The sequence below is a fragment of the Python bivittatus genome, unplaced genomic scaffold (genome assembly GCF_059951505.1).
Source record: "Python bivittatus isolate LINGU-HERP-01145 unplaced genomic scaffold, Pbiv_v1 ctg000850_np1212, whole genome shotgun sequence".
In the NCBI taxonomy this organism is placed as follows: domain Eukaryota; kingdom Metazoa; phylum Chordata; class Lepidosauria; order Squamata; family Pythonidae; genus Python; species Python bivittatus.
In genome coordinates, this window is record NW_028277112.1 from 35,220,560 (window position 1) to 35,292,648 (window position 72,089).

The window sequence follows — 72,089 nt, forward strand, 5'->3', positions numbered from 1 at the left end:
GTCATGACTGCAACCTTGACTTTTGTTGACCCTCACCTCCCCTGATTCAGAGAGTTAATTTATTGTTCCTACTACTGGACATTCTGCTGATACCATAAAATCAAGTTTTACTGTATTTTACTTAATGTTCTTCTATCTGTATTTCTACAGAAAATAATGTATTTAACAATCACAATTATTCAAACAAAATATGAAAAAATATGTTTATGCTTGTGCCTTATTTTGACCTAATTCACTAAAACATTCTTCTCAGTTTAACATGTTTTAGCCAAACAATTATATACGTCATTCTTTCAATGTTGAATAAGGTTCCTTGAGGAAGTAAAGTCCATGGAAAGTAAATTTAATGCTGAGCATATTCATACTCAACTGCTGTAATTATGTTCCGGTATCACTGATTTCCCACTTACATCACCAGGACCTGTTCTCGGGTCCTGAACATGCACAGACATGAATATGCATAGAACTGTGCTGACTGATATAAAGAGAAGCATAAATTTGCTCTAAATATTAGAACTGGACAGAGCTCCCAATCCTTAGACTCAAAATACACTTAACTATTCAAGATAGCTGAGTTCTCACATCATGTTTTTTTATTAAGCCACAATGATTTGTTATATTCAACCATAAATTGGTTTACACATCACAATGGCTGGGTACACACAAAATACTAAACCAAAATTGAACAAGCTACATTGTGACTTCGTATGCTGTTGAGCCCTGCTACTATTCTTGGCCATGAATCTTTCCCATTAACTGAATATCTTTCAAAGATCTACCTCGATCTACAAAGATCTAGATCTACCTTCTGTCCATTTCTGCCCCAGATGAATCCCAAATATCAATCCAAATCCTCAGTTCCTTTGGAAGGTACATAGTAACTTCAGCTACTATGAATGGTGCCCTTTCCATTCACTTATAACAATATGTAGAAACATGGCTGCCTCCCAGAATTGTAGAATGGGTGGTTTCATTGTTCAACAAGGTCTTGATGCTCACAGGCAATCATTAATCATCATCTTTCAAATTTCACAAGCTTGGAGTTTTACAGTTTTGTATGAGAGAATGACTGCTCAGAGACACAGGAAAGTGGAGCAATGAACTCAATGTAAGGACTGACGGTGTGGTTAAGAGTGAGATAAACGTCAAGAAACAGAGAACGCACGGCTTAACTGGATATTGCTGCCGGCTGGGTAGGACCACAGCTACAGCTCTGGCAGAAGCAAAAGTGTTTGTTTCTTTAAATATCTTTTTCAGATTATGTCTACAGCTATACCCAGAGTTAACAGCACTTTTTCCAATAGCTACAAGAACCCAGCATTTGAGGTAAGTCTAAAAGGGTTTGGGGTTTTTTTTCCTTTCATTCTAGAGAATGTTCAAATACTTAAACATGGTTTCTAGGAAGTGTTGTCACCTGCTTCGCACAAGCAACAATTCTGTAATAACAGATACACCTGTCAAGAAAGATCGTGTCAATACAAATGTTCTGTTCTCAAAGACTGAATACAATTGTGCTATTGTGAGCAGAAGTGCCACTTGTTTTTCTTTGTGAATTATTATATGAGTAGAGCAAACTAGTCCTGCACCTGTTTGACCTGGGGAACTGAATCAGTTGCAAATACCAACTTTTAGATACATTCTGAGCTTGTTTAACCTTTTATTTTATTTTTTTGGTCAGACTCTCAGGCTAGATTGTGTTACACAGATTATAATGACTGTGGTAGCAATTTTGGTTGTATGCTTGTTTTGCAACAAGTATTCTGTTGCAATCATTGAAATATTTATATTTAAGCATCTTGTACCATCATACTAATACTAATAACACTAGTTAGTCTTTACTACAATAGTACCAATAGGGACAGAAAATATTTATATCTACAATGCATCAGTATCATTTAGTGCAACCTTTCTCAGCCTGGCACTTTCCAGGTATGTTAGGACTACAACTCCCAGAATTCCCCAAAGAACACAGCCCAAATAATGATTGGAGTTGCAGCCCATCACATCTGGATGACACCTGTTGGGAGAGGCCAATTGATTAAATAATTCCCATAGGTAAAAGTCAGCCTTCTTGATGGCCCACTGTCATAGCTGAGGATAATATTCTTATTTTTAACATGTCTGGAGCATACTGAGTTGGGGAAGAAGAACCTACATAGGAATTTCAGTTAAATACTTATATATCTGTTTGCTGCCATCTAATGATTGCCTGGAGTTTTGCAACCCAGATATACTAGCTCAACCTATTTTTTTACTTTCAGATTCAAAATAATATAGCATATTATAGTCCACAACAGCTCAACTATGTGGGTTAATTCACACATGCACCCTGCCATGATCTCTTCTCCAATAGAAAAGCAGCCTTCTTTATGAGAACAAGGTTTTTCTCTGTGTTGATTCTTCCTCCTTAAAAAAACAGTATGAGTACAGCCATAAATCTAAGTGTTTGATCTCAAGCTGTATGTGATTCTGAATGAACATTCAAGTTGCATGAATGCTTCTGAAAGTAATAGCAGCTCTGGAGGTACAATCGTAGTCAAGACTGTAGCATGTAGGTGTAAAAGTTTAACCATGGTTCAAACAAACTGATACTTGATTTGGGAAGGAAGCTCTCAAAGGTGTTTTAAGGTCACCTATTGTCCTGAGTGTAGAAGATGGGCACATGCATGTTCCCACCCATATACCATGTACAGAGAAATTTTCTTTGGCCACAATGAATATGTATTCAATATCTGGTCCACCTCTTCATACCTGATTGGTTTGTAAGTGGGTATCAGTGCTTAGTAATTGTTATTTCATTATATGTAGCAACTTGCAGTCAAATCAAATAAAGTCCTTACACTATCTTCATATCCATGTTTTCTTATATTATTATTATTTATTTACTTATTTATTTATTTTAACATAAAACTAGAGACTTTGATTCAGGACCCAGTTTATCACTTGCCATTCCTTAGACTAGCATCAACGTTTTTTTATTTTTTATTTTTTTTTATTATTGGAAAAATAAAAGGTAGGGCACATTAGTTAGTGTTGAGAATGTGAAATAATTGTGATTTTTTAAAAAAAAAAAACTCTTAAAATATGCCCTGATGAATTAACTGGAATAAGTATACTTCAAAATTACTTTTTAAACAACTTTTAGGCAACCAGGGGAGGTTCAGATTTTGATGGGAGCAGCTGCATTTAGGAAGGAAGTTTTTCCTGAAATCTCATTCTATTCTAAATCGCATCCCCTCTTACATCTGATAGTTTAGGGTTAGGGTACTTCCTGGATGTTGGAAGTGAAATTCCAGGCAGCTAGAATTCTGGCTGTTGCATTTCACAATACCTGAAAGAGACATGGCCAGATGGGAGAAGACTGAACTAGCCCCACCACAGGAAAAAAAGAACCAAAGGCAGATATCTGTATCATGCCTGAATCCAAAGGTGGTTAAAAAGAAGAAAAATAATAGGTTAGCATCCCAGCTTGATAGAAACTTTACTCTGAAGTAAGGGGGACATTTTTCTTGGATCTCCCATATCCTTTTGGCTCCAAGTTAATTTCTTCAATTCTCAGAGATGCATGGTTTAGTTATTAAACTTAAACAAAGACTATCAGCACTAATATAAACCTGTTCCAGTTTATTTATTCTAAAAAATAAGTAAGAGAATTCTTAATTTATATCTACTGCCCAGTGACACTTAGCTGTTTTCTAATGATCAAAATATTGTATCAATAGCCCTTGGCAGGTATTATCAAGCTTAACATGAACAATTGTGGGAAGTAGGTATAGGATTGGCAAACGTTTCTCATTCCACCTTCCTTACATGTGTTTGTTATGAATTCTTTCTTGACATCTTCATTCTCACTATTAGTCATGTTGAGGTGGGAGTGCCATTATTAAAGTAACCAGATGGCACTACCACATGCAAGAAGGTTATCAGAGGCTTGATGGAACCCCCCAAAGTTTGCACTAGCATATAAAAAATAATTTTGAAAAATTATTTGGTGACAATCCAAAGCACCCTGATAATTGAGCTTGGTCAGTAGGCATGGAATAGGGGAGGGGAGAGTAAAGTAGAATAGAATGGAGTGGAACCACGGAAGAAATCATGGTTGGCTGACTGGTACTTTGAAGAGGAGGTCTCCACGCTTCAAGAATTTTTTGCACGTAGTCGACATGGTTAACATATTGTTCCCATAAAATACTGTCTTAATAAACCTGTTTTTAAAAATTCATCCAAAATATTAACCATGTGCTATTTTTTACATTATAGGGCTGTTAGGTTTTGCACTGATGCTTGTAATTTTTTCTTTAATGTTAGTCCGAAGGCAAAAAGAGTTTTTGTATTGGCAATGCATGGCTCACTGATTTCTGCCTCGCAAGCCTCTCTTAAAGGCAGCTATGTAGAGTAGCAGGTTTTCTGGCGGTGGTGGTGGCAATGATGCTTATGCTGGAGGTGGTTTATTTCTTGTCCCCATCAGACTAGAAATCTGCCCAGTACAAAAACATACAAAGTAAGCTATAGCTAGCATGTGTTATTTTTTATTTTTATGTTTTATTTATTTATTTATTTATTTATTTATTTATTTATTTATTTATTTTTCTGAGTGGCCACTAAGTCAACACTGACATGACAGCACATAATCAATAAAAAGCATGTTTTATGAAGTCAGGTAATGCAGATAGCTTAGGGATCCAATGAATGGCTAATGTGGCTCAGAAAATTAGGTCACTTGAATTATCCATGACTCAGTGAAGCGCAGGCAAACAGGTTATATGAACAAAGCCTACAAATTCCAATGTTTCCAAAGAGGATGCAAGCAGGAGTTGAAGACCAAGACCAATTGCGGTGTTGGTTGGGGGAGGCAGGTTGAGCTGGACTGAAACCTGCCTATAATACTGGGGTTCTCCCAACTCTGCTATGACTTAATGGCTAGGTTCACAGTTTATTACACCCACACACATATACACCCACACATATATGGCAGCACTGCAGAATCAGCTGGTTTCTGTACTCTGTCTTGCTTGTGTTGACTCTGAGTCTGTTTCTCCCCATATGGGCCCTGGCAGCCTTAGGCACTGAATCAGGACCCACTGTATCTCCCACCAACACAGGGCAGAGATGCATAGCTGGCTATCATCAGCATATTGACGATACTTCATTTCGTGTGGGCACATGACTTCTCCCAGTGACTTCATGCTGATGTTAAATAGCATAGGAGAAGTGACCCCTGGGACACCCCATACTGAAGTGTATTCAAACTCAACCTCTCCCCTCCTGCAGCCACCAACCTGACCTGACCTGACCTGCCCACTCAGAGAGGAGCACAACCATTGCAGAAGAATGCCTCCTACTCCCTGTATTTACAGGTGGCCCAGAAGGATGCTGTGCTTAACAGTATCAAAGGCAGCTGAGAGACCAAGCAGGACAAGGGTAGTTGCACTCCCACCATCCATGCCTTGCCACAAGTCATCAATGAGAGTGGCTAATGCAGTTTCCATCCTATACCCTGACCTGAATCCTTGATTGCCAAAGGTCCAGATAATCCACTGCTTCCTAGAGCCCTCTGCAGTTATCACCTAATTTCTTCTTCCCCTTTGTACTGCACCATAATCCAATTCAATTCTTCTGGTATGTTGATATGACTTAGCATAATGTGTAAACTAGGCCACTATAACTTATTCAATAAACCTTAGCTAAAAGGAATCCTGGGTCACAATAATATGTGAACCCAACCAACAAAAAGGCTTGTAGTCACTGGGCAGATAGAAAGAGTGAAAGTCTGATAATGAAAATTAAGAATTTGTGTCCTGGGAGTCATCCCATAGCAGTGCTATATATATTAGGAGATGCAGCAACCCCAATTACTTTATATAATTGTGGGTATTTTCTGGGACACATTTTGTTATTTATTTAACAGTGTTTATAACCTGTGCCAGCATATACAGCAAAGCATCAACATTAAAAAGCTTTTTCTGGGAGGAAAGCCTTGTTGAAATAACAGGTTGTATTTGTTTATTGAAATATTAGCAGGGTAGAGGCCACACTCTGGGAGAGTGACTTCCAAAGAGAGGGGGCTACCACAGAGAAGGTTTTTTGCTTAGTCCATCCCCATGTTTTTGGTGGGTTGGAATTCCCAACAAGCCCTCCCTAGATGACCAGGTAGGATAGGCAGACTTAATTCTGGCAAGATATTGCTTGATGTATCCCTTTGCTGTATTGTAAATGGCTTTAAAGGTCATTTCATATTTAGGTAGCCAAAGGTGGCCCCACACAGAACGCAGTGTAGTCTGACTGGGGGGTGATCAGGAGAATGAGTGACCGAGATCAAGGCATCCTGGTCCAGATATATCCTATCTGTCCTTTGAGCGTTGTCTGTGGGATTACCCTCATTTTATCCTCACAAGAACCCTGTTGAGATATGCCTAAAGTTAAACTGTGAGCTCCACAGCAAAATGAGGACTTGAACCTGGTCCCATTCCATTTCTCTAACCATTACACCAAAGTGCAATTCCTACACCACCTCTGGATGGTGTCCAGTTGGGTTAAATCATCCTCTGCCTAGCTGGCCTATTTTCAAATGTGGAGCCTAACTAGAAGATGAAGCTACTGTAGGGAGCATTCACACGTGCATTTGTTGTTCAAATCAAATAACCATTGACATGTGTGAATGATAGCAAACTAGATATGGGCCTTCGGCCCTCATGTCGTAGCTTTCAATCAGTTAGAATTACTCCAAGAGTGAATGCTAAAAATGAATTTACTAATAGGGGGCAAGATTGGAATGAAACTCTTTATGATGTTCTAAAAAGCACTTTTGTGGCAAACAAAACTTTGATGGGATAGTAAAAAAATTATATTCTTATTGTTTATATTGTCTCGGATTTTAATTGTAAGCCACCCAGAGTCACCCTCTGGGGGAGATGGGCACCATATAAATTTAATAAATAAATAAAATTAAAATAATGGGAACAAATCATCTATTAATCAAACATATCTGCTCCCATTCTGCTGAGTAAGATCAGATGGGGAAAAGTAACCAGAAAGTGAGAAGGATCATGAAAGGGCAGCACAGCTTTCCTTACTACGCAAGAGAAAAACACCCTTTGCAATCTGTTTTGCAAGATGTCCAATTGCAGCTCTTTCCTCTGAAAGATTTGTTGTAGGAAGTTAAAAAAAAAATTAAGTTACAAGAGAACTGAGTGCTTGCATCTTTGTTGCAAAACTAGCTATTGAAAGGTGAAAAAAAGGGCTTTGCCTTCCCTATCTTCAGCAAAATACTGCAGAGGGGGAAATACGAGAGGAAGGTAAAGGTTATGCTCCTTGCAAAAATGCAAACAGTTATTCCTGCAATTTATAGTTGCATGGCTGCAATGGGGTGTGTGTGTGCAATTGCATCTTAAAGTTTGTGGTATATCAAATCAGTGAGCAAAGGTCCAGGGCTTGCAGTATGACCTCTTATGTCAGTGTTGTCCAAACTTGGCCACTTTAAGATGAGTGGACTTCAACTCCCAGAATTCTGGCTGGGGAATTCTGGGAGTTGACGTCCACTCATCTTAAAGTGGCCAAGTTTGGACAACACTGTCTTACATGAAAATGCTGCTCATTTGTGGCAGAGTCAAGGCAGGAAGATAAAGGGTGTTGTTTAAACAAACAAACAAAAAAATCAAAACGCGAATGGAATTTTTGTGCTTTGCCTATCTCCTCTACTTCCCTCAAGGATCAGTATGTGTGTGTGCATGTGCACACACACACACCCCTCCTCCATTTTTATCTTCACAACAACTCTATGAAATGAGTTGAGAGAAACTGTCCAAGGACACCCAAGAACCTTCATGGCTTTGCAGAAATTCAAATCTGGATCTCCCTCATTTTACAAGTTCATTATGTATGTATCCAGGAGTCAAGCTTTTTATTCATGGGGACTACCTGGACTAGTCCCTGCACTTTTCTTGACAAGGTTTTTTGGAACTGTTTGCCTTTGCCTCCTTCTTAGGGCTGAGAAAGAGTGACTGGCCCAAAATCACCCAGCCAGCTTTCATGCCTAAGGCAGGACTAGAATTCACAATCTCCTGGTTTCTAGCCTGATGTCTTAACTACCACACAAACTGGCTCTCATTATTATATCACTAAAATTTAAATTTGTCCTTTTGTTGCTATGAGAAATACATTTAATCAACCAAGGGCTATAGTTATCAGAGGGAAGGTAGGTTTACAATCCACAAAACTGGTTGCATTTTAATACTGTTAAATAAATATATTTAATTCTATTTAATATTAATATTGTATTAATACTCTAATACATAAATATGTGGCATTATCAAATGGCTTCTATTAGCTTTAAAATGTGCCTCTTTGAATTTAGCTAAATAATTTATTAAGCTTAAAAGCCATATTTTTTATTTTAAAATGTCAGCGTGACCATACTCAGTAGAGGTCAGCTAAACAGCAGCATGTGGCCTGCAGTTTTAGCAGAGGCTCCCAGCACCTCTTAAAATGGAGGAGGCACCTTAAACTTCCTCCCAGCACCCCAGGATCCCATTGCCAAAATTCAGTGGCAACATGGCCAAACTTCAACCCCTGAAATCATCATTTGGACCCAATTTTGGCTCCCTTAAGGAAAGGGTTAGGGGTGGGAATGGAGCAGGAAGATTCTGGAAGGCAAAGTATTCCCACCTCCACCTCTAAAATGTCAAAGACTCCCCCCCCCAAAGGCCCCAAATCACCATTTGGGGGGCATGTCAGCAACAGTATTTGTGGGATTTAAGGCTGATGATGGGAAGAGTTTGTTCCCAGATGCCTCCCACTGATTCCTATCTTTAATACAGTATCTCAAAATAACCTAAACTAAGAGCTGAAAACAATCCAGCACTGCTTTTTTCTCTGATAGCACATCACCAAATAGTTTCCTTTGGCTCTCCTGATCCCTGAAATATTGAACCTTTGCTTCTAAGACTGTAATGGGTTTCAGATTTTTATTTGTCCCTTTAACTGTACTCTGATCCACTGTAATGAATTGACTGATCTAGTCTTTACAGCAGATCAGTATATTTAGGTTAGAAAATTCATTAGCTGCTTTTTGCACACGAACCATGATTTTGAAACTTGTACAGAGGCTGGGAAAGGTGGGGATGAATCAGTTGACAGGTTATTTTATTTATAAATGGCAATTTAGCCCAGGCAGGGAAACATCTGGAAAAAAGCATTTCAAAGAGATTCTGCCTTAATTGATTCACTGTAAAGGAGGCTAGGAAATTCCTGTTATAGTTTCCAAGATTCTATATCTACCCCACACTAGCATTAAAGATATCGTACTAAAACCCATACTCTTGCTTCCTTGTCTTGCCCAAGTATTTGGGGCCTGGCAGCGATAAATCAGCAGAAACCAGCCAAGACTGGGTGTTGGTGATTGTTAACATGAGCTTGCTCAAAAGACTGCAAATTCTACCTGTTTACTTTCCATTCTGTTTCTCTCGACTCCACCCTCCTAGTCACAATCTGGCTTTGTTTCTCTGTGCCAAAGTTATGTTCATGAAAACAGAACCTAAAAAGGTTGGGCAATCTGTTGGTGGCCAGAAACTGCACTTAATATTATTGGTTGGGCAGTGATACCGTGTAGATCAGATCATACATATATTTTCTTTGTTTGTTTCTTACTTGTTAAGCTAATGTTAAATTTTATGTAATCTCTTATCTGTGAGTCGTCCAAGACTGGACTAGAACAAAACTTGCAAAATTGTCTTTAAGTAGAAATACAATACAGAAAATTCAGCAGATAACGAGTTAACTACAAGATGATATAAATGACCCCAATTAATGAAAACCAACAGTCTTCCTTTGTCCAAAGTGGGATAAGCAGTTTTTATTTGCAATTTTATGGTAAGCCAGTCTGAATGTTTCTCTGGTTTCTCAAGGTATGAAAAGCTTCAATTATTCTTCACAAACAACTCCATTCCCAATGATAGCACAATAACAGTTACTGGCAACCTAGAATTTGCAGCTTGGATGGGTATCCCATGTTAATAGCCCATAACTATTAAGCACTTCCCTAACAGTTTCCCAACATTCATACATACACCATTTTTTTTCTGCCCAGTGGAGTATTCCAGTCTAACAGAGAAACCAAAACATGGGGGTAATATTTAAGCTGCAACCTTTGTATGAGTCATGCCTCAAAATAGCAGGAAACCGTGCTCCTGACTTTCAGTGGTCATCATACTATAAAAATATGGAAATACGTTGGTGCAGAGGAAGGGGGTCCAGGAATAACAAAAAGTGGGAGTATATAGAGACCTAGGATGCAGTTTATCCACCCCTACCTACCTCATTCCAACTTTTTGTTATCACAGAGGTTGGAATGTGATCCTCTTGCCATTATCCCATTCTGTACATACATACAATTAAAATAGATTGAATGACTGGAAAGGCTTTTGCCTGCCTTTAATTCTCCTTCTTTCATATGAAGGCACATGTAGAGAGTAAGGAAGATAACCTTGACAGAGATATGCAGGAATTGATACCTAGGCAAAAGGGGATGAAACATTTTTAAAGTCCAGAACTTTGAGATAACATTCAGAAACAGCTCAGGCAGATGCCTAATTCACTGAACTATAAAGAAAATGAGGAGGATGTACAGCACAATCAGATTTGCAAAATTCTGTTATGATAGCCAACCTCAGTAAAAGTAGTTAATGTGGAGTTGATTTCCTGGACTGATCTACCTAGTGGGGATGACAGCACAGCAGGATGAATGTCACCCCTGTTGTCCAATGTGCTGACTGAAGTCTATTTATCTCAATTCATGTCGTCTTCAAATGTTGTGCCTTGCAGGAAGATACTGATAGTGATTTTCCAGAGGCAAATGGTACTGCATTAAGAAACAGGAACTTGGAAAGAAATGACTTTCATCCTGATGAGGTAAGAGAAAATGGGATGGTTCATTGATCACATCCAGTCATTGTACGGTTTGTTTGTGTTGGCTCTGTGTGCTGAGTGGCTGAATATGCCTCTGACAATTCCCCAACTTAACACACAGCCATTTTCTATGGAAGTTAGTGTTCATGCCACTTTTTTTTTTAAATAAACAGTTGGGGAACTGAGAAGGAGCCAAAATATGATTGTTGCATGGGGAAAGAAAGTTATAAGCTTCCTGTAAACAAACCCCACCCTTTCAGTTGCACATAACTAAAGATAGTTACAGTATCTGAGGTAATATTGGATGGTGACATAGAGGACAGACTGCTTGAAAGTCATGGGGAACTAGAAGACCAGTTTTCCTTGTATCTGGCCCTTGAAGAACAATCAATGGATTAAAAAACACAGGATTGGTAAACCATTTTGTTTTCTCTTCTAGCATGAGACAAACATCAATATTGACAGTGAGCCACATGGAAACCAACCTGAATCAGAAGAAAACAAGAAACCTGGATGCAAGGGGTAATAATTTCATTATGGGTCCTCCACTGATCGCTATCCCCTTCAAGTGAAGTTTTACTGCATTTGGACACACTGAGTTCAGTATTCAGCTTCAGGGTTCTTTTTGATCTGTAAACAGCATTCCTCAGATCACTCTGTCATACTTTGCCCCTTTTCTGATAAAGGATTCTATAGAGGGTTATTCTAACTTATTGGCACATGAAGGTTATTTATTTAAGTTATATCCCATCTTTCCTCTAAGAGCTCAAGGTGGCTTATACAGCATTCTCTCCCCTATTTTTTCCATAACAACAACCTTTTAGGTAGGTTGAGTTAAGAGACAGTGACTGGTCCAAAACTCACTTGCTTATATAGTCAAGGGTGGACTGGAACCTGGACCTCCTTGATTTCTGACCACTACACAGGAGTCTAACCATATCAAACTGGACCTTAAACATTCAGACATAATGGCCTGCTTCACACATCTCACTAAGCCATCATGTGATTTGTTTGTTTTTGGATTAGCATGATACATGAATATAGCCTTTATGGCTTAGACCTATGTGTAAAATCAAATTACTATAGTTTGCAATTGGATTTTTGCTGTGGCTTGTTAAGGACTAAGCAGCATGTAGTGCTGTTTAATCTTGAACTCCAGAAAGGAAAAGGACCCCCATAAGGTTACGTTGGGCAGGACAATAGGCCAATGTTCTTGGATATCAAGAATCCCCAGTGCTAAACATGGTTGTAAAAACTTTTAATCAATTATTAGGTGAGAAAGACATGGAAAAAAAATCTAAGATTCCTGTATAATCAATTTGTATTGTACACTGTTAATTATAATATATTGGGTATTGCATCACTTACCTACGTACAAAATAGTCTTTGTGTTTAAGTTACCCCATTTATTTATTTTATTTTACATTTTATCCTTCTAGGAAACTTGCAAGGAAATATGATGTGGCCCTTCAATTTTGCAGGAAACATAAAACTAGAATTCGGTACATAATTTATGGAATACTAATTACAGGTATGTATTGGACATTACAGAAAATAGCAATTTTATGTAACATTTGAGTCCATATTATATTTTTAAAGTGTGAGACTAATTACATAAAATAAAATCCATCTCTTGGTTATATACCAGTCTAATTACTGCAATGTCGTCTGGCAGTAAGGTTATCTTTGAAAAGGGTCTGTAAGCTCTAATTTATGCAAAACGTGTCGGCTAAGGTACAGACCAGTGCAAGAGATATTGAAATTACACAATGTCTATTTTGAAAGGTCTGTACTGTTTGATGATTGCTTTCTGGAACACTTTAATACGCTAGTGTTAAAATTCTTAAATGCATTATAGCCTGACTACCTGAGGATACAGCCAAATGGCCTTGTTAATGTGCTATCCTCCAGTCCTTATGATAACAGAAAAGTAGGCCTGCATAAATTGTGCTGCCCTGACGCTGAGCCTTATTCTATCTCAGTAATAAAGCTGATAAGTAGTGCTCTCCTTATAGTTTTAATGCAGGACTTATAAAAAAAAGTAATTGGTGGATTCCCCTGACTTGGTTTCTCTTCCCACTGAACATCATGTGCCAGCAGGAAAAATAACCACTGATTTTTCTCCTAAACATATGGTGGGGCAGGGTTAGGCAAGTTACAAGGAGTTATTAAGCAGTGAAAGAGCCTGTCTCCTGGAGTCATGGATACTCCATCAAGCAAAGTTTGGACAGCCATTTGTCCTGAATATTATGAGGATTCTTGCCCTGGACAAAGGATTGGATTAGAAGATCTCTAAGGTCAGGAAATTCCTCCTTATTTCAAGTTTGAATCTCTCTCTGTAAAGCTTCAACCCAGTGTCCATAGAAAATATTGTATCAGGGGGGAAACACTACCTTAAAATCAGAAAAACGAAAGACAACTGCCTCAGCTGTGGGGTGGGAATGAGACACTCACAATATCATGAGGTCATCTCATCATGTTTAGCTGTGGTTACGGGGATAGGTGGATGAGGCCTATCTCTTCTATTACTAACCTCTCCAGCTATTAAGATCTACAGAAAACTTCTGAAGATGTCCCACTGTTGGAGGCTCATCTAATATTACTCCCAGGCTATGGAATATACTCCTTGGGGAACTGTATTTGCCCCCTCCTTACAATTAATGTTGTAGAAATAATTACTTGTAGAAGGAGTTTGTTCCTAGCTGTATTCACCAATTACCAGACTTAGGGACCCCCCAAAAGCGTTGACATTGTTTTTTACAGGATTACAGAGTTCTCATTGTTATTCAATAGGTACACTGTAATCAAACCTTCTACAAGCCAATCAAATACAACAAGCTTCAAGTTCCCTTTCATAGATTTCAATTTCCCCTCAGTCCTCCTTATTTCTAGACATTAGCCAGGACTTTAAACTTTAAAGTTTATTATTTTTATTTTAATTGAATTAATTTCCATACACACAAACACACACACACAATTTTCATTAATTGAATAAAATTAAATTAATTACATCTGATTTAAGATGTAAGGTGCTTTGAGTGTTCAATTTGAACACAAAGAAAATATGTAAATTCAGAAAATTAAATAAAGTAACATTGTTAGCTAGTTAGCTAACCATTTAAAGTTATCTGGGAAATTGCATAGGTTATATACTCCACATAAACTGGAATATTCATGGAAGACTTTTCAAAAATAAAAAGTGAGGCTGCTGATCATTAAACTTTGCAGATGACAAGTACATATTATACCAACAAAAATAACAAATATGGGTCTAAAAATCAAGATTTTTTTTTTTCTAAATCTACAAATAATGTAAATCCATGCAGGGCCATCCTTGGAGGCCTGCTATGGCAAATTTGCAAGATACTTTGAGAAGAAAGTGCTTTGCATTTGTCCTGAACTTTATGTCATTATTGATATAGTTCTTGTGGAAGGGTCTAGGTCACCATCTGCTCTAGTGATACATGATCAGTTGCAGATAATCTGGCCTGAGGAAGTGGACCAAGTCTTGGAGAGATTCAGCCCACCATTCGTGTCTTGATCTTTGCCAAGTGAGCGGTTAATAACTTGGCAGGGAGCATTGATGGCATGGGTCTAGGACAGTGTTTCTCAACCTTGGCAAGTTTAAGATGGGTGGACTTCAACTTCCAGAATTCCCCAGCCAGTATGGCTGGCTGGGGAATTCTGGGAGTTGAAGTCCACCCATCTAAAACTTACCAAGGTTGAGAAACACTGGTCTAGGAGGTAATTAATGCATCTTTACAAAAACAAAAGAGGGTCCCCAGAGGACTCTTCCTGCCTTCTCTTCTTATCTTGGTCCTCTTGGGGGGCAGATGGGCATACTTTCAAAGAAAACACTAAACTACAACTGGTCCTTATTTTTATTTTATATGAAAGCTTGTGTGGTCTCTTTAGGGCACAAGGGCATTCTTGGAAATAAAGATAATGCACTTCGATTTTCAACATCCAAGCTTCCCCAGCTTTCGGGGTGGGGGGGTTGTTGTTGTTGTTGTAAAAAGACATATGGTGAAGGGAGTCTGGAAAGGATCATAAGAGTTGTTTGAAGCACATTGGTAGATTCTGGATGCCATGGTGGCTTAGCATGTTCCCTATTGCAGAATAAAAGTACTATCCATCTGTCTTTGGAACAGCAGAAACCAGTAAATTTCAAAATTTTAATCTAAATTTTAATCTGAATTTCAGGGGGTTGGACTCCATGGCCTAAATGGCCTCTTCCAACTCTGCGATTTTGTACAGACATGAAATTTGCTGCATTCATTATCAATCCCTCACTTACCTCTGTGGGCTGTTTCACGGGTAACTGTAATCACCTGACTCTCTCCAAGCTAAGAGGTGACAAAGCCTAAAAGATTTTGAACATCTTAAGGCTGCACTCAGATTACATCAGAATAAAACTGGTGAAGCTAAGGCAATGTATGCCTGCCTTACTCACTGGCAAGGGATGACATGAAGACAACATAATGGGGAAAAATATGTTGCCAGGTTCATTATGTGGTTAGGTGCAAGTGGGAAAAGTCCCATAAACTGGTGCACAATGGTTACTGATTCCTACCCAGAAGATACTCTTTAGTCTCGATGATTACAAGATAATAACTTTCATAATCACTCATGTATATTATCATCATCATTTAAAAATAGAAGTCAAGAACAAACATTTTAAAAAGGATTGGACTTTCATGTAGTAAAAAATGAATGAGGGAGTGGGGAGAAGAGACTTCTGATCATTACATATATTCAGCATGGTGATCATATAAGCTACAATCATACAAAGGGCTAAAGATTAATATTTGCACAGGTGAAGCCTGTAAATGCACTCAGCTATTCTCGTATCCTCACAAGCTGCTGATTCACTACAGAGTGCACTCAGTGCATAGTCATTGGAGAATAGGCTTGCTTCAATTGTTAATGAAAACAAAAAGCACACTCCAACGTTACGTCCTCATTCGATGCATTATTCTCTCTTGATTCCCCAGGTAGACACTTGCCTGACAGTGCAAATAAATCCTCATCACAAAATATGTTTTGAATATTTTCTTGCCCCAGATGATGTCCTGTGGCACTAAAGCCAGCTTCGAGGCATAGCTCAGTTCATAAGCAATTTTTTCTGTAATAATGCCTCCCCCAGATCAATTGTCCCATTTTGTAATCAGTTCTGTGGAGTGAAGAACTTGGAGGCTTGTGTGCAATCCCAATTCCTACTGACCCCCACAATTTATTCTTATTAACAAAGATATGCCCTTGCTTTACATTCCATGGCATAGGAGGTACCAAAAAACTGTGTATTCCATCATAACCAGCCTTGAGTGAATGTTTGTACTTTTATTATTTACTACTTTGATGTTTTTTGTTGATCCAGATAAATAAATTGCACTAGAATAACTGACTCTGTCTTGGAATAGGTTGTGGTATCAAGGTACCTTGACCTAGTTTGTGCTTAGCTTCCTATAGCAACTATAATTTTCCTGAGGAAAAAATAAGATTAGGCAGTCACCATAACAGTTTCATTATCTGCTGTTATGCCTGCTTGGGTAAAATAGAGTATTTAGCATCATGCCCTCCCTCCTCCAGTAGGGATAATACATGTTCTCCTCTGTAGATGCCTTTTCCTCCAACTGGTTAGTACCAAGGCAGAAGGGATGTTAATAATCTGGTCACGAGTGGAACAATCTTTCTCATTATGTTCTTCCAAACCAGAAATGTCCCTTTTTGCCCAGTTAAAACATATAGCAAAAGGGAAAGGATGAAAAAATAAAACTAAGTGTGGCTGCAGTTTCAGAAGTCAAAAGCCAGTTCTCTAACATTGGTGGATGGGGTGTGTGGTTAGATGGTATAAAAATGCTAAGTTTACATAGGCACCTGTTTTATAAAAACATCTAATAATTTCAAAGGGATAGTCAGTATGACACAGAATTCATTTGTTTCAAAGAATAAGCATTTCTGTTTAATTACTGATGGTCTGAACATTGCAGGTCACTCTTGCAGTTTTGTTGTGTATGCAGTGGACATCTGACATGATCATACTTGTTTCCATTACAGCTTATCTGGCAATGGTGATTGCGGCCTGCATCTTGAATTTTCACAGAGCCTTGGCTCTCTTCATATTCACTCTCCTAGCCATTTTTTTCATCTGTTGGGACTTTTTGATAGCCAGATATGAGGGTAGAATTGCAGAATCACTTTCTCCTTTTGGAAGATTTCTGAAAGCTCAGTGGTTTTGGCTGAAATGGTAACTAACCAAATTTCCTTTTTTTAAAGAGTGAAAATGAGATTATGAAGTTGTTTGTGGTCTTCAGTACTATATAATGCTATAAATGATGTTACATTTCCTCCTATCTACTAAAAAATAAAAGGGCTTTGGGATATTAACTCAGGATAAAATTTCAGTTTCCTTTGTCGTAATTAAATACAATTCAGTATCTTTGTAAGGCATGTACTATAAAATACACAACACTGTCAAATATTAAAGTAGCCCCTGTGGCTGTGTTTTTAACAATACTTTGGCAATGATTAGTAGATGAAAACATTTAGCCTGCTGTCAGTTAATGCATCATCAAACTGATCATATAGGAGTAGTAGCAAAGCAATCCAGTTTAATTGTAGCTATTTAGTAGCCTTGTGTGGGGGAAAGATTGAGTATTCTGAAACATTTTTGTAGCTAAATTAGCAGGACAACATCACTTTATAATCATACATTATTGAAAGCCTATGTTCAGAGAAAAATCCCAGTGGTCATTTGATATGCTCATATACTTGCTTACTTGGGAGTAGGAGGACACTTACTCCCAAATATCTTTCAGTCTAAAGCAGCTTAAACTGCATCAGCTCCAACTAGTTACTGTATAAAAGTCTAAAATATATACTGTACTCTTATACTGGTATTTTAAGTACATTGAATTGGTTTCTTGACTTTCTGAAAAAATGCCTTGCACCTAAAATCTTTACAACAGTATTATCCAATTCAAATACCAGAATGGATATATATTTGGTAACGTTCATACCTTTTGCTGCAAAATGTTTATACCTGGTGATCCAACTTTCTTCTGTCAGACCCACATGCCCACATATCCAGAAGTGTTGGAATTCCATCGCATGCAGCGATGAGTAAAGCTAAAAGAAGTGGTGCCAAAAAATGATGGTACTGCTGTTCTATGCCTTTCTGGCTACCTTTTTTCCCCTTGGCATCCATTGTACTATTCTGAAATTAGGTTTAGCCAATCTCTTGACCAAAGCAACCCTTTAGTCTGCATTTTAATGACAACTAGATGGCAGAAGAAAATTCAGAAGGTTATGTTCTCCCCATTAATGGGAGTCAAATGTCTCTCTCTCTCTCTCTCTCTCCCCCCCCCCCAATTTGATCTGCTAAGAGTTTGACAAACCAACTGTTTTTACAGTCCAAGGCCAATACAAGCAAGTTATCAAGTGTCTGATGGGAAAAAATACATGGATGGTGTGTGTTTAGTTATAAATAGTTGTGAGAGAGTGTGGCACTGGTATAGCCTAAAACAGGAAAAAAAAAAAAGAGATAGTCTAAAACAAGGTTATGATCTTTCCCATAAGTCATTCACTGCATTGTTTGAATACCTTTTCTCTAGGGTAGTGTGGATCATCTTAATAGTTGCTGCTGTGTGCTGGTTAATCTTTGATACTGCCAAGCAAGGGACAAACCAGCTCATTTCCTTTGGTGGACTTATCATGTATATTCTCTTGATGCTGATCTTCTCCAAATATCCAACTAAAGTGAGTGTTCACAATCTTTCATTTATATATTTACTTTCATTTAATGTCTAATTGCAATGTGCTGGGTAAACTCCTGATGATATAGCTTATTGACTACCTTTTATTTGTGTCTTTATTTTACTTTTTTTAACCTTTTTTTTAACCTTTCCCAACTGAATGTCCTCCAGATATATCAGAACAACTCCCAAAGTTCCCAAATAGCATGACATTTGGGGATTCTAGGAAGTATAATTCCAACACACATGAAAGATACTAGATTGGGAATGTTGGGTTGGACTAAACTATAATATAAAAAAAATCAGCATTCAAAAAAGGGCAGAAATTTGTGAAAGATAGGTGCTCAATTCTTTCTGCCCTTTGCATCTCCTCCACAATACCTCTGTCCAAGCCAATGTTCTAAGATGGCCTAGATTTCCACTTGATACATGCTTCCAAAGCTAGTGGCCAAAAGCATCTGTTCAAGTCAAATATGTATATCGTGTCTTTAAAAACAGTTTTTCCTACATGAGTCATTCTCAACATGCAAGGTAGACCTTGGCAGGAAGGAATATATAAAACAGAAACTTAAATTTTCATCATAATTATTATTCTACCTATGACCAAACCTAGACCTTTGTTTTTTTAAAGGTTATCACCCTGGTCCACCCAAGCCTTTGTGGCAAGTTGGCTGGCATCCATGGAGGATTGCTGGATTTTTTAACAACTGGGTGGCTGAGTGGGTGAGTGAATGACTCCAGCTGATTCCAGCAGAAAATTATGTAGTTGACCCAGATTCTGGGATGTGAAGCCTAACTTTGGAGATAAGTTGTTACATATCCCACTTCATACTGGATAATTCTCTGTTTGAAGGCATTCTCTGTTTCAGGAGTGAGACAATTATCTTGTTGCATTGCACAACAGTTGTTTTGTTTTTTCAGAGATGGCACAAACTGAGCTAAGCCTATCTGAAGGCCTGTATACTTTATTTCTTCTGTATCTTGTTAGGAATTGGCAGAAAAAAATGCCACTAACGTTCATCAATTTGTTGATGAGTTTCAGCAACACAATCCCCTGTCTGTTTAAAGGGCTGCTAGTCCAAAACTAGTTCAAGGATAAAGAGCCATAAGTTTAAATTGCCCATCAACAGCCCATCTCTCCAGACATAGAGGAAGTAGAGGTCCCTTGATCACACTTCTCTCTGCTATACTGAGATTTGTTTATTTTTTGTAATGTTTATCATTTTTAATCTGGCACCTGTGCATTTAAATTAGCATATCCAAATACACTGCAAATCTGTATCTCTTTCTGGGTTATACAGTTCCTTCTTGCAGGGTGGTGAGAAAGAAACCCTATTAAGAGACAAACAAAGGCTGAATGAAGAATGTAGAGATTTGCCAGTGTATGCAGGAATGCTAGGCTGCATATTTAATAAAGTCCCATCTTGCTTGCTTTTTTACTGCTTTTCTTGTTTGAACAAAATGAATGTCTGTTCTAAATCACCTAGGCTACATAATATGAGAGGAATGTGATTTTATTACCAGAAAATCTGGTTTACTTTTTCTGCCCTGGCTTCCATAACTAAGACAAGGCTTTCTTTTAAGTCATTTTCATATTCACTTCCTTAGTTCATTATGTCTCAGCCAGCTGCTTCCAAACCTTTAAAGAAGCTGCCTTCTGTCTTGGGAAATACAGAGTGTAGCAAGGGATTTCACAGAGACACTAACTCTGATAACTCAGCCCCCAGCAACACTTTAATTTCTGGGAAAAATGACTGGATTGATGTTTTACCCAGAACCTGCTTCCCACATCCCTAACAACAGAAAGGAACATTTATGAGCCCTTCATTACAGTATATTCTTCCATTAGTCTTCCTTGCCCCTGCCTGGCCAATTTTATGACAGTTAAGATGAACACAGATAGAGCTTCACCTGATGCTATTCCTTTGAAAACTGTGTAGGCTTATAGAGGGGAGGGAGGGGGAAACCAATCAAAGGAAAGAACTGTTCAGACTGGACACTTCATATAGTTAAATAAATGAACCATGGAGTTTATCGTGTCAAAGTCTTCCAAGTGACCATACCTGAAAGTTGCCAGCTTACCCAAAACAACATACAAAACCACAAATATTCTGCAACCTACTTTAAGGTGATTGATTTCTAAGTGAACCTTGAATTAAAAGCACCAATTTGAGGCTTCCATTTAAATATAAACCTGTGTAGACAGTTAAATAGTGTGGAAATGAATTTATACAAGAGGAGATATAGGACCATTCTTGCTGGACTCATTCTGATATTCATTGCAGGTTGGAAAGAACTTAGATCAGGATGTTTTGTACATACCACCAATTAAGTATATTCTAATCATACTTTGTGGAGTTTTCCTTTTTATGAGATACAGCCTGCACACTAAATTCCTGCTGTGCTGGCTGTATGTTTGTTTGTCAATGATCCCAGTGCTTGGATTATCAGTCAAAAGCCTATCCCCGGATTCGCCTCAGTTTTAACAAAATTAAACCTTCCACATCGTATTCTAAAAAACTGTAGGGGGTAGATGCCAAAACTAAAAGAGAGGCGCCTTCTGACCTCCCTGTAATTTAAGCAGAGTTAAGCCTTTATGCACAAATTTTGAATGGACACTGCCTGTTGGAGTAACTGTAGTGTTGCCTTTTTCTCCCCCCTCTTTCTGGTGTCCAGTTTTCCAGTTTGAACATATCCACAAGGCTAATATTTTATGCTTATGATGCCAAAAGCTTCATTAGTTAATTCTGCTGTCCAAGGCACAAAAGCTAGCAGGAATATATTCCACCCACCCTCCCATCCCTGATAAGACTACCTTAAGATAACAGTTCTTGGTCTTTCCTCTTTTATACTACCATAAATATATAAAGAAAAGCAAAGGTATCTGAATGTAAGAAGTTCCAATACTCAGAAATTGTCCAAGAATAATTAAACATAGCATTATGAAAGGGGGGTGTTCCACATTTAACCCACAGTAATTTACCCATCTAATTGCATTCTTTTTGGAAATTACCTGCAGAGTTGAATTTGGGAACATAATTAAATGACGGTAATCCTCACTAACCAACCACTCATTCAGCGACTGTTTGAAGTTACAACAGTGCTGAAAAAGGAGACTTAGACCAGTCCTTGAAGTTGCAGCTGTTACAGCGTCCCTGCAATCACATGATTGTGATTCGGGTGCTTAGTAACCAGCGCACATTTATGACAGTCACAATATCCCATGGTCATGTGATCACCATTTGCAACCTTCACAGCTGGCTTCTGATAATCAAAGTCAATGAGGAAGTCGCAAGTCACACTCGTGTGATGTTTTGCTTAACAACCCACGGTGATTTGTGTTGTCATGGTCATGTGATGTTTCACTTAACGACCATGCCACTTTGTGGCAGAGTTGCCAATCTCAATTTTGGTCATTAAGTGAGACAACCTGTACATTCAACAAGTGAAACCTACAATAAACATTGCAGAATATTCTTATCTTTTATTGCAAATCTTTTTGCCCAGGGTTCCAGGCCACTAAACTCTCCTGTCCTCCAGGACATTATAAACTATAATGCCGCCTTTTCCAGTATTTTCCAGAAGTGTGGATCATCTCCAAGAATTCTTTAGTCAGCATGGCCTTTACCAATAATTTGCACAGGTTGAAAGGTATTCAGATTGAGGAAAGATGCTGGAAGGAAATCAAACAGGATTTGATGCATAACGTTTTTGTCTTACTTCTAAATTTATTGCAATTATTTTTTTAAAAAATCCCCCCACCTCTTTTGCAAGCGTATATGTGTTTGGAAGAAATATGCAAACATATTTCTTCCAAACACACACACACTCACACACACACACATATATATATATATATATATATATATATATATATATATTCCACTCATTTCAGTGGGATATGGAGTCGTTGGTGCTCTCTGAGCTTGGTTGTTTGCTTGCAGACATTTCATTACCCGATTAGGTAACTCATCAGTGCTAGTGAGTGTGGGGTTTGCTCCCTGTTTATATACCGTAATTTGCCCTGCCAGTGTTGGTGGGGGTGTGGTTTCCTCCTTGATAGTTCCTTGATTAGGGTATTGTTTTCTGCTTGATTGTTTGTCTGTTGTTAATGCCTACTAATCTGCATGTTGGCTGCTGAAGAGGATGTGTTCTGGACTTATTGTTCCCTTCTTAGCTTTCTTATTGCCTCTTTTGAATGGTACATAAATGTGGTTTATCTCTGTGTGTCTATTGATGGCTGATGTGTGTGAGTGCCAAGTTTCCAGGAATTACCTCAGCTTTTTGGATTTAGCCTGTCTAAGATGCTCACAGTTTCCCAGTTGAAACTATGGTTGAGTCTGTCCATATGTTGTAAGATTAAGGAGTTTTCATTGTGTCTTCTGACTGCTAGTTGGTGTCCATTGATGCACTCTGCTAGTCTTCTGCCTGTCTGTCCTATATAGTGTTTGTTACAGTCCTTACACTGTGTGTTGTAGATGACTCCTGTTTTTTCTTCTTGGGCTACTTGGACTTTTGGTTTACTTAAGATATTTTGAGGGCTTTAGTTGATTTATGTGCTAGGGTGATACTGTGTGGTTGTAATAGTCTATTGGTTGTTTCTGAGACGTTTCTGATGTATGGCAGCGTTATTCTTTTCATAGCTTGTGTTGGTTGCACTGTAGTGGGTTGAGTGGTCAGACACTTTTGATAACTTGATAAAGTTGCATGGGTATCCCTTTTGTTGGAAGATGTTGTATAGGTGGTCTGTTTCCTTTTTCTGGTGTTCTGGGTTGCTGCAGTGTGTTTGTGCTCATCTGAATAATATTCTTACACAGCTCCTCTTGTGGGAGGTTGGGTTGTTTCTTTGGTAATGGAGCACTTGGTTAGTGTGGATTGTTTTTTGATAGATTTGTGGTTCTAATTTGCCATCATTTCTTCTGCTGATGAGGATATCCAGGAAGGGTAGTGTGTTGTTATCGTCTTCTCTTATGAATTTTATTCCTTTAAAGATGTTGTTGATTGTTTTATGTGTCTCCTCTAGTTGTTCCTTTTTTACTATGACGAAGGTGTCATCTACAAACAGATCCATACTTTTGGTTGTATGTGTGGGAGTGCTATAGTTTCTAGACACTGCATTACAGTCTCTGCAATGAGTCCTGAGAGTGGTGATCTCATGGGTTTTCCTCTGATTTGTTGGTATATTTGTCCACCAAACTGAAAGTAGGTAGTGAGGCAGAGATTAATGAGGTCCATAATTCTGGGTATTTCAGTCTTAGTGTATTTGGTTAAGTCTTACAAAAGCAGTACTACACAACACACTCGACCAACACCAATACTGGCAGAGCAAGCTATGCTATATAAACAGGGAGCAAACCCCACACTCACTAGCACTGATGATGTTATCTAGTTGGGCAATGAAACATCTGCAAGCAAACAACCAAGCTCAGAGAACACCAAGGACTCCACAGTTCAACCCTGAGCTACATATATTCTCTTCTATTGATTTCAGTGGCACTTGGAATCATCATCTGCATTTACTGTGGTATTAGGTGCAATATTGTCAAATTCATGCTGTTTTTAAATCTAATAGTTTTGTTTTTCTTTATGTATGCCTAGGTTGTATGGAGACCAGTAATCTGGGGGATTGCAATGCAGTTTGTTCTTGGACTTATAACCTTGAGGACTAAAGTAGGATTTGATGCATTCAGTTGGCTTGGTAAGCAAGTGCAGGTAAGTGTTGAATAAAGGCAAACGTATTCTTCTTAATTTTTGTGACAAGAGATCGATTGTATGCATATTGGAGTGGAAGGGTGCTTGGAATGTGTGTCTTGGCGTCTGCATTTTTTACTCGGGCATTTGCGCCTCTGCTTAAAGGGTCTTTGGTAAGCAGCCCTACTTGAAATGCTGATGAATTTTCCAGAAGTCAAGATAAATAAATTCAGGCTAGACAGATAATTGATCTGACTGAGTAAAATAGCAGCTATAATATTTTGCTAACATCTCATTCCTGTGCATGTTCACTTACAATTAAATTCTGAATTCTGATTTCATATGGACTCATTCTCAAGAAAAGTTAAGGCAATTCTCTGCTTCAAAAAATATCAGGGAAGTAATCTGATCTGTCCTCACTTGTGACCACGTTTCACTAAATTAAAGGGATTTGCCTATAATTAAACCTGCAATGGGCATTTTGATTTGACTGTGTGCATTTTAAATTATAAATCAGTTAATGCTGCATGTAGAAAAGCACTTATGAAGCAAGAAATGTAATTTTAAAAATAATCCTTTTTAATCTTAAAAAAAGGATAGAAATAAGCAGACTTTACCTTTATAAAGAAATATTCTAAAAGTACAGTCCCCTTCTTTAATCAGTTTAAAGCCTTACAGTTTGTAAAAGAGCACTTTCAATCACCACTTAGAGGTGAACTTGCCTACTAGGCTAAGTGATGGTTTGTTTAAAAAAAAAACATATTTGGCTGAGTTTGCAGGTAGCATTAAGCTAAAACATGATACATGGCTGGCAAACTGAAGAAGTAAGAATCACACAGATTTCTCAAGCACATTAATAATGTGGGTTGAAAACTGTAAGAGTACATCCCTAGGCAGAATTATAGTGAGTTAAATAAGGTGGAATCTCTTTGAAATACTTGCTTCCCATGGCTTTTATATATGGGCTGTGTTATCCTTCCTATAGTTTCTCACAACCAAACACATTGATTGGGCCACATTCACTTGAAAAACCCACAATGTTATATAAAAACATTGTTCTATTTAATATCTAAAAGCCTAATCCAATGCTATCGGGTTATAATGCTATCCTCCAGTGTGAATTATGCTGCCCACATTGTTGATCTGCCACAGGAACAAAGCCAGAAACTTAAGCTGTCCTTACTGTTTTAATGTGGGACATGTTAAGGAGGTCAGTTGGTGGATTCCCCAGCTTGATCTTCCCTCTCCCTAAACATTGCTTGCCAGTGGGAAAACAGTCACCCCACCCCTACTGTACGGTAGGGAAGTGATGGACAAATATAGGTTTGTGCTTGGAACTGAATGTTTAGCTACTTGTCAGTTGCCTAACCAGCAGGTCTTCAGGGCATAGTTCAGCTATTTCTGAGCACAGATTTAGTGTGCTCAGAATTGACCTGCACATAATAACAACAGTCCTCACCATGGCAACTAATAACATCAACATTGGAATGGAATAGACAAGATGGCAGTGTCCCCCTCAACTACCACCACCAAAGTAATAAAAACAATAACAATACGGCCAAGCAAAACTCCTTGTCAGCAGAAGCAGCAGAAATCTCTAACAAGGATCAGCAAAATAAGCAGTAGAACTGTTTTCAAACACAAGTCTAACACTCCTTCTATGTTGAAAACCCTTTGTAAGATTTGACAACCACTTTGAAAAATGCCAGTCAAGCATTGCTTGGACAGATGCCTCTACAGAAATCTGGTCTCTCCTACAGCACAAACCAAAATAGTCAAGACAATTCTCAGTGACCAGAAAGAAGGAGTTCCTTGCAGTAGCCTAAAATGGCTGAAATTACTTGGCAGATCTTAGTCCCTGACTCTATCAATGGCTGCATCATCAGTGAAGCATGCCATATTTCATCCATGGCAAAAGTTGGGCTGGGCTAAGAGGAAAAACTAGAACAGTTACAGAAGACTTTAAGTTGCATTGGCTCTGGACTGGAAATGAGACAAAGTCACAAAAGTCATGGGAGGAAAAGGCAGTTACTGGAACATATTCATGCCATGGGCAGAGGACATGAAGATGAATCCTAAGAGCAGAAAAAATATTCTCTTCCTTGCCAACTATCAAGGAAATATCATTGACTGTAGAAGCAGCAAAAAACATCTTAAGCATACCTGAGCTTAACTAGAAATTGTTCATACAAAAGCCTACAGAAGATCCAAAGGCAAAAACATAGAGAACTTACAAAAAAAACATTACTTTATTCTTTAACCTCAGTCCTGCATCCTTTGAAATCATGATTCAGCAATGGACTTCTGCAGGCAAATAATATACAGTAACTATTTAAATGGGCTGGTTAATGCAGTTTTTCACAGTCTGTTGCCCTCCAAATGTTTCATTTCTCATAACCAATGAACATCTGTTAGAAATAGGGTATCTAGGAGAAGAGAAAAACCTCCAGGTTATTAATCATTCTGCCATAAAATATTACAGTACTGTTGTACCATAGCAAGGTATTACAGAATATTTTTTTTTCTCTTCCTCATGTCAATACAGCTCTAGCACTTGTTACTGTCAGTGAAGCATTTTTAAATACAGTAATGCCTTTTCTTTTAAATATTCTTCTGTATTACCACTGCTTCCGTTTCCCATATCTCTCCCTATGGAAGTGCCCTTTGTTTCGAAACAACTCCAGAATATTTCACTTGCAGATTCACTTTGATCTGCACAATTTATACAATGCTTTTGCCATTAAAATATGTCCAAATGATAGAATTAAAAGGTCCCCAAATTTTGCATTTACATGTCCTGCCCTAGCTTTTTTAAGTCCCAGAGATCATTATCCCTTTTTTGTAGGACAATATAGTGCTTTTTTCCTCATGAAATTGCAGGATACCTGGACTGTGGCTTCAGTCACAAACATAAATCTCTGAATTTCCTCAAGGCCTAGCAACAGTTCATTTACTTCTTATCTTGGCATTGGTGGGAGGAAGCAATCTAGAATCTCTTGTAGCACTAAAAGCCTGGGGTTCAGAGATACTGATCCTGTGTAATGACAAAAAAATAAAAAATAAAAATAGATCAGCTGCTAAGAACCAGGAAGAAGAAAAATAGTGCCTCTCCCACAATGCTTATTGTTTGCTTACCCTGAAGCTGTGAAAAGTTTCTCTTTCAATCCCAGTTGTATGCGGGTGGGATTTCTACTTACGCAGTGAATGGTCTGGGTGAAAATAAAAACAAGACAGCAATCTTACTTTCCATTTAAGAACAGGAAAGCATCTTACACAAATTACCTGTGTGGTGGGGTGCATAGAATCCAGCTTTTAACAAGAAGTCCAAGCTCAGAGAAGAAGAAGAAGTCACATTCTGTGAGTCCCTAGAAACTGATACTTCCTTTACCAAGGGAGTTTCCCTTGATCCAAGAGTTCATGATTCATTAGTTCTTATTTTCAGTTGACCCTACTGCAATTAATCACTTGACCACTGAATCCACAATGACTGGCTGACAATTTGAGAAATAAGTGTCAGGATTAGAATTATGGTGATGGTTTGTTTTTTTCTTACAACAACTTATTCTCCCTCTTTCTTTCTCTTCCTTTTAAGATTTTCTTGGGATACTCAGATGCTGGTGCTAAATTTGTGTTTGGTGAAAAGTATACTGATCACTTCTTTGCCTTCAAGGTAAGTAGCCATTGTTTTTGTTGTACCTGGCTCAACAGTCACTGAGCCATAGTGGGTAAGGAACAGGTAAAGCACAGATTATTTTTGTGTATATTTTCCTTTCCTAAAAGAAATATTCCTGTTTGATGGGGTTGCACTACTCCAGGCAGACCCGGTGTGTAATCTGGGGGTTCTCCTGGACTCACGACTCCTACTCGAAGAGCAGGTGGCAGTCGTGGCTAGGAAGGCCTTTGCATGACTTCATGTTGTGTGACAGTTACACCCCTTCCTGGATCAGGAGGACCTCTGCACGGTCACTCATGCCCTGGTCACCTCCGGGTTGGACTACTGTAATGTGCTCTACATGGGGCTACCCTTGAAGAGTATCCGGAAGCTACAGCTGGTACAGAATCTGGCAGCGCGGACAGTTCTCAATGCCCCTAGGAGGGCACATATAACACCGCTGTTGCGTGAGCTGCATTGGTTGCCAGTTTGTTTCCGGGTCCAGTTCAAGGTGTTGGTCATCACCTTTAAAGCCCTTCATGGCACAGGACCAGGTCATTTCAGCCCGCCCCACTCGGTCCAGCAGAAGGGGCAAGTTGCAGACCCCACCAGTCAAGGAATTTCGATTGGTGGGGTCTAGGCAGAGGGCCTTTTCTGCTGCAGCACCCGCCCTATGGAACATCCTGCTTCCTGAGGTGCGGTGTGCCCCCTCCCTCATGGCCTTCAGGAAAGAGATCAAATCCTGGCTCTGCCAGAAGGCCTGGGGGCCAGAGGGGGGCCCGCACCTGTGGAGATGGTTGGTGGGGTGATGGGTTGTCCCCCCCCCCAGCATCTTACAGGTTTTTTAGGGCTAATATCATAGGTTTTTAGGGCATTTTTAATATATGTTTTTTTAATTATTTATAGATTGTATCCATGTTTGGAGAGACCTGTGTTTTTTCTTCTTTTTTATTATTGTGAGCTGCCCAGAGTCACCCGTTGGGGGAGATGGGCGACATACAAGTCTGAAATAAATAAATAAATAAATAAATAAATTAATAAATTAATTAATTAATTTCCAGGCAGCTTCAGCCAGTTCTCTGTTGGGGGAAGTATTAATTGGCATTGCCTGAAACAGTATGATATATTGACCAAAGTAATGAATCTGAAAAAGACCAAATTTAAAACAAGATATAGTAGCATTTGCTTGCAGGGACAAAATATTACTAAAAAAACCAGCAAATTCTTTTGCTCTCAGTTGAATAAATCAATTTTAAACCAGTTTTAAAGGATTTGAAGAACCAGCTGGTCTGAGGGGCATGTGGCCTCCCTGATCCATTTTTCCTGGCTCCTCCCAGGGCCTTCAGGATTGTGCTACCAAAATTCAGTGGCAAAATAGTGATTTTCAGCAGTGTGGTTTTTACACTTTGGTTTTGCTTTTTTCTGAATGAAACACTACAATTGGTACATTAAATTACTAGGAAGCTTAGCATGGTTATGTCTTGTAAAGTTCCTCTAGCAACTGGAAAGGAAAAGTTGAAATTAGGCCTTGTGCATTCCAGTTCATGCCACAAATGTTAAAGGAAGAAACCTGCCCATCTCTACATTAAAGCCCTAAATGCTACTTGGTTTTGAGTAAGATATCATTCAAATTATATATGACCCAAAACTATGTAGAGTAGGGGCTTACTGCAAGCTCTATGGTCTTCTACTTGCATCCTTGGCCACATCTGCATCTTTTCACAAATGGGAGGGCTATATTTGAAGTGATTTTCAAAATCATGCAAGGTGCTTCTCTTAGTAATGCCTGTTCCCTAGTTCAGGAGTCTGCCTGACTCATAGGCATTATGGAGCTGAGAGGAATGTGCTGGATTGCTTATTGCATCCTATTATGTCTCCATGCTCTGTCAAGCAATGAGGAAAATATCTTGACTGAGGTTACTCTGTGAGCCATTTTTGTACATTTAAAGGAAAGAAACTTATATTAGTCACAAATGTATTATCTTCAGTGCCATTAGGTGACTTGTTCCTCAACAGTAACAACCTGAACTATCTCTCTGAAACATGTCTTTCAGTTAAGTATCTGGATGGCACTTACAGGTATATAGCAGTACACCTGGTTCTTTTCTTGAGGGAAGATAAAAAGGTCCACATAGCTTTCCTTCTATACCACCTGTGAGATAACAGGCACATTCTCTGACTGTGTTTTCACAATACACTGTCCTTTCTGTAAAATGTTACATAGAGTCTAATTGATGTTCTAGATTCCTCATTCAGTGATTTTTTAAAAAAAATACCAATTTTCTGTCCACTGAACTAAGAGTAATTTTCTAATGTTGTCAAAAGTAATTCATGAATAATATTTTAAGATATCAAACCTAAAATATGTTTATTAAATTGGTTGGATGTTCATATCCAATATGTGAGGACACAGTATTCACACTCTTAGTGGGTGGTATTAATTCCGGAATGAATGAATGTATGAATGTATTCATTCCTATTTCATTTGCCCTTATTTTTATGAAGAATCACACAATGAAACATCTCTTTCCTAACATTAGGAATCTTCCATTAAACAATTCAGCTGACTCCAACTATCTGTCAGTTGGGTTCTCTCACTTCCATTCCATCCATGTGTGCAGATATTAAAAGTTCCTCCTATTTCATGGCCCTTTTCTGTTTTTTGTCCCTCTCTTCTCATATTCTACTTTGGCTAGCTTGATGGCAGCACCTAGTTGACTTTGGTTGATTGAGAAAACTAAAGAAGATTGGCTCTGATTAATACTTAATTTGGTTGTGGCCTTAAGCTTTACCTTTCAGTATAGTAACAACTGATTTTGTTAATTCTTCCTGGTGATTTCTTTAGAAATATATTAATTTGCCTTTCTCCTATTCAATTTGGTTAATTACAGTTTTATGTTATCTATTGTATAGGTAGTCCTTGCTAAATGACAGTAATTGGGACTGGAATTTCCATCACTAAACGATGCGGCTATAAAGTACCACATCACATGACCATACAGTCCCTGTGGTCTCTTCCATCTCTACACTTCTATGAGAGAAGTGCTCTCCCAGTCCTACTTGTCTAATGTTGGGAGCATGGGTGCTCTGTTCCCTGGTGCCATGTATACTGTCACACCTTTTTTTCAGTTTCCTCATTCTCCAAGCATTGGGTTGAAAAGCCTGAGAGAGAATTTTGCTTATATGCAAACGCTTTCTGTAAAATGTATATATCTTTGTGGATGGATGTCACAGTCAGCAGGTAATGTAATGACAAGGGTGGGGCCTGATGATCCTCTTTCTTATCCTCACTCCCCTCTTTCCCCCCCCCTCCCCTTTGAGTCAGTCTTGATTCCTGGCAACTGCCTGGGCAAGTCGCTGCAGTTTTCTTGGCAAGACTTCAGAAGTGGTTTGCCCATGTCTTCTTACTGGGGCTGAGAGAGAGTGACTGTCCCAAGGGCACCCAGCTGGCTTCGTGCCTAAGGCAGGACTAAAACACACAGTCTCCCAGTTCCTAGCCTGGTGCCTGAACCACCAAACTGATTCCTCTTTTATCCCTAAAAAGGCATAATGCCTGAAAATGCAGTAAAAGCTCTAACAGAGGAGTATCCTGAACAGGAAGCAGTTCTACTTGTATTGCAAATCTCTCTTGTATTCCTGCTGCTTTCTTTTAATAAGGCCTAGAGAGAAACAGAGAAAACAACACATCAGGATGGAGGGTTTTAGGTTAGCTTGTTTCTTGATTGGCTACTTTGGGGTTTTCAAGTCATGTTTTGCATAGAAGAATATTTAGGAATGTGGATTTCTATCTGTGATGGTTAGCATAGTGAGACTCCAAAAGATGACTTGTCTGTCAGGACCAACTCTTCTCATAAAATTAACTGAGGAAAAATATAGTGGGAATAGGATCCCTATTCCTTTTTCTGTTTATTTTCATTTATGAATGCTGCCTTTTTTTTGTTATTCACATTTGTCGTATATTCCTGACCCTAAATTTTTAAACATCTCATGCTCTGCAGAGGTACTAATTTAAAATATTTACTTCAGTTTCCCTGTATTTCTACTATATAGGAAAATACGCAATATGCAATTTTGCCCAATAGTCCATAGCAGATTTAAGGGTGAGAGGAGTTATTCATATACTCATAGATGTATTCCTTCACATTTTTAAAAACTAAGCTTTTGATCTTGCTACTCTAACTAACCTTTTATTTGAAAAGTACTTTATATTCCTGCTTGTTCATGCATAGCCCTCAGATACCTGACTTTGATGCAATAACTTTGTTTTTCTTGTGGGCAGCTGGCTTTGAATGAGAAATGTAGGTACAAAACATGGACCTTGGATGTTATGATTATCAATAAGACACTATGAACCAAACTCAAAATGCAGGCCAACGTAACAGTTTTGCACAGTTGTAGAATAAGATACTTCTACATACTTCTACATATGGATTTATTTTATTTTATTCTTTCTTTTCTTGGGAGCTCAAGATGGTATATACAGGAGTCTCCTCTAGTTTTATTTTCACAGCAACAATCCTAGCAATAGGATGGGAAGACAGAGTTATCCAATGTGTTTCACAAATAAATGGGAACGTACCTAGCTTCCATGGTCTAAGTCCAGCGTTTTACTCTTACACTATGTTACTGTATATAAACTAGTAATTCCAATGCAGTATGCTTATGAAATGGCTAAGAATGCCTTGAAAATTAAAGCAGACTTCATCAGTCAACTATCTAAATGTGTTGGAATACAATTGCCTAATCACCTGTCATCATGGCCTATGTTGCCTGAGGATTAATGGAGTTGGAGTTAAATGCATCTAAAGTTACCAGCTGCAGGCATCCTTCAGATGTTTGGCAATCAAAGATACCTGCTTTTTCTTTGGTGGTACCCAGACTGTGGAGTTCCTTCTCCAGGCATCTTTGTGAGACAAGCATGCTTCTGGAATGTTTATGTCAGGTTCAGCCCAAAGAACTCCATGAGACAGTACAGATACAGTTCTGTTGCATTTATTAGCTTCAGCCTCTCAGACAGAATCTCTCCAGACTGAATCTACATTTTCCAAGCCAGCCAGCCAGCCAACCAGCCAGCCAGCCAGCCAGCCAGCCAGCCAGCCAGCCAAAACACCATGAATTCCTTAGGGTGGTGCCAGTGTCATCTTCTTAACCTTTCCATACTCCTGCTGGGGGCTAAGGAAATGCTTATCTCCCCGAGTGCGGCCTTCATCAAACCATTCCATCACAATTTGTATCATTTTAATTTTTATTGGCTTATGACACTGACAAACTGTGAATCTTTGATAACAAGATTGATGTTACGGGGTTGATCTGTTTGAAGTCTACAATGTAGGAAAGCCTTCAGATAATTTGGAAGAACTTGGAAAAACCTCTTAACAAGATAAATTTTGTCTCCAAATTAGGTGCTGCCTATTGTCATTTTCTTCAGTACAGTGATGTCTGTGCTATACCATGTTGGATTCATGCAGTGGCTTATTAAAAAGGTAACAATGCCCTTGGTACTTTGGGAAGCATCACAGAAGTTAATTATAAAAGCATATATATGGAACAGACTATTATTTTAAAATTTATTTTTCTTTTTAAAAAAGTATATATCATTTTCCTCTCCTAAATCTAATGCATCTCATAAACTATCATAAACTAGCTTTCTCTAACCTGGAACATTCTAAATGTCCTGAGGTCATAACTCCCAGTATACTGAGTTTAAGTGGCTATAAGGAATGAAGCTGACAAGGCTGGGAGCAGAGGTCCTCAGACCAAACAGAACCATTGTGTAAACACCGAGCAGGGACCTCCCAATTGGCTAAGAAAGAGTGGCCAAAAGTCCATTGATTCAGAAAGGTGGGAGGAAAGGCTTAGGATTTAAATCCTGAGGTTCACAGATTTTATGTATGTGTGTGTGTGTGAGAGAGAGAGAGAAAGAGAATGTTATATAAAATAAATGGGTTTAATTTGTATTCTGTAGTAAACAGGTCTGCAGTATATGTATGAACTCCTTGCCTGTAGTAAAGCAACTTATTTCACATGTCAGGTCTATGAAGCTTCTTTCATTAAGTAGTCACTGAATGTAGGATTTAGTTTGGGGAGAGTAGATTTATTGCCATGCCTATGAAGTCCGGCAATTAGTAAAATTCCATTTACTTTTTTGGGTTAGATCTCCTATCTCAGCAACTCTAAAGAGTAAACTACTGCCTCTCCAAACTTTACCTGGGAAATATAGCTGATCTAAGCATATTTCAAGAACGTGTGAAAACTATTTTTTTTAAATATATATTTTAAAAATATGTTAGCCGTTTTGAAAGACATTTATCTGAAGAACATTTTAGGGAAGTTCTGAATATATAAACAAAGTATATCACTACACTGTCTCTTCTAGAGTGTAATTTCTTCCTTCCCTCTGCCAGAATAAAAGTTGATCAGAACTTCAAACTGCAATAAAACAAGAATAAGATATGTAAGATAAGAGGGTATGGACCAGATACATTATGAATAAATACATATCTTCTTAGGATATCACCATCTCTTTATCAGTTTCTAGGACCAGTACTAGGATCTCCTCTTGTTATGGCCTTAGTCTTGCATTATGAACTTCCAACCTATGGGCTGGAAGTGATCCACAAGGCCTCTGAAGATCAATTATTCTCATGGAAGGAAAGGGAACTAGAAATAATTATATCCTTCCCATGTACTCTGTCCCTCTTCTCACTGGAAGAAAGATTGCTGGAAGGCTGTAAAAGAAGGAATTTGGGGAGAAGAAGGGATTTCCCATCTCTCAAATCTAACCTTGATAACATCAAGCCACTGGTGGCCATTGAAAACAATTCAACTTTGAGCTGATTCTGTTTTCAAGCACTGCCTTAGGGCTATATTTTATGATAATCCAAATAAAAAAACTACTAGATAGTCCAAATGCTCTGATTTTACTTCCACACTGAAAGTTTTTCTCATCTACTATTTCTTTGCCTTCTCTTCTCTGAAATTCTTTCAATCTCAATTGTTTAACATTCAGTCTGTAATGACAAAAAGCTATTTAAACTGTTCAACAAATATAGGAAGATTATTATTACTAAAAGTTGCATGCCTTCGTTTTGTACATTACATTTTTGTACAAGTTGGAAGGAAAAAAGTCAGGTATGATAGAATTAGATTAACTTAATTCTGTGATGGAGCTGTGGTCAAATTCCTGGTCTGTTAATGTTTCTGGAGAGATTGGAAGGTACAGGTTCCTGTAATTCTTGCAAAGTATTGTACAGTTATATATTCATGAGCTGTACAATTCACACTATCCAAGCCCTGTCAGTCTTATGCAAATTCTGTAATATATACTTTATGTAGCCTGTGCCAATATATCAGATTAAACTGATTTATTCATAGATCTGTTATAAAAGCTGAAGGCAGCTTATGTTCCAGTTTATATCATTTTGTCTAAATCAAGATACACATGGATGTCCCTGGCAATAATTCTACACTTCCCCAGGCAGATCTGACTCAGCAAAGGATTCTTGTATTGGAATAAATTGGCATATATTTGGTATGTCCCCAAAAAGCCTCCTTAAGAAGATTGCTGATATAGAAGAATTCCTTAAGGATTTACACATCTCTTAACTTGGTTGTTTGTTGTATTCTATGTACATGCAGCAGCTTGAAAGTGGCCAAAAACCTAATTTTATGCATTGTAACTTTTGTAGGTTGGATGGATCATGCAAATTACCTTACAGACAAGTCCAGTAGAATCTTTAGTTGCAGCTGGCAATATATTTGTGGGAATGGTAAGTCTGGGAAACAGAGAAATAAGCTAACAGCTTAAGGACAAATTGTTTCAACAGAAAATAGTGCATCTAGCAAGACAAGAAAATGTACTTTTAATTTTTTTTAATAAGGTGCTGTAATATTTTTGTTAGATTTTGCTGGTAGGTATTAACAGCCATGGAAATCATCTGTTCCAAATGCCATTGCACAAAGCAGTATCCATCTCCCAAGAAACAAAGCAATACAAATATTTAGAGTTCAGGCATGAAGGAAGGATCAAGTTTTTCTAATAGTAGGTCAACAATTTTGCTAGACATTCTAACATGGGGAGTAAGTTTTAATAACCACCTCATTCTTTTTTCCTTTTCTTGTTTGGTCTTGTATGGGTCCAGTCCTTACAACTCTGGAAGCAAACTAATATGGTTACTGATTCCTCATAGAGCAAAGATGCTGCCTGAGACACAAGAACATTGCAGGCTCATGACTTTCAGTTCTGGATTTGCATTAAATTGTATGAGAAAGGGCCCCAAAAATCCATGGAACAGTGTTCAAAATAAGCCCATGGTCTCTGACAAGTTTTCCTCCTAAAACAGAAACCTGTACAATTCTACTTTTTGACCGTTTGTACCTGTAGAGTAGCCCTAGTACAAGCTGCAAAAAGCCAAGGAAGAAGAGATTCAAAATGTTCAAAAAGACTCTCCCTTAATGAACTCACCAATAAATGAGGGCTGGAGGTTTCTATTAAGCTTCCAAGATTCTGATCTTTGCCCCTAATTCTTTGCATTAAAACTCCTCGCTGTAGTCCATGTGATTCTTGCTTCCTGGATCATAACCTGTGGTATGGGGCTTGACAGAACATCTAAAAAATAAGAGAAAGATATAATTGGAATGCACTTACTTGATTTCTTTTCCTTGTAGTCGGAGTCTCCTCTCATGGTAAGGCCTTATCTGCCCTATGTTACCAAGTCTGAACTCCATGCTATCATGACAGCAGGATTTGCCACCATTGCTGGAAGTGTTTTAGGAGCATATATTTCCTTTGGGGTAAGAATGGAAGCACAGTAATTCTTAATGATTATTTTATGTTGCATGTATTCAGGAGTCTGTGCCATTAAACATGATTAATTTACATTGGGCTATTTCGCCCCTTTAGGAATTTTTCATTTTATATATATTTATATGTATGTGTATATGCATATGCATGTATATATATGTATATGTATGTATATATATGTAGTATTTTCTCAAACCTTGAAGCTTCCTTGAGCCTAATGATACCTCCCTCTTCAGTCTGGCTGATGTATTTTTGCTGCTGAGAGTTGACACTGTGGCCATTAAATTTGCTGTTGGTGTTCATGATTACCAGAACTTTTCTAGACTTCTTTCTCTATTTAAGATTCCCCTTTCTCTTACAAAACTCTGCTCCTTAAAATACTATTGGCCTCCATTTTTCACATGGAGCTATACAGAGATAAGTGACTACAAGAAGAGATGCATTCATATTTTTCAATATATTTTATTACAGCTTGTAAGACAACATGTGTCAGCAACTTATCCCTAAAGCATGCTGGCTGGGGAACTCTGGGAGTTGAAGTCCACACATCTTAAAGTTGCTGAGGTTGAGAAACACTAATGTAAAAAAAAGTTTGTTTCATCTGTCAGGTTTCAGCTTCTCATTTATTAACTGCTTCCGTGATGTCAGCACCAGCAGCTTTAGCTGTTGCCAAACTCTTTTGGCCTGAGACTGAGAATCCCCAGATAAGTGCACAACAGGATACAAAAATGGAAAGGGGGTAAGCAATTTATATTTTCATGGCAACCAGACTTACTAACATTTGGAAAAACCATAGAGATAGATGCTCAGTTATGGCCAATTCAGTTAACTGAAACTAGAGAAAACATACCTGGGGAACTATACAAATTCACTTCTAGTTGATCTGAGCAAAGTCATCTGTCATGAACAGAACATTTCATGTACTCTTCCCAAATTGACTACTCATCCATTTCTCCCTACTATCACCTGTATCCAGCCACTTGGGCAATTTTAAGCAGGATTGGGCAACCTTTGAAAGTCCAGGGACAGCAATTAAATGTTATTGGAAGTCCAGGAGGCATAATTGGATGGACTTAGGATTTTTAGGTGGTTTTTGTGTGTGGGGGGGTGTTGGGGGAGTTGAGGGCTTTTTAAAAACTATGTTAAATTTATTTTAGAGCTTAAACTACACATTTTGAGTATTTCCTACAGCATGGCAAGATACTCTGCCATGAACTGATAGAAATTTTGGTCAGAGGTAGCCCTGGGAGCCACAAAAAATGGAGTTTGGTGGCTACATGTGACTCTGGGGCTTCAGACTGCCAGCCTTAATTTAAAGGCATAGAATACACCAATGGGGAACTGAATCAAGTCCAGGAGCTGGTTGTAGATGATTCCCTGCCCTACTGATGTCCATTGCTCCCCATATTCTCCTGTATAAGGAAAAGTATTTTGTGCATGTGAAATATTCTGTGGATGAGATGGCAGGAGCTTCCCTTCATCTTGTCTACCCATGGAAGACATAAGGTGTCTTCCAATAATCCTGCCAGCTTTGTCATTCCTTGTTTTTTCCCCCACTGTGGAGATAGAAGGGGCACTGGCAAAATGGAAATGAACTTGTAGATGCCAGCAGGAACACCATCAAGGGAAAAGGAAGAGGCATGAGCAAATATAATGGGACAGCCAGTAAACTCGGAGAGGCTCTGAGGGAGAGTCTTGAGAAATAAACTGAATGTTGCTCAAAGACCCACGAGTGAGATCTGGCCTGTAAACTGGAGCTTCAGCATTCTGAAATTATTTATGAGAGATTGGTCACTCAGTTGGTTTGTTTATATCAGAGTTTTCCCAGTTACCTAGGACAGTTTGCCATTATTCATTCCATGCCAGTGAGATCCTGCCACCTCTGACAGAAGTTCAAATATCAACTGAAATTTCTGCCCAGGAAGGCCTGGTGTAATATGGTTCATGGGGTCACGAAGAGTTGGACACAACTTAACGACTGAACAACAACAACACATAGCTAATTGAAAACACAAAGCATCAGTTAGAAAAAATTAAAGCTCATAAGTCTTGTGACCTGAGAACTTAAATGAGGAATATTAGAACTGGCCATTTCAGATCTCACATAGCCATAAACTCACAAGTACAAAGATGATCACCTCCTAACTCACAATCAGTATAATACTCAAGCTGCCTAGCATTACTTCTCCTTTTAGGCAATAAAAGTATGATCAAATAATTCATCAACATCTAATAATGATAATCAATGATTAATTAACATTAAATTAATTAATAGCTTGAGGTAGCTGTCTTATTCTGTTCCTCTAACTGTAGGGCCAACTGATGATAAATATGTGTATTCGTGTTTAAAGCCCTCATATCATAAGAGCTTTTTACATTCATAAAAGGTTATATAAATGTCAAATATTATTAACAATACTAAATATTACTTCTAATATTATTCTGGTTGCTGGCCCTGCCCTCCCAATATTTTAAAAAGGATGAATTCTGTCATTGTAGGGGAAAAGTTATTTTTGTTTTGTTTGGTTGTATAGATTTGTACTTACCATACAAATTTCACATTAATGGGCACCTTTTCTTTTTCTTTTGTTGGTGAAGAGAAGCCAGGAACCTGTTGGAAGCTGCCAGCCAAGGTGCTAGTGCCGCCATCCCCCTGGTAGCAAACATTGCTGTGAATCTGATAGCCTTCCTTGCCTTGTTGGCCTTCTTTAATGCAGTCCTGTCTTGGCTGGGGAACATGTTTGACTACCCACAACTAAGCTTTGAGGTATTGTCTGATCAGCTGTTAGCTCAGGCCAGATCCCAAGCGAGGTGTGTGGGAGATGCAGCCTAGACTTCACTTCAGTCTACTATGAAAAGAATATCTGAAATTGTAGGCTATGCCTTAAGATATGTGTGTTTCCCTGTATTGGTGTACCTATTGTCTTCTAAAAATTATTGGAAGCAATGTAATAAGAGAAAAGGCACTCTTCTGAATACTGAAGTGATAGACCATGCACTTTTCTGTAACAGAGAGTCCATAAAAAAATTCTAGTTTGCTGTGATATTAAAATGGGGCCTTCTGTATGAGAGGTAGAAAGATTTGTGTTCTCCTGTGTGACTAATTCTGGACTTCCTTATGTAGAAGTAGGAAGCAGGGGCAGCTGGAGGGATAGATAAAGCACCATAAAAATCAGGTACAATGATTAACACGTTCAGTGATAATACAAGCTACTGGTAAGGAGTATGTGCCCAATATACAAGGGAGTAAATGACTACTTCATGCACTAATTGCATGTCAGAAAGCTTTAATGAGATAGAATCATGAAATGTGCTTATAAGGCATCTTATATTTTAAATTTGTACTGCTGAGATCCAAATAATGCATGGGACCTGGATAAGGCACAATTTTATGTGTGTGTGTATACATACATACACATACACACACACATGCACAGACATCTTAAACAAATTCTGCTTCCATATCCATGTACCTAGCTGGTCATGACAATTAAGTCACACAAATTCTATATCTTGCAGTTTACTGATAAAGAGTCTACTTATATAGTATTGTTCTCTGGTTTATATCCCCAGATCACTGTATGAAAACTGGGTGCACAACCTGAGGCTTCAAAGCCACTACCCAGAAACCTCTAGAAGGTTATAAAATAATTTGATATAATTAAGTTTATAGAATAATCTAATTATGATTAAGTTTATGGAATCATATGATTAAAGTTGCTACCAAACTTGACTTTTTAAGTGACAGAAAGATACAAATATTAAATACATGCCTAGAATAGAATTATATTAAACATAATTTTAATTAAACTTACACATACATGAAATAAAATCCTGACTCCACCTATGATCCCCATGTAGCCACTCGAAAACCATGAAAATCACGTCTACTCCTATTGAATAAGCCTGGAAAAAAGGTTCCCACTTTGATAAAAACTGCTGATTAATTTAGACAATCAGTTAACATATTCACAATGAGCAAGGAAGCATCACATGGAAAGAACTGGATGACTGTACTGAATTTAACTCTGTACCATGAGCAGATGGGTCTAAAATGCAACTATAAATGAATAGAAGGGGAAATGATCAAATGAAGGAAAAGGGCAGAATTAATTGATTACAAGTTCAGCCAATTATTCACCTATTATTTGGGCATGCATGAATGCAGAACCTTCTGCATTAAAATGCTTCCATTTAATGTAACATACAGTACTGTGGAAATAATAAATTGATGGGAAAACAACATTTAAAATGGCAAAAAAGAAAAGAAGTGGTTCTATTCCCGTTGAGAGCAAAACGAATATCACTTTAAGCATAGAAGAAAAATAGGGCAAGCTGTGTGCAGATACTTACCTTAGAAGCAGCAGCAGTCCTGATGCGTTAAGAAAAAGAGTAATGGATTGCTTAACAATCTAATGATGCTTCATCTCTCTGGCTACAAGGGACCATTTATAAAAGCACTCAGTGAGGAGCTTATTAATGCAGTAAACAATAGGGATACAGCTGGTCTGGATAGTTTCCCAAGAGAATTTTTTTCTGCTTTCTAATGGAACATAAAGGCTCCATTTTGAGCACAGTATTCAACTAGTTTAGAGTGGCCCCAACTGCCTGACATGCAGAGATCCTAATTAGTAAAAACATGGATCCTTCTTGCCTTTCTTCCTCACTTTGCTTATTTATTTTCAAAATTATGTTCCATCCCAATCCACAGACTCTAGGTAGGGTAGAAAGAGAATTGAACCCTAATCTCCCCTCCCAACCACATTAAAGCCCTTATTATTCTGCATAAGTGTTTAATGCTTATTTAACATCCACATTAAATTTTTCCAGTGGCTCAGAAATATAAAATCATTTCACCTTTGAGTAAAAGATCGTGGGTGAATTCAGTGGGTATTTCCTATCAGCCAAACTGAGAGAAGATAATCCCCTCAGATAATCTTCTGAAGCAAATTTTGAGGTATCAAGAGAGAAGGCCGAGGGAAGAGAAGGTCTATTATGTGAACAAAATGCTTCCCATGTGATGCAGGTCAATATGGGAATAAATAAATTTTGGAAGTAAATTTATTTTCTATTAACCTAAAAGTTAACTTTATATATATTTCCAAATAAAAAGAAAATTGGAACAAAATATTGTAAGATGGAAGGAGAAGAATAATTAAGAAATAAAACTTGGGAATTGTGGGCGAACCCACACTTGTTGGCTATATATGGCCCCAGAGCCCCTTTTTACCAGATAGAACAGTCTTCTTATATTATATTACCAAAATTCAATGACAGACACTCAAATAGCAGCAGCATATATTTTAATTAATGTTAATGGAACAGGTGTATGTAAAAGGGTTAATTGTCCTGTTGATTTTTTAAATGAGGAAATAAGGCAAAAATTCCAATCCTGCTACCTTTAGTAATGTTATCATATCACTATGCCCCTTGTAGCTTTCAGACACCCTCCTCCCAAAATTAAAAACAATTGTAGGCCCTTAACTGCTTTCCTTTAAAGGGTACAGGTAGTCCTATACTTACAACCACAATTGGGACCAGACTTTCCATTGCTAAGTCATGTGGTCATTAAATGAGTCATGACCAATTTTATGACCATTTTTGCCATGGTCATTAAGTGAATCATGTGGTTGTTAAGTGAATCCAGTTTCCCCCATTGACTTTGCTTGTTGGAAGCCCCCTGGGAAGGTCGCAAATGATGATCACATGACCCCAGGTTGCTGCAATACATGCCGGTCAAATACATGCCGGTTGCCAAGCTCCCAAATTATGATCATGTGACCATGGGGATGCTGCAACAATCGTAAGTGCAAGGACTGGTTGTAAGTCACTTTTTTCAGCGCCATCATAACTTCAAACCATCACTAAACAAATGGTCATAAGTTTAGGACTACCTGTATATGTACCATTTTCAAGGCAAAAGCATTGAAGACTTGGGGAACCTTTGTGTGTTTTGTGTGTGAGTTTTTCATATGTGTATTTACAAGATAATGAGCATTTAGCCTGAACTTCAGAAACAGCAGCTCAATATCAGCCATCATAAAACTTTATGTTAATTAATCTGAATCATGTAAATGAATTTTGTAATTTAAGATGTAGTGTTTCATTAACTTGACCTGTCTAGCCAAAATGAAATGTGCATCTAGAAATGTAGTGTTTGGTAGAACAGTTAAGAAGTGATAGGAGAAGGTACAATTTGGAACAGAGACAGGATTGGAAATTAGAAATTTTATCCATTCTCCCACCTGCCACTAAGAGTCTTCCACCCAGGAGAACACAGAACAGAAGCAAAAAGAGGAATAAAGAAGGAGTCCTTTCTTGGTATCTTAGTCTGATGCCATCCTATCAAGAGGCAAAAAGTTTAAGAGTGGATGCTTTAAGAGCTGCATCTACCATTAACACTTGTCTTATCTGGTGTTTTTTCCTCAATTGTCTTGATTGAGAAAGAAAGCGCTATACAATAGGAATAGGAAGGATTAAATTATTGGTAAGAAAGGGTTAAGTGTTTCCCCCCCCCCCCATGCTTCTTTTTTTCTCTAAATTAGGACCTCTTTCACTATTTCTGGTGAAACAGCTGGGATTCAAGATGTAGATTTCCACAGAATATCTAGTTTGGCTCTCTGGCAATCAATTTCATTTGATCATCCTGCATGTAGTACTCATGACATAATAATTTCATGCTATTCATTCTCTCCACTCAATGTGTAATTTTGCAGACTCAATCATCTATCCCCTGAAAGTAGTATTCAGTTTCCTTGCTGCTTCAGCTTTATGTTATTCTTGGGTCTAAACCAATTCCTAGGGCCATTTAAAGGGTGGGAATGCTTTTTATTTTGGTTATATTTTTTTTCTCTTTCTTGACTGAAAATGTAACAACCGTAATGAATGGACTACTTAGCCTTGAGACTACATTGCTAGATAAAGGTTTTCCTTTGTTTTTATGCAAATCTTTAGCTGATAACAAGACATTTTTAGACATACTGTATTTATCTCTTCTACACTGCTTTAAGAACCTGCTGTGTGATCAATAAGCCAATATGCGCTCAACAAGGTTTATAGCTCATATTTCTCTTTGTTCTTGTTTTATCTCCTATAGATAATCTGTTCATATCTGTTTATGCCATTTTCTTTTATGATGGGGGTAGACTGGGAAGACAGTTTTATTGTTGGTGGGCTCCTTGGTTATAAGACTTTCTTCAATGAATTTGTGGCTTATGAACATCTTGCAGTCTTGATTCAACTAAGAAAGAAGGGAGGAAAAATGTACATAAATGGTGTGAAACAGTACTTGAGCGTGAGTATTCCTGTACAACTCTGTTTCATTAGACCTAATACTTCATAGATTTTACCTAGTGGGCTTTCCTAGAATATATGTCTGAATTAAAGTTACTATGTTAGGTATGTGTTACTACAGATGGGAAGCCACAATTAATGTAAATATTTTTATAATACCATTTTCTTATGGCTCATAATCTGCATTACATCTTGGTGTATTTAATAATACCTGTCAGTCAAGCAAATAAACAACTGGGGGAATAGTTCCCTCTGTGTGACTAGCATTGAAGCAAGGTGGAATGCAAAGAGAAAGAGAAGTCTGACTTATCAGACATCTACTACAGACACAACATTAGATGTAACCTAATGTTCTTTTTGAGAACCATTTTAAACAAGGAATAAGATAAACAGCATTGTCTTAGTCCTAATTTTTTAAAAGGACCTTTGACAAGGAAGAGGATACTTTCATATTTGATTTGATAGCATCAGAATAGTTTCTTCTGGGGATTTACATGAGACATCTTCAACAGGTATAGTAAAACTTTGTGACTTCAAGTTCTTGGACCTGTTTTGTGCAAAAGCAGGAGACCAAGGACATATCCTCAGTGACCTTTCCTAACTCAAAGATAGGGAAAAAAAGGTCTTTGGAATTAAAACTAAAATAGGAGAAAGGGTGTTTTTTTTTTAATGATTGGGAAATTTTACTGAGATGCAACATGAAACCCAAGTTGCAAATGTACTTGCCTGATAATATATAGTGTGTTATAAATCAGTGGTCGGGGGGGTGGGTTGTTGAAGGATTTTTTTCAGAAACTGCTGCAAAGCTGCAAATATAGTCAGGAGTTTGTGCTACTCCTACCTCAGCCCATACACTCTCACATCATCAGTTCATCAGCTAAGCTAATTTATTTCCATTGTAGCTAAAGTTCAAGAAAAGACACATTGAAACCAGTTTTCTAGTAGAAGCACTGGAGCTCTGCAGACTTAGGAGTAGGCAATTTTCCCATTGGTAAGATCCTTAGTTTTACCTTTCCTATCAGATCCTGGGCCCTCCTATCCCCCACAGGTCCTTGTAGTTTCATGTTGTAATTTCTCTGTTGCTTTAATACATAGAGCAGAGTGTATTTTCAGCTACCCCAATTCATTGTGAATAATACCCGAACCAAGCACTAGCTGAATATCAGTTTTTGCATCCTATTATAGTCAGTTGGGAGGGTGCACTAACTGCCATGAATGACATCTCTGCATTTTAAGATCAGTGGAAGTGCAGGCCATGGGTCAGCTTGAAACTTTCTGAGATATTGGTGGAGGTCTGAAAGGAACCAAATTATATTAAAGACTGTAATTCTACTACCTCATAATCAGCTGAAGCATTGAGGACAGCAGGAAAAAGCAGGGAGAATTCTCACTTTGCTCATAGATTTGCTGTCCTTGAATTAAGATGACACTATTAGATGAATTCATTGGGGGAAAGGCAGATTTTGCTACTAGCATTGTAAAATCCAGATCACAAAAGCTGCATGAAGTTTTGAAAATGAAAAATAATGCAACTGTAATATTTGCTATGTTTACACAAATAACCTGGCTATTGTGTTAACCCATTTTCTGGATTCATACATATGTTGAATCAAATACTTAGTAAATGGCCTGTGATCACACAACATACTAAGTCTCAAAAAAAACTAACCAAGGCTAATACTAATCAGAGTTAAGTACATTGTGGAAATGCAACTGGTAAGTTTTTAATCCATCTGGGTAAGAGTCCTGCCCTAATTAATCTAGGTTCTAGCCCATTAGGCATTTTGTTCACTAGTGAACAATTTAGCCATAGTCATAATAGTTGTGTAGTTTAACTGGAGAAAGCATTCAGGAAAACATTTTGCACCTTATTGTTTGAAAAACTTGCAAAACTTGTTTACCTAGAAATCCACAGGATAATGCAGATGTATTTACTATGGGAAGCAGTGTTTCTCTCAGACCATTTAATTTCTTAAATATATTTTTTTAAAGATATCAGATATATCAGCAAGGCCTACCCATTCTTTTGAAATCCATAGGCAGAGTGCCAGGTTTATACACAAAGTTCAAATGTCTGTGCATGATCAGAATTGACAAACTATGTGCATGTTCCATTTTCTATCCAGAAGGGTTTTTGATGCAAAGTAGCTGGCACATCTGAAATAGCCCTTGGCAATTAAGCCTTACATGTGTCTGCTAATGGATTCAGACATATCAGTGTTGAAATTAGCTACGTTTTGACAAATTCTAGCCACCATCAAGAAGCCATCAACAAGGCTACACAAAAAGTAAAGTGAATTTTGATTTTTTGGCTGGAAGTTTAAGTTTTCTATTTCAGTGCCATTTACATATAAAAATGGAATCTGGTCATGTGAACCAGATATTTTATCTGGTAAATTTATAAAAAGTATGAAGATATTCTATTTCCAGTTTCTTTTCATATGTAATTCTTTGTAGCAGGAGAACATCGAGAAAGTCTGAATTTATTCTCATTCCAAAACCAATACATACATTTTATCTTTATTGTATGTTCAAACACCATTAGCCAGAAACTAAAAACTATTTTTCTTTTTCAAAGAGAAAGTAATTGATGTGACTATGTTTTATTTGCTTTATTTTAGATCCGATCAGAAACAATTGCCACTTATGCCCTTTGTGGATTTGCAAATTTTGGTTCGGTGGGCATGATACTTGGAGCACTATGTAAGAATCATGTATACTTCTTATATGGAACAATGTGAAAGACTGATATATATATATATTTAAACAAAGACTTTTACTGTGATGAGTAATTGCTCATCCTCTACCTGTGAAGATGGTAGAGTGGTGGGAATTACTCTTTGACTTTTTCGTCATTGAAGAAGCATTCCAAAAATTCTGTAACTCATCTATTGTTGGAATTTTCCTTCCTTCTCCTAAATGAGGAGAGCTGTTGATACACTGCCAATTTTGCCTAGATAACAGAGCCATCCAAAATTTCACTGCACATAAACTTATCAACCTGCTCCTAGTGCTTCATGTAGCCTTGGGTGAATCTCTCCTATCACTGGATTGGTCCAAAGCTGGAAGATTTGCTCCAGAATTAAGCATGTTTCCCCTGTTCACATACAATTGTTTCCATTTCAGATGAAAATTAAAATAAACATTGAGACAGTTTCAATATGGATAATATTCATATAATATTCTTATATGGCACCTAGCAGAAGTAAATGATTCCAGAATTAACATTTAATATAATTATGTTTCAAGGGGATTGGTTGATCTAATATCAGAGTCAGCCACGAGTTATAAGGCTGGGGATCTCTTACTAAAATGTACCTCAACCTTTAAAAAATAAATTAGCCTTAGCCTTGTGGTTTCAGCCTCTGTTGGTGTCAACTGGTATCTTGTAAATTCAGCATCTAAAGCACTTCAGATCTGCAAAACAAGAGCTCTATGCCTTACTTTCCCAGTGTCCATGCTTCCCTAGATTTAGTACTCTTTGGAATACTGTACTTTATAATATTTGATTTTTTTTTTTACGTAAGTAAGTAAGGATGGGATGTTTGAAATTTCAACAGCAAATCTGCTGCCCCACATCAGATCCTCCAAGAGAATTCAAAGCTTTTTGAGTATTCTCTCAAAACTGTAGCTGCTGTTGTTTGCTTTGCCTATGCAGATCTTCATTACCTCATTCTTATCTGTACTCAGGAGCAAGAGTGTGTTTTGCATCTTCACTTTCTGATAGTTCAGGATGTTCAAGAGTCTTTATTCCATTGCCTTTTTCAATGTTCCTTCCACGTGAAGTTTCATTTTATATTCTTCCAAATTATGGATGGTAGATTTATAGAGGATGTGTGACACAGTTGTAGAGATGGCCCTATTCTTCCTTTCCATATGTTTACAATCGTGTGAAAAAGAACATTCAAAGATAGTTCCAATTAGCACAAAACTGCTGAATATTACACAAATAATTCAGAACTGTATAATTGTTAAATCCAAGAGTCTGGCAAGATGTTGTCTGACAACTAAGTGGCAATGGTAGGCCTATTGATCATAGCAAACACTGAAATATACTTCCACTCTTCCAAACAGACCCATCAAGATGATGCTTACTCCAATTGAGTCCCACAATCTGGTCACAATCTTATGACTGTCATCACAACTGAGTGCTGAATAAATGCTAGTTTTTCTGCAAATGGGGAAATGTTGTTTTGCATAGGGGGCATGGGGAAATATTGGAGAGGAAATTGGCTCATCCTGCCTGTTGTTTGCTAACCCAGGGTACCAGCTTGAAGGTTTGAAAAGGAGTCTGATAAACACACTCCATCCTTATAATATTGTGATTTGTCAAAATAATTCAAAATATTCAGAAGAGCTCAGAATAAAGCCAAGCTGACTAGAGATTGAAATTGGAAGGATTTCTGGATAGGAACGCTGGTTACCTGGAAGTGCCTTGGGACATTCAGAATGATGCCCTCAAACAAAATAGTAGAGATTCATACTAGTTTGTTACATACCAGGGAACTAACAATGGAAAGTGTTAAGAAACCCCAGAAAACAGAAATTCTATATTGATTCATCAAAAACTTAATATCAACAGTAGCTTGTTAGGAAAAAAAGAACACCATATCACTTTTAACGGAGATGAATGGAAGGCAATTGTTCAGACCCTGAACAGGCTATAGGAATGTGGAAAGAAATGTACTTTCTATTATGTTGATATATAATATTTTTGTGAACTTGTTAAGTGGACTAATTATACTATTAATTTGGAGGTGGGAGTTAAGGGCAAGAAAACCCTTAGCGTAATGAACATTCAGGGACAGAAAAGCGATGTAAGCTTTGCATGATTTTATCAAGTGAACATTTACTTTAAAAGATATTAGGGTTAGGGTTGGGGTTAGCACTGAAGATGTTACCTAGCCGGGTAATGAAACATTTGCAAGAAAAGAACCAGGCTTAGAGAACCCCAAGGACTCCACAAAAGATATTACCAATATTATGTGTGGTTATCTAACCATATCTATCCCAGGTAGCAAGAATCTTTACTGAAACTGCTCCAGAGATTACAAAATATTAGAAAAGCACTAAATAGATGTTTCAACGTTGCATGTTGCTCACTTGTTTCTTTTCTTCCATTTATGTCTCCAGCATCATTGGCTCCCTCCAGGAAGAGAGACATTGCAGGGGGAGCTTTCAGGGCCATGATTGCTGGCACCGTGGCCTGCTTCATGACAGCTTGTGTTGCAGGTACTATAGCTTTACTTATCACAAATGATAGCATTTTAATCTGACATGTTGTGTTTGTCTGTTAGAAGAACATTATTATGACAATCCTGGAATATGCTAAATATCACTGAAAAGATTTACACTTCTAATTTAAAAAGGCGGGGGGACATTTTTCCCCTTATTACTTTTAATAAAACACTGTCTTCAAAAAGCTGCTGTATGGAGGAAGCAGTTAAGTCATCCCTCAGAAGCTGGAGAGAATGGTGGCAAGATGCTACAGAGCCTTAGCTGCAAGAGGCAGGGAGACGATTTTGGAAGTCAGAGCTAGGTAAAAGTTCTTACTAGTGGGGAAACCACTCTTCCAGAAGAAATGCTACAAAACTGGGATAGTTATTTGGTGCTGCTTCCCAAGCCCTACACATGTCCCACATCATTATGGCAACACAGTGGAGATCAGCGCAGCCTCAATTTGTAAAAGGGTCTAGATCCTCTAAGGAGCCTTTTCTAGGAATCAGAAGATCTTCCTTGAATGGAAAGAAGTCTTGTGGGAAATGGAAGGCAAGACAAGTATCAAAAATCAGGGAAGGAAACTTATAAGCTGAAGCTCTTTCTTACAAAAGGTAATTCTATCCAATTTGGCATTTTCCCTTTCCGCACAGCTCTCTTTGAGCATATCATACAGGAGATTTTCTTAATACTTGGAAGAGGTTTCTTCAGAGGCCTCTTAAAACAAAAACAAAAACCCACCTCTCTGTTTCCACTGGTGCTTCTTTAGATTCAAAATAATTTCTGAAATAATGAGTGGCTTGGAAGTAATACTTTTAAGTATAAATGTATTTTTCAGGAAAAAAATGGGTATTTTTCATTCTCTAAGATCAGGCTTTTAAAAGGGCAGCTCTTCACATGCAGATCTGAACAAAACACTTAAAGCATACTTGTTTAACAAACCTCAAATTTCAGTATCAAAGGCCTATTCAAAGAACACTGGAGTAGACTTTATTGTTCCATCACCTGTACTCAGGCCATCTAAGAGCTCATGGATCATACTGGTGCTCTTACCTAGTGCCCAATACAATTCTAAAGACTTCTCCTTCCAATCTTTTGAACAATCTGGCAGATACTTTGAGTTGAAGAAAAAACATTTAAACAACCTGAACTTTTTAAAAGCTTAAAGAAATAAGTAAAACTTAAACAGTTGTCCTCAGTTCCACAGTTCATTGTAATGTTACCTGATATGTTATGGGTCTTGCCTTTGAGATATTTTTCAGTTGTGTAAGGGAAACATTATATACTTCTGGTGAGTAGCACTCATGTTTGCACACAAAGATTAACTTCTGGATTCTGCCTGAATAGTTTCAAAAATGTAGGTGAGGTTATCAGGAAAATAGCTACGCAAAGTCCCTGTGATGGATGTGTGCACAACCCAGCTCCAGTGCAAACCAATTCATTCATTTTCAGTTTAACTAAATTGAGTGACCTTATGGAAAACAGAGATCAAATGAAGTACATGTCAGTTTGTCACCATAACCCAAAGATACTATTGCTTAATACACACATTTTTTCTGACCATTTTTCAGGTATATTATCTGAAAATCCATGTACATCTTTATTGGAAAGCAACTTCAATGTGGCTGACAATAGCACAGAAATAGTTACGTGCTGTTTAAACCTCTTTAACAGGTAATTAGATCAGAATCTCATGTCATAGAGATCATATGTGAAGTCAAACTGCTTATTGCCTGTAAACGTTCCAAGAACACTATACGTGAAATGCACTATAACATAAGAAAATATGGCATAATGATTAATATTTCAGAAGTTCCTGAAGATAATCAGGGCTTTCTTTAAAGCTATGGGTTATAAAAGGCTGAATTTGTAAAGGTTTGCAGCCATACTTTCGCTACTCCTCAGACAGCACAGTAATTTATAATGTGAACACCTTTCAAGACACCTTCTTTGTCTTAATTTGGCTGCACAGTTTTTGAATACTTAAGGTAAATTTTTCTCTTTGGTAATGCCTTAGTATCTATGCTTGGAAGTCTTATGGATACATGATCAGGAGCAGAGATGTTAGTGAGAAATTATGCTATACAGTACTAACTTTCTCTTCCATGTACTGTACCTCTGCAATGCAGTTTTATACCTTTTCTTTTTTTCCAGTTAATGTCTTTATTCTAAGCAACTTTATTCTAATTAAGCAGGAGCTAACGCAAACTAAGATCCTGCATGCACACAGTTTTTCCCACTGGCCAGATGCTAATTTACAGAGAATGGGAACCTCTCAAAGAAATCTGGCCAGTTTGTTAATTTGCTGCATTTATCATTCTGTTCTAGCTAGTCTGAAATAATCATACAGATTCTTTGCCAGTGACACAAGCTGTTGGTTGTACGAGGACATTTTGAAAATATTATTTATAATGGATATTTTATTTATTGCATTTTCTGTTTTAGTGTTTATAGTAATTTTGTAATCTACTGATAAAATGTTAAGTACAATAAATAACTTTGTTAATATTATTATTTAAAAATCATTCTCTTCTTCACCAAACAGTGCCAACAGTTCTGCAGAGGTCTTCCCAAAGCCTAACAGCAGTTTAAGATCCTTGCACCAATGTTGTCAGCTTCTGGGCCCATCCATGGTTAATTGCAGCAGGGTCCCTCCATTATCTTAAGCTGAAGCATAGGATTTGAGTTCATGGTGGATAAATGGAAATTCAAGATGAAAATGAGGTGATCTGGTTGCTAATTTAGACAGGGGGGAAATGTGTTTTAAACTAGAGTGGTAGCTATTTGCATCCTCTATTTTCATAATGTTCCTGATGAAGGAGATGTTGATATGTTTGTAAGAAAAAAAAACCTTGCATGCACATGTATCCCAATGTTTCCCCATCATGCACTGCTTTTTAATCAACATTTAAGTTTTAGCATGACATCTGAATCTGAAATGGCTTTCATCTTGGATTTATGGAAATAACTTGACCAGTTGTAAATTATAAGGTCTAGTTTGCACAAATCCCCAATGGTATCTATTTGGATCAGGATGACAAAATAAGCCCCAAACCTTGGTTAAAATGCAGCCTGTGATGGGGTAAGGTGGGGACACATTCAGTCACATTAACTCAATTTGAACAAACCACAGAAATATTTAAAATTTATTTTAAATTATTCTAAAATTTGCCTAATTATACCTTCCCATTTCTGACAGATATCTATCAAAACTCTGTTTTGCTCTACTAAGATAAAATTATTATTTCAATGTCATCCTAAGTATGTCTATTCAGGACTAAGTTGCTTTCCCCCGCTATGGACCTTACTTCCAAATAGCCTTGGTAAATGTCAGTCCTTCAAGGTAGGTCAAGTCAGAAAACAGGCAAAACAGAGACTATTGGAATTGTACTTTGCTGTTATAGGGTATAATAACAGAATCTTGAAATCCTGCTGGAGTATCCCTCTACCCCCTCTTATACCAAACAAAATCAAAGCAGGGCTATCTTGATTTTCTTTCTTGCCCCTTCTTCTTTCCCAGTGCTAAGTTGTTATTTATTTTAATAATTCTTGCATTCCTTCTTCAGGGTGATCTCTGTATTTTCTATAGTAAAACCGTATTTGCTCTCACCGTTTAAATAACATAATTATGATTTTTTCATGGCCTCAATTAAGAGAACCATTTTAGAATTAGCATTTCTTGTCCATCCTTTAAAATCTCCCCCAAATTCAAATATTACTTAGACATGGAGAAAGAAAGCACAGGATAATTTTTAAAGTCAGGCTTTTCTTTTGGTGCCAACAGTCACTGATATCTATTGATGAAAAAAAGGTATACATTTTTATAGAACCTGGGAACCTTTTCATTCAGATAGTAATCAAGGAATAAATTCCAGTTCCTCTTGAAATTCAGCTTTTTCCCCCAAAAAAAACATATTCCATTCTTATAATGCAGGGTCATGGATATAAATTAATGGGAAGTATTTATACTTAACCGTTTTTGTTGCTGGATTAATAACAAAATATCAATTAAACTACTATTATATCTTCTGTAAAAGAAAATACAGTTTTCACTGTTACAGTTTGTCCTAGCAGGCTTTTAATGGACTGCAAAGGTAATATTAACAGATATTATTTCAAATACTGTAATTAAATGAATATGCCCTGCTTCAATTAACAGATTTCTCTCTCTCTCTCTCTCTCTCTCCCCAACACACACACACACACACACACACACACACACAATATAAATTTATTTCATGTGAAATGGATTACCTCCCCCTATAAAATAAAGCACTTTTATTGATAAAATGGTTTTCCCACATGCTAAATAGCTAAGTGGCTTATCCCTGGAAGAAAAGGAAAATGACTATTTGTCATATGTAAACCTATATCTCTTCCTCCCTTGCTCCAGTGCCATCTTGAGAATATTGATGGCTCATTGAGAGGGAGGAAGAAGTGGTTTCTCCATCCCTCCAACCATCACTTGGAAATTACAGATTTACTGCAGTGGAAAACCAGCACTCACTGAAAAGGGGATTGGCAGGCTAATCCACCTCCCCACCCAGTAATTTCCACCTCTTGACCAAGCAGCCATGAATAGTAACTGCAGATCATGGAGTTCAGTGGAGGATTGTGGGAACACTTTAACATTAAGAATCAGTTCTAAAAACAAGAAGTTGTTAACTGGAGCAAAACACATGCCAAAACAGAGGTCAGGAATAAAGGTCAGGCATGGGGGAAGGGGCTATGGAATGTAAAGCATTGGCAGCAAGAAATGGAAAATGACCAGTCAGAAAGAGGAAACTGGGGCAGCAAAGGGAACAGAAGGACCCAGCGCACTCACTTCTTTCTCACTGCCACAAATTTCATTATGCAGTTTGGAGGGGAAATTAACATTGTTTAAAACACAAAGCAGCAACAGAGAGCTACATGAGAGGGAACATCCCGCATCTCCTCCTCACCCAGAACCACCCCTGAAATTCAGAAGGAACCTGGTAGCAGTTTTTCAGACTAATCAATATTTGTTTGTATTTTAATGGTTTTTATGTATTTGTGTTGTTTTATTATGTACACCACCCAGAATCACTACGTGAGATGAGTGGCTATATAAATGTGATAAATAAATGAATTAAAAGGCGTACCCTTTTGTGAGCTACAGTTCCCTTCGTCAGCTATGAGTTTCGATGAGGAAACTCATGAAACCTTCTGTCTTTTAATATCATTTGAAAATCTTGCTCTGCCATCAAGCCTGGGGCCCTGATAGTATGGGCGAGCCTGTTTTTGGTCTTGATTGTGTTAGCTGAGTGTTCTCTGCTGCTATGTTATTTTGGTTTGTTCCTGTTGTTTTTAAATGTGGGTAATTCCCTGTTGCCATCATTAACCGAATGCCACTGGTCATTAGTCAAGGACTCACCCTGATCCAAGCCATTCCCGGCTTGGTCCCTGCCAGCCCCGAGCCTCCTCTTGAACTCCCCCCACTCACCTATCTCCCCCCAATCTCTGCCATTTTGGTTACCTTGCACAGCAGCACTCCTCAGTGGCGGTGGTAGCACCAGCAGCACTGGGGCTGAAGTAGAGGCCCAGGGCCTTCAGCAGTCTCAGCCAGTCGGCGCTGCCCCCGGGCCTCTACTTCAGCCCCAGTGCAGCCCCCACTGCCAAGGAGTACTGCTTCAAGCCCTGCACTGCAGCCAGCCACCCCAGCACCCCAGCGCAAAGCCCCAGCCACCCCCGCTGCTCTGCATTCCACTGGCCCCCAGCTGACCTTTGTCGTTGTCTTCCTGCTCCTGACATGGCACACCTGGCTTGGCCCTGTGCAAGACCAGCTGCTGGCCGTGCCAGGCTGTCTTCCTGAGGCTGCACACACCCTTCTCCAAGTCGTGCACAGCCTTCTCACAAGCTTTCAGAAGGCCTTAGAAGCCTTCAGAAGCATCACAAGAAGGCTGCGTGTGATTTGGAGAAGGGCGCATGCGGCCTCAGGAAGAAGACCTGATGTGGCCAGCAGCTGCCTCATGTAGGGCCAGGCCTGGTGCACCTCATCAGTAGCAGGAGGAAGAAGACCGTGAAGGTCAGCTGGGGATGGCAGAGGTGGCGGAGTGCAGGGCAGTCAAAAGGGCAGAGATGGGGGAAATATAGGTGGGGGGGCGGGAATTGAAGCACCCCTGCGGTTGTAAGTGTGGGCAGGCTGCCAAGCACCTAAACTTTGATCGTGTGACCGTGGGGGTGTTGCAACAGCCGTAACTTAAGGGACTGGGCATAAGTACCATTTGCTCAGCATCACCTTAACTTCAAACAATCTCTGAACGAATGGTCATTAACTGAGGACTACCTGTACCTTGACTGAAATGCTGTTAGGGTCATAATGGCACAATGCTACTTTCATCATTCTGATGAAAGCTTGAGATCCTGCCTCTGCTGCTGGAGAAAAGTTGACATTAAAAGCTACAGTGAAGAGCAGAGAAAGGATAGGATAGGAAGATACTATTTAACCAGTTTTGTCCAGGGCAGGTCATTCTCACAAAACCCACAGATGCACAGCTGAAATAAATGTCTCAAGGATTATTTTCGATGGGCAAAACAGCTCCCCCTTCAGGGGGTTTCTAGTCCTGTGTTTCCAGTATGAAACTCCATATAACATAGTTTGGCCTTAGTACATATGAATATGAGCTCTGAAAGAAAAAACAACGATTTTGAAATATGTTTCAAACTAATTGATAGAAAAAAGTATATACGCATGCAATAGTATTAACAAGATCAAGTAATATCAAAATTAGTAATTATTATATTATAATAAAAATGAGGGAAATCTGGAAATTATGTTATAAAAAAAATAACTTCCCAAAAACTGAACACAGGTTCTGAAATCTTGTTCCTTTCCCCATTGTTGAAACAACGGGGCAAATTTGGAGAAACTACACATACCAGCAATCCATTGCTTCGAATCAGGTTTAATTTCTCCTTCCAGTTTAATGTGTGGGGGTGGGAGGGGAAGACACCCTTTCAACAGCAGCCTAGCCTCAAAGAAAGCTCTGTAAATACCGAGCAGAAACTAAAGGAGGAATATTTGCTTCTATGCTGGCTGTCAGGAAAGGCTTGGAATAACTGAATAGTCCTGTGCATTATTGTACTGTTAGGAAAGTGAAATATTTTTTCTTCTGTTCTGAAGTCAGGCAGAAGATTCCGCATTCAGTCACTTTATCTCTAGCAAAAAAAAAAAAAGTTTGTCTGAAACTCTAGAGAGTTGTTACTCTGTCTTGATAAGACAGAGGTGGATGAACCAGTGGTTTGGGTTGATTTCTACCCTGGGACTTCATGAATGAAAAGCATAAATAAATTGAAATTGCTATGCATCAATCGATAACTTTGATACTTTGTTTTCCTTTTTTTTTTTTTTTTTAATGAAGAGGAACAAAAAGAAAAAGAAAAGAACTAATAATAGAAAAGAAAAAAGAAAAGGAGAAAAAACTTTTTTTTTAAAGTTTTTAAAATTATTCTGTTTCGTAGTAGAGCTTTGTCAAATGTCTGTGTTTTAAGAAATGATAAATGATTTATCTCAATACTTAAGTGGTCTCTTTTTACCTGAAAATATTTTCCAAGGGCATTTCGTACATAATTTCTGCAGTGAGGAAAACATGTTAATAAAATATATTATTCTGATATATGTAATTATTCCGATGGTAACATTTAATTTTTAATAAACTGAATAAACTCTTTTCTGTGTGTACAGTTCTTTCTGGTACATACAAAAGTTCGCTGGTCTCATTCTTTGTAAAGACATGCTAGAAGAAATATTGTGTATTTTTAAAGTGCAAGTTCAGGTTCATGTGGTCCAATCATGCAACAAAAAGCAATAAATAAATTAAGTAAGTAAGTCCTATGAGATCAGGCCATATCTGTTTCCTACACTTACAATCACAAGAACATGACAGCAATAGGACTTTCATGCTGCTGTTCTTCAGCAGGTAATGTGTTGTTTCTGGTCCTGGAGGTACATAACAATTACTGATACTCTTGTCATTCTGATATTCGCCTAATCTACCCATCTTCAATGCAGTAGTCTCCAGATGTGATAGACTTCAATTCTAGTAATCTTAAAATCTATGCTGCATTATGGAAGTAGAAATCCAATACAACATGTAGAAGGAAGGCTGGTCTAATCTTATTAAAGATGAGTTAAGCTACATGTCAGCCCTTCAAGGTAGACCAGGTCAAGAAACTTCACAAGGACTACCCTTATAGTGTATAAGAAAAGAATCATGAAAGCCTGACAGATTTTCTCTACCCCCCCCCCTTTTTATTACCAAAGAGAATCAAGGTGGGGCAATCTTGAGTTTCTTCCTTACCCCCTGCTCTCATTTAGGGCTTTTTCATTGCTGTTTTTTAAAATGTAATGACCAGGATTGTACACAGTATATCAGATATGGAGGCACCTTAGATTTGCTTAAAGATGTTTCAAATTCAGTTGTTTAATTTTCCTAATGTTTCCTAACACAGAATTTGCCTTTTTCCAACCTAGTAAAGGAGTAACACAACAGTGAACTGATTTCATAGAAATTATAATATTTTCATGAGAGGTGAAGGGAAATTTCTCAACCAACAAATCTTTTATTAGCCAGATTTTTGAAGTAGCGATATGACAGTACAGATGAAATGCTACCTTAGTAATGTATACTAAGAAAATAACATAGTTTATATGAGGAAGGGAGATAAACTAGTTTTAATTAAAATTAATTGTTCTTCCAACAAAGTAGAACTATATGATGCTTTTTCATTTCTTTCTGTTTCTGGAAAGATTTGAGAAGTAAATATTTTTAGAAATCTGGACCTTAAAGCATTTTCTGATACATATTACACTTCCTCACAGCAAAGTAATTCATTATACCAACAAAGACAGTTCAATCGTGTGCATTTTGCCTCAATAAATGTAAAACAAATCTTACCAATTCTTTTACAGCAATTGACTAGGTGTGAAGCCACATGACATGAATGCTCTCAGTCTGTTCTACCAATTTTCCCCCTTTAAAGCAACCATAGGGAGCTGCTAATTTGATATAGGAAGTAAAGGCAGAAGTATAAGTTTTAATTGTGAAGCCAATGGCTTCAATGAGGAAAACAAAATTACCGTACTTAAATTGGGACAATAGTCCACATTCCAGGGATTCCTCCATCTAACTAAAAGTAATCTCCACCAGATAGGTGTTCAAAAAGAGGTTGGCGGATCCAAAGTGATTCCAGAAGGGGAAATCATTCAAAAGATATTATGTTGCAATAACTTTCTTTCCATTTTAACTATTCTTCCAAGTAAGAAAAAAGAAGTGGGAAAACAAAGTGGTTCTATAAGGAAAATAATGCTGCCCAGACTCTGCATAAAATTCCCCATATGTGGTATGATGATGGCACAATACAAACCTTATCTGAAAACACTCATCATCTCCCACATTGTATATACTTAGTTTTTTAGGTGTGCACTAGGTGTACACTTTGAGAATGTACTTAAAATGTTAACTATTACAGTACATAGTCCTGAACATATAAATGATTTGACTTTTTAATAGGAAAATCTAAATTATATTGGCTCTATTGGAGACTATGGAGTGCCAGGCTCAAATACTGCTATCAGATGTCTAGAAGAAACAATGTCTCTTTCCATCAGTGCCAGTAGGAGCTTGCTGGTTTTGACAAAAGCAACATTGTGCTGTTGCACCCCAAGCCACCCTTTCCATAAGTGCATGCAATGTCACAATGCATTTACAAAAGGGGCAGGACTTATACCATGACCCAGCAACACTGCTTTTGTCATTCTGCATGTCCCCTTGCCCCTGCTGGAGCACGTCACTACTTCTTTCACAAAAGGTAGTGATTAATAAGACTTCAGCTTTCTTAAAAGGACTAAGCCTTAGAACCTCTGGGACAAGAAAGCAACTTCTCTATACAGCAAGGGAATCCAAAACGAAGCATTCCTCTGTTTGCATACAACTTCCAACTGAATCATAGCAGATGTCTCTTCTTTTTGCCCATCTGTTGTTCAAATTAAAATGGTTGAACTCCCCTTTTTTTCAGTTTGTATTTTGCCAAGATATAGAGCTGTAAACAGGAACATGAAAAAAAATAAATAATAATTTTTATAGGAAAACCTGATCGAACAGCTTTTCCTTTTTTAAGGGGCTATATCAATGAAAATCTTTCCTGTTTTGTTAAAGAGATTAAATGTTGACACAAGTAAGATTTATATTTTCGCACAATGGAATTTAAAGTAATTTTATTAACTAGCTTAGGGAAAAGAGAGGTACAAGTTAAGACTAGTATGGATGAAATAAGAAGCCTGGAAAAGAATCAAGTAGACATGGTATATAAATTTCTTGATTAGATGTAGTATATAAAAGTAGATGTGGCATATAAATTACTTGAAGCCTAGATGTAAAAATCTGGGCAGTTTTGCTATTGCTCAGTTACCCATTCTAACAGAAATCACAGACTTGTTTTTTGATACTCTCAAATCTACAATGAGATAAACAATCTGAGAAAAAAACAAATCTAAAAGATCATTTGTGAAGTTCATTATTTTAAGTGAGGCAAACATTATATTATATTACAATGCTTTAAAAAATGACTACTAATCATAGAAGACCATATGATTTGGCTAGCGACTGGCTCTTTTACAGTCCTAAACCCTGAAAAAAATACCCATTTATCCTTGCCAAATACTTATACCCAAAGAATCCATAGATACTTTCCTTAATGGTTCTGAGATGGGAACCAGTTTCCTGACAAATATAAAGTTGTCAGTATTATAATCAGGGTAATAATAATATCAGAAAATATCCAGCATGACATTTTTAACATACAGACCTAATTTGGAACTGCATATCTGTTCCCTTCCCTCCTACCCTCCATCTGTTGTGCTGCCTTGTTCCTTTTGTGGTAGATAAAAGAAACTCTACAGCATCCTTGTTGCAAATCTGGTGTTCTTAAATATTAGGCTGATGGAACACAATGATAAGCTTTAAGAAACTCAGTTTCTATTTGGGTAAAATAAAGCACACTACTTTGTTTCTTCTTTTTTAATTCTTAAAAAAGAAACACTAGATGGCAGAATTTCATCAGGGAAGTTGTTCCAAAATCATTCTTGCTCCCTGAGCTTGGCCCAGAAAATTTGGTTCATGTATTGTTGAATCCATGATAAAACATATAATTTTTAAAAGGAATGCTTTATCCGAGACTAATCACCATCTGTACATGTTTTAATACCCCTAAGAACAAGCCAGTTTTGATATATCTGCTACAATGTTTGAGGATGATACTGGAACTTGGAAAAATTGACCATATCATTCAAAAGCCTTCTTCCTTGTCTCTTTGTGGGGAAAAAAATACCAAAAGTTGAAAAACAACCCAAATTAGGGGTAGATTTCTCCTTCCTTTGTAATATGATAATGTTTTATTATAAAACCCTCAATTCTTGATTCCAAATTCTATAGAATATAGCCAAGAAAAACAAAACTGTTGATTTCAATCTAGAATCTGACAATACTGTAATATATCTTGTCCAAAATAAGCTAACATTCCAACTGTTAAGTTCCATATCCGTCAGCATGGCAACTGCAACCATCTCTTATTTAAAATTCCCTAAGATGTCCAATATACGTATATGAAACAAAATTTTGAGTTTTACCAATTGACCTCATTTTAGTATCACAGAATTTTATACTATTTAAAGCAATCTTCCACTGGTTGACCAGGTTGGGACAGTCAAATGTATTATTCCAGAAGTTATGTGAATAACTAGTACTGGTTTCATCAGCTTCCTTTCACTTTGTGTAAGAGAGAGTTACTAGCTTAGGAGTTACATTTTGAGGAATTAGAAGGTTATTCCTCAAAAACCTCCAATGATGCAGAACTTCAGAAACAGCAATAATATCTGGACTAAAGATACTGAGTAACAAATGCTTAAGTTGAATAACCTGCCAATAGGCACTCTGAGGAAATTCAAATTCATTTCTTAATTCTTCAAAGTTTCAGAAGCACGTTCTTAAGAACTTAATTGGTCCAAAGTAATAATACAAGCAAAGTTATAGGGCTCTTCCTGAACAAAGTTGTTAAAAGGATGTCAAGTAGAAACTGTAAACACGATAAGAAGAATGTGATATCTAGAAAAACATAATTGAATCATTAAAATTCAGTCAAAAACATTCATCCCAACTTTGTCAAGCTACAACATTGAGAAATGCTAACAGGATGAAAAACTGTTACTATTTGCCAAAGGGCCCTACTCTTTTTAGTAAATGAAGCATTGAAAGGTTCCATTAATCTCTTACAGCAGCCATCTTCCTATGAGAAATGACAGCCTCAAGCTGCTTACTACAGAAGTAAACAGTTGCCATTCCTTAGGCTGCCTATTTACAAATATCTTAGTACTGAAAATTAGAGGACATCGTTGATGAGTTCTTCATTGCTTTTTAATTACTAGTGAAATAATCCCATTCGTGATTACACAAGCAGAAGAATTAAGGTAATAAATTATAATCCATGAACTGAAATCTATAGGAAATCCAAACTTTTGCAACGCTTGAACAAAAAACTTAATCTGAACCATATCAAAAGCTTTTTCCGCATCCAAGGTAACACCATTGATTTGTATTTATTAACTTAAAAATATCAAAGAGAAGTCTTATATTATCTGAAGCATGATGCCGCATCATGGAACAAGATTGTGCTGGATCAGTTATTGAAAGTAATACCTTGATAATTGCCTTGACAATGTAACTGTTAAAATCTTACTATCAACACAGTAAGATTGTTACTGTACATATAGTAAGGTTGTTATCTATCTGTAAAAGAGATAATGGGTGATAATTTGTACACTGCCTAAGATCCCTCCCAGCCTTCAAAATTAAAATGATATAAGCTTCATATAGATAGTCTTTGACTTATGACCATTCGTTCAGCAACCATTCAAAGTTATGACAGTGCTGAATGAAGGGACTTATGACCGGTGCCCAAAGTTACAGCCATTGCAGCATCCCTGTGGTCACATGATTAACATTCAGGCACTTGGCAGCCCACCCACACTTACGACCACAAGGGTGCTATAACTCTCCCCACCCACCTATCTCCCCCCTCTATGCCCTTTTGGCCCCCTACCATCCCGTGCTCTGTTGCCCCAGCTGACCTTCACTGTGTTCTTGCTCTTGCTGCTGATGAGGCGTGCCCGGCCTGGCCCTTCGCAAGGCAGCTACTAGCCATGTGTAGCTTTCTTCCCCAGATCTTGCACGGTGGTTTCTTCACAAGACCTGAGGAAGATGGCCAGCAAAGAGCCAGGCTGGGCGCACCTCATCAGCAGTGGGAGCAAGAAGACAGCGAAGGTCAGCTGGGGTTGCGGAGAGCAGGGCACCAGGGTCCTCGGAGTGCAGGATGGAGACTGACACTGGGCTGGGGAGGCTGGGGTTTTGCACCACGCTGCTAGGCAGGACTGCGGCTGGGCTTCATGCTGCGCTGTGGCCCTGGGGCTACTCCTTGCAACTCGAGCCACAGCACACCAAGAAGCCCCTTGGGCCATTCTCCTAGGCTAGACTGGGGCTCGGCTTCATGCTGCACTGCAGCTTTGGGGTTGCTTTTTGAAGCCCAAAAGGCAGCTCCTGAGCCACAGCACAGCGTGAAGCTCAGCCCCAGCCCGGCCCAGCAGCCCAGCCAGGCACACCTCATCAGCAGGAGCAAGAAGACAGCGAAGGTCAGCTGAGGCAGCAGAGTGCAGGGCAGCAGAAGTTTCAGAGTGCTGGGTGGTGAGGATGACTGTGGCTGGGACTGGGCTGGGGCAACTGGGGCTTCCCAGGGTGTGGCAAGCAGCCCCAGAGCCATGTGTTTCTGGGACTGCTTGCCACCCTGCAAGGCAGGGTGCAGGGCAGCCAAAAGGGCAGAGATGGGGGAGAGAGAGGCCGGTGGGAGGAGTTAGAAGCAGTCCCTCACCTTACTGAGGCTTGGGGCTGGGAGGGACCAAGCCTGGAATGGCTTGGATTAGGGTGGATCCTTGGCTAACAATGGGCAGAATTCAGTTAACGACTGCAACAGGGGGTGCCGGGATTGCTGTTGCTAAGCGATAGTCACATGAGATCTCACTTTACAACCACATTGCTTAGCGATGGAAATTCTGGTCTCAGTCGTAAGTTGAGGGCTACCTGTAGTATGAAGCTGGCAGGGCTTGTTTTCATAAGATACCTGAAAAATCTCCAACCATATAGGAGCGACTTGCTCCTTAAAAGTTTTATTCCATTCTATAGTTATTCCATCAGGTTCAGGGACCTTTCCACAGTTCATCGTATCAATAGTATCATAGATTACTTGTAAAGTTAGGGTGCAGTCGTATCACCCCCACATCCAACATTTCTGGAATAATTATTACCATTTAAAAAGCATTTGTCTGTTCTCTACATATATCCCCATGGGTGGATACAATTTTTAATATTCAAAAAATAAAAATTAAATTGTAATGTTTGTGATTATTCCTGAGGAATCTTTTATTTAATTGTTTGTTCATTAATTATTGGGCTTATATGGTACTCCAAGGACAAACAACCGAGCAACAAGTATTGTTTTATAGCAAACGAGAAGCCAATAATTTCTCAGGTTGTTCTCCCTATTCCCTTTTTTAATAGTACAGTGGTACCTCTAGTTACGAACTTAATCCGTTCCATGACTCTGGTTGCAACTCGAGTTGGTCTCAAGTCGAGGTAAAGTTTCCCATAAGGTTCAATGTAAATACGGTTAATCCGTTCCGCCCTCCGAATTTGGTCGCACCACGAGGCAAATTTCCCCATAAGGTTCAATGTAAATACGGCTAAAGAGTTCTGAAACATATGTATTTTATTTTTAAACCTCAAAAACCTTCCAAATGCCACAAAAACCTTCCAAATGCCACAAAACACACCACAAGCCTCACCGAACGTCTCCTTGCTACCGCGATCTCGCCCACAGGAAGCCGCGACCGTGTGGCAGCAGGGCAAATGGCCGCGGATCCGGTTCGTATCTCGAGGCAGAGTTCGCATGTCAAGGTAAATTTTTGGGGCCAGAGCTGGTCGTATCTTGAAAAATTCATAAGGAGGGGCATTCGTAACTAGAGGTACCACTGTAATTTTATTAAAGAATACAATTACAACAGTAAACACTAATACAAACTAAAAGAGAAAGAAAGAAAAAACAAAAAATGAAGGTGCAGAAAAGAAAGGAAAAAAAGAGAAAAAATAGAAAGAAAAATAGAAAAGAAAGGAAAAATAAGAATGTAGTAAAGGAAAAGAAATATATAAAGAAGTGACCTCCCACTTCACCACAAGAAGTATAAACAATTTTAGTAACTTATCACCTTCTATTAAAATACAGCAAATGATATCTTCTTCCCATATCGCATCCCTTATCTACAAACAGATCCATAAAGCATTGTCATTTTAGTCCTGGTGTCAGCAAAAGTCCATTAAGGGTTACAAAAGAAAGCAACATATCTATTTTAACCTTGATCAAATAAACCAACTTTATATTCCTTCCTTTTACTTCTAACAATCTTAATCTTTAGTCCCTTCAAATAATATCATAGAACTTGATTTCTTTTCATTTTTTCTTTATCCCTTTTCACAAGATTCTTCAAAACTTTAACAAGCCTCTTTTGTCAACCCAATATAGGAAAATTATCCAGGTCACTCTCTTGATTTATTGTTTGCATATTCCTTTTAATTATTAAAACATCAGATGGTTTCATTTGTATATCCAGTGTAACATTGTTTTCCATGTCATTCTTGTAGCCTGTCATTTGTAAATCCACTTGCAGCACAGTCTCAGTCTTGTCAGGTAAAACTTGTTCCTCTTCCATAACATCTTTTAAACACAGTCTCTCCCTAGAGGCAGATGTCTCTGTTGACATTATTAATATTAACCTCTGAGTCCATTTTTCAAAAATATCCTTCCATATATCCAATCTTAGAATAATATTTTGCTTCATTCTGTAATTGTAAGTTGAGTTTATACAGTATGTTCTTCTCCTTTAAATGTAATCTTTAATTCCCTCTAGTGTCCAATTTTTAGAATCTTATCTTACTATTTAAAAAAAAAAATTCAAAACAAAAGCATTTTCCCATGGAAAGAATTCTTTATAATTAATTCCAAAATCTTATTTCAAATTTATCTGGACCCTTAGCTCATTTGTAACTTTCTAAAATCAAAGTTTTAATCACCCTTTTGCTGTTTAGTATCCCCCCCCCCATTTTTAAGTTCTTAAACTTCTAGTTAAAACTTTCTTTCACTAAGGATTGAAGGAAACTCATCCAGCTCTGTCAAACTTGTCAATCCAAAGGTTTCTAATAGCTAAAAAGCAGTTAACAAGCAAGTTCCAAATGATTAGAAAAGGAAGTATGTGAATTTAGCGTCCTTTCAAAGGCACTGATCGCAGTTTGAGCAAAATGGCTATTCCTTCATCTCCTAGAGCTCTAAACCTGCTGGAGACTACTACCTCTGAGAAGCAGCTGTCTGGAGCACTTGTGGGCAATCTCAAGTCCTCCCCTTGTACAGAGAGGTTTCACAGAGCTGGTCTTCTCTTCATTCTGCTGCAATCGCCTTCTGCCACTTTTCTCAGAGCTGTCTTCAGTCTGCTGTCTTTGGTCTACCATTCCTTCCTCCGGAATCTTGACCATGTGACCACGGGGACACTGTGATGGTCATAAGTGCAAGGATCAGTTGTAAAGTTACTTTTTCAGCACCTCATACAGTCACTAAACAGAGCAGTTAAGCAAGGACAACCTGTAAATCCTTAGATGAGCAAACAAGCTTCAACTGCAGTAAACCGAATGGTACTTCCACAGAAGATGTTTACATTATTCCACTATTGTACTACAGAGTTTGCACTATTCCAGTGGTTCCCAAAGACCAGAGGGGGAGTAACCTGAAGTGGCCAATAAAAGCTGGGCCACCGTTGAATATATCAGCAACCACATCATGGATGAAGATTGTATTATGGCAAAAATTGTATCAGGAGAGAAGGAAAGTGCTATTTTAGAACTGCAATAGTTAAAGACAACCTTAAACAATATCAGCTGTGAGATGAGATGAAGGCAACATCATGAGGACATGGCAGAGAAATGCTGTAACCAGGCATTGTCATACAGCAATTAGAGGGACATGAAGATATAGGGATCCTCTTGCTATAATGAGCTGACACTGTCCTACAGCACCTCCTATAAGATGTGTATATGTTATTAATTAGCTAGACACAGAAGTCAGTTTGATGTAGAAAGAAATCCTGAATTGGATTTGTTTTTGCAAAGTGACTGGGAATACTGGGAATTACAGGACTAGTCACCCTGAGGGCACATTATTGGGAAGGGCTGCAAATTATACTTACCTTAGAATAAGTTCTATTGAATTCCGTGGGAGCTACCCCTGGATGGGGAATTATATCTTACTTGTGGGTGAGGCCTACTGAATGTAATGGGAATTTACCTTTCAGTAAATATATATAGGATTGTGCTGCATGGATCACCTGAAAAAAATCAAAGCAATTCCTTACAATTTTTATTTGTTATACAATTTTCTTTCTTATATGATTTTTATTTATTTTAATGCAGCTAGCAAACCAAAATGCACTGAAATAATTTAATCTGAAACTCTCCCTGAGCTGTTTTTATTTACTCTCATCAAATTGAACAACTTTATGAACTAAACTTAAAATTAGCAATTAAAAGTAGACACCAGACAAAAAGTATGAAAGCGAGGCCTTTCCACATGTCATCTCAGTTGAATAACATCTCAAACTGCACTTTCAGTTAGAGTGACATTGCAATGTATGATTTCTCAAAGATGGTTTTAAAGGGGAAAGTAGAAGTAGCTTATTTTCATGAGTTTATTCCTAAGATTAATAAAACAAAGCAACTTACAAGAAATGAAAATAAATTACTAATAAACTCTAATAAATAGTGTATATATACTATTAATAAATATCCCTCATTCTAAATTAGAATAACATTATATTATTCCCATTCCCATTTGTGTTTTTTCTATTACCCTCAGTAATTAAATGCCACTTCCATTTGCAATATTTCAAAGACCCATATCCTGGTTTCATATACATAGAAACTACAAGAATATCTACTTTCTAAAAGTTAAAGGAATTATAATATTCCCCCAGCTCCACCACATACAGGGACTCAGTAAAGCTCATCAAGCTAGTTTCATTGGACCATTTCAAAAATATGAAGCAAATAAAAGTTTTTTCAGAGCAAGAAATTGATTTAATTAAATAATTAAATTGACCACACAATGTACTTTATTTATTACTCTAAACATTTTTACTGTGCTTTTCAGTTGATAAATACCACAGGAAGTTTCCACAAGAACATACTGGATAGCTGCAACAGGCAATTCAAAGATTTAGTAATAATACACATTCATTTATTCATCTTCCACTCACAGGACAGTTAGTTTTCATTATCCTGAAGAGTAGAAACAGTCCAGTGCAAGACCCAATAACAGCTAAACATTTATTTCTTTTCTTTTCTGCCAGACACATTTGCCTGATAGACATATTTTTAAATAGTTCCAAATTTAAAGAGCCTGTCTTTTTTCTAAAACTCTTTGAGAGAATAAATTTATTAGACTAATTCAAGATCAGAAAATAATGTGCAAATCTTTTATGACAAAGTGAAAGTAAATGTAGATTTTAAGAATCGTTACCTGAGAAACACATTATTAAGAATATGGAATAAATATAAACCCACACTGTGTCCAAAGATGACATCCACACAAGAAGCTTTTTATAGAAGAGAAAGAGCAGATAAAGAACGATGGTTAACACATGAGGACTTATTAATACAAATGAGGAAGAAATGAAGAAGAAGACAAGAGAACAATTAGCAACAGAAGGACATTCTTTTCAATGATTTTCTTACAATCAGATCAAAGAGGGGTTTAATATGGACAAAAGGACAATTGGAATTGAGAAGAAGAAAACAGAATTTGAAACAGATGATTATATAATAGCTAAAATGTACAAATTGTTACTAAGGTTTGAAACAGAGGATGAACAGGTTAAATAAAGACTGTATAGTAAAATGGGCTGCAAACTTTGGTTATAAAATAAATATGGATATATGGGAGAAAATGTGGGAAACTGGTTAAATTTACATTGCGTCATTATTTAAGAGAGAACTTTTGTAAAATGATGTACCAATGATATATGACACCAGCTAAATTCTCTAAAATGTATAAGGAATATCAAATAAGTGTTGGAAGTGTGAAAAGGAAGAGGGGACTTTTCACCATGCATGGTGGACTTGTGAAAAAGCAAAGGAGTTTTGGGTGCAAATTTATACAATGATGCAAAAGATACTGCAGATTAATATTACAATGAAACCAGAATTATTTTTATTGGGCTTTATGGATGTTGAACTAGAAAAGAAATATGGGAAACTAATAATGTATATAGTAACTGCAGCAAGATTATTGTAAGCATAAAGATAGAAGAATAATGAAATACCCACAGAAGAGGATTGGATTATAAAATTGATGGAGTTTGCAGAAATGGCAAAGCTGACCAGTTTGGTCAGGGAAAAAACTATTCGGATTTTTTAAAAAGACTGGAAGCCTTATATGGACTTTTTGCCGAAAGAAGAAAAGACAGAACTGATGATTTTTGGATTTTGAGATTAAAAAGGGTTAAAGAGGGAGGGGAAAGAGTAAGACAGCAATTACTCAATAGAAAGAAGGGCAGAATCAAAATGCTATGTTTTATTTCTTTTCTTTTCTTCTTTTTTTCTAATTCTTTCTTTTTCTTTTTCTTCTTTTTCTTTTCATTTTTTAAATAATTTTATTGTATTGTAAAATTCTAATAAAATATTTTAAAAAAGAAAGAAAACAATGTGTGAATCTTTGAACTCTTCACTAGGCAAGTTAACATACAAAGCGAAACAAGGGGGAAAGGGCTAATGTTCAAGCACTCAGTGCCTAAAATGGAATAGGATAGGATAGGATAGGATAGGATAGGATAGGATAGGATAGGATAGGATAGGATAGGATAGGATAGGATAGGATAGGATACAAATATTTAAGGTACTGAGGTGGTTTCAGGTTGCAGCTAGAACTGAACTGCTAGATTTGCAGGCAGTAGTGGACACTTTACATTTTTAACAAATATAAATCCAGCTGTAACTTAAAACTACCTGCATCATTAGATGAAACACACAGCATCCAAGGGAGGTGGAAAATAGAAGCAAAGTGACTTGAGGCATCAGAACAAAGCAGACTCGGTCATTACAGAGGACTGCACTACGTATCACACATCTTTTTAATTTGGTTTATGCCCAAGATAGAGGGAAAATATTCTGCTTTCATTCCTGCATATTTTGGAACAAAAACAAGTGGAAAGCATTTGACACTCAAATCAATTTTTAAAAAGATTCTGTCTCAGCAGGAATGGTCCAAACACAGATGAGCTGGGCTTCTGCACTCTGGGATACCACATGGATTCCAAAGAGCATACACACGTCAAACTAAAAAGGGAAAAACATAAAATTGAATACATTCCACATTGAAGAATTGCTTGTTTTTAGAACCATTTGGAGAATGCCCACATGAGAATTGTTTTCTAAAACTCAATGGCCCTTTATTGTTGTAGTTTGGCTGAGGCTTAACTTTCATTAATATTATAAATCTGACTTTTATCAATGTCCTAGAAAATTAAACATGGTGTAATATGGTTACTAAATGTCTGAATAATATATTTTTTCCTACGGAATTAAAGCAACTGATCCATTCTGGTTGCTTAGATTGAACCTTGTTTGTGAGATATAAAATGCACACTGTTTAATATTTAAAGTGAACTTGTACTACACTGACAGCAGATATGTTACAAAGATACTCAGGCTTTGAATGTGAATTCCATTTTAGCTCCAGACTAATACTCCATGTTTTATTTATTTATTTATTTATTCAACATGAACAGTATGTCTGCCCATCTCATTGTAGAGCGGCTGACAACATATAAAAACACAATACAAATAAGCATTCAAATAACAATACAGTACATTGTCTTGTGAAAAGACAATTGCCTGTCACAGTCCACTTTTAATTTTGGAGGGGGAAAAATGACCCCAAATTGGCCTTTTTGTCACCAAATCTCAGCAGTGCAACTTGAGGATGCTGGGGAGCTACAAGCAACCCACAAGCTGCCAATGCTGCCTAAAGAGAAAAATTGCCTGGAAGGGCTGAAGTTGGTCATGTGGGAGCCACCAATTCCTAGGCTAGGCAGAACCGCTGTGTAAACACTGAGATACCTCCCAGTCTCAGGGACGGGAAAAGAACAGCCAAGTTTCCATTGACTTAAAAAGTTGGAGGAAAATGCCTAGAACTTACAGTAAATCCTGCAAGAGGCATGATTTCTGTGTTCTGTGTTTCCTGTCTGCAGTAAAACTGCTTATCCAGTTATGTTGTGCCTGTAACCTTCTGCTGTAAGCAAATTCTGGAATAAGGGATGAAATGACTAGAGAATCAAGATTTACTGCCAGGGGAGGAAGGGAGTCAGAAGAACCAAGATGGCATCTATGCCCGCATAATCAAAGCATTTTCTTTTATGTGCATTGCACAGCTACCATCCTCTTTATATACATACATACATACATACATACATATATATATATATATATATACACACTTAACATATAAGAATAAAGAAAAAAAATTAAAGAAAAAAATTAATAGAAACCAAAAGAAAAGAAAAGAAAAGAAAAGAAAAGAAAAGAAAAGAAAAGAAAAGAAAAGAAAAGGAGAAACAACCCCAAAGAAAGGAAAAAAGAAAAGGAGAAACAACCCCAAAGAAAGGAAAAAAGAAAAAAAATCTATCTTATATTTTGTACTTATCAATAGTCACTTCTTTACTAATAAATACACTATCATATAATCAGTATAAAATATCATTGTATTATCACAAAATCTCTGCCATAGTAACACATATTGCTGCATCCTTTCATTAATAAAAAGTATTGTCTTTTTCACAAAACATATACCATGTTGCAAACCTGAAGGGGGAGAGAAAGAAATGGGGAATGGGGTGGTTACACATACACATGTAAGCTGCCTTCACTATCAAACCTCTGAGATTTCCCCCCCTCCCCCGCCCCCCCAATACATATGAACATGTATTGAAATGAATATGAAAGTGCCCTTGTAAGAAAACATTCACAACAAGCTGAATTGACCCTGAGCGGTGACAGGGAGAAGACTCAGTCAGGCACCTGTGGCCCAATAAACCAAATTGATTCTATTCACTGGCTGTATCTCAAAGATCGTATGGCTAGCATGCTGACCTAGTAGGAAGAGATAAATAATAATTACCATCACACAGATGGGTTTATCTAAAACATTCCAGCATCACACTGTAATTTCCACTATGTCTGCCTTTTTTTGTGTCTTGTCTTTGCAATATAGTGGGACAAAGGAATACAAGTTCTGGTCTGCTTTTGTTCAGGGCTGCTCAGCTTTGCTGGGAGCCCAGTATATACTGTATGCATGTTAATAAAACTATGTCATATCTTCAAAGTGATTTAGTTGCTTTAGGTGAGCCAGGTTTTGGCCACGTTACTTAGGAAGTAACATTCTCAAAGGAAAGTCTGAGTTACCTAGTCTGTCTACAGCATTAAGCCTACATGATGCACCCTCCAGTATAGGAGAGAGAAAGTTCAGTTCATGAGGAAGGAGGAGGTGCAAGTGATAGACAGCCCTGAGAGTTAGGAGGCATATTTTATAGAGGCATGCAAAATAACAATTGCTAGAAAGG

General features: G+C 37.8%; 1 protein-coding gene across 1 annotated transcript; it reads left to right on the plus strand.

Moving 5' to 3' along the window:
• The first annotated feature begins 1,205 nt into the window (after positions 1-1,205).
• Positions 1,206-57,003, plus strand: SLC28A3 (solute carrier family 28 member 3). Its single transcript, XM_025169044.2, has 18 exons — positions 1,206-1,326; positions 10,819-10,905; positions 11,342-11,424; positions 12,342-12,433; positions 16,960-17,149; positions 18,516-18,660; positions 24,255-24,368; positions 27,940-28,017; positions 33,402-33,482; positions 35,688-35,768; positions 36,667-36,792; positions 37,411-37,541; positions 39,401-39,569; positions 43,899-44,096; positions 46,717-46,798; positions 49,229-49,327; positions 50,884-50,986; positions 51,858-57,003. The coding sequence occupies exons 1-18, from the start codon at positions 1,261-1,263 to the stop codon at positions 51,976-51,978; spliced, it is 2,046 nt and encodes a 681-aa protein (XP_025024812.2). The 5' UTR covers positions 1,206-1,260; the 3' UTR covers positions 51,979-57,003.
• Positions 57,004-72,089: the final 15,086 nt, after the last annotated feature.

Bases quoted from the DNA above. Each gene is read 5' to 3' on its own strand.
- SLC28A3 (XM_025169044.2), top strand. From the start codon at position 1,261: ATGTCTACAGCTATACCCAGAGTTAACAGCACTTTTTCCAATAGCTAC. The intron at 35,769-36,666 runs GTAAGTCTGGGA...TTTTCCTTGTAG, and splicing joins GCAATATATTTGTGGGAATG to TCGGAGTCTCCTCTCATGGT. The intron at 36,793-37,410 runs GTAAGAATGGAA...TTCATCTGTCAG, and splicing joins GAGCATATATTTCCTTTGGG to GTTTCAGCTTCTCATTTATT.